The 59177-nt window shown below is 41.4% G+C and overlaps 4 protein-coding genes across 5 annotated transcripts; 3 read left to right on the forward strand and 1 right to left on the reverse strand.

Annotated features, from left to right (window-relative positions):
- The first annotated feature begins 891 nt into the window (after positions 1–891).
- LOC140357657 (uncharacterized) lies at positions 892–3802 on the forward strand. The gene is made up of 3 exons (XM_072442164.1): positions 892–948; positions 1150–1258; positions 3041–3802. The coding sequence occupies exons 2-3, from the start codon at positions 1155–1157 to the stop codon at positions 3471–3473; spliced, it is 537 nt and encodes a 178-aa protein (XP_072298265.1). The 5' UTR covers positions 892–948; positions 1150–1154; the 3' UTR covers positions 3474–3802.
- A 1301-nt stretch (positions 3803–5103) lies between these two features.
- On the forward strand, positions 5104–7516 carry apnl (actinoporin-like protein). The gene is made up of 3 exons (XM_072442978.1): positions 5104–5257; positions 6251–6367; positions 7029–7516. The coding sequence occupies exons 2-3, from the start codon at positions 6264–6266 to the stop codon at positions 7453–7455; spliced, it is 531 nt and encodes a 176-aa protein (XP_072299079.1). The 5' UTR covers positions 5104–5257; positions 6251–6263; the 3' UTR covers positions 7456–7516.
- A 12650-nt stretch (positions 7517–20166) lies between these two features.
- On the reverse strand, positions 20167–26121 carry ramp2 (receptor (G protein-coupled) activity modifying protein 2). The gene is made up of 6 exons (XM_072442979.1): positions 25922–26121; positions 25494–25550; positions 25380–25415; positions 21782–21814; positions 21511–21685; positions 20167–21368 (listed from the first exon to the last, which is right to left on the reverse strand). Exons 1-6 carry the CDS (start codon positions 26025–26027, stop codon positions 21119–21121), a joined length of 657 nt encoding a protein of 218 aa, XP_072299080.1. The 5' UTR covers positions 26028–26121; the 3' UTR covers positions 20167–21118.
- Positions 26122–33057: 6936 nt separating this feature from the next.
- On the forward strand, positions 33058–56980 carry ezh1 (enhancer of zeste 1 polycomb repressive complex 2 subunit). Of its 2 annotated transcripts, XM_072442992.1 has the most exons (20): positions 33060–33290; positions 34264–34447; positions 34741–34866; positions 35050–35172; positions 35313–35430; positions 36110–36331; positions 38544–38646; positions 38970–39133; positions 39211–39302; positions 39382–39565; positions 40135–40319; positions 41331–41422; positions 41497–41525; positions 41596–41721; positions 44544–44722; positions 54000–54095; positions 54227–54308; positions 54383–54463; positions 54538–54622; positions 55364–56980. In XM_072442992.1, exons 2-20 carry the CDS (start codon positions 34268–34270, stop codon positions 55422–55424), a joined length of 2328 nt encoding a protein of 775 aa, XP_072299093.1. In that variant the 5' UTR covers positions 33060–33290; positions 34264–34267; the 3' UTR covers positions 55425–56980. The 2 variants fall into 2 exon arrangements, with proteins under 2 accessions (XP_072299094.1, XP_072299093.1); XM_072442993.1 differs by lacking the exon at positions 35050–35172 and having other exon boundaries at positions 33058–33290.
- Positions 56981–59177: the final 2197 nt, after the last annotated feature.

Consider the following 59177-nt stretch of genomic DNA (forward strand, 5'->3'; position numbering starts at 1 on the left):
TGCTTCGCACGGCCTTACGAGATTAATAGGCCTCTCGCCAGCTTGTGGCGCTCGGGCCTAACAAGTTATCAGATTACGTATATACTCTTAATCCTGTGTATTTGAACAAGAGAAATGAAAGATGGTCAACCCCAGATTAAGTATACATTTAGAAGAGTTTATAGTAGTGGTAATATTATAAATAGTTAAAGATTTCAGTAGCACTTTAAAATACCTAATGTTAAAGAAACTCGCTTTATAACCGCTAGTATTTTGTCCTTGGTACTCTTTAGTTTCAGGTGTTCCAGTAGTAGTAGTAGTAGTAGTACTAATAGTAGTAGTAGTAGTAGTAGTATTTGCAGTTGTCTTGTAGTAGTAGTTGCAGTAGTCTTTGTAGTAGTAGTCGTTGCAGTAGTCTTTGTAGTAGTTGTAGTAGTCGTTGCAGTAGTCTTTGTAGTAGTTGTAGTAGTAGTTGCAGTAGTCTTTGTAGTAGTTGTACAGTAGTAGTAGTAGTAGTAGTAGTAGTAGTAGTAGTTGTTGTTGTTGTTGTTGTTGTAGAAGTAGGAGTGGAAGGAGTAGGAGTAGGAGTAGTAGTAGCAGTAGTTGTTGTAGAAGTAGAAGTAGAAGTAGAAGTAGAGTAGGAGTAGGTATAGTAATAACTGTTTTAGAAGTACAGTATTTGTAGTTGTAGTTTTATAATGTTATGTGTAATAAATTACCTAATGTGTACAAAAAGAAAAAGACCTGATCTCAAATATATCTGAGCCGAACAGCCCGAGCAGTGATCCCAGGTGGTCATACTGTACGTGTGCAGAACAACGGTGAGGTGTTTGGTTTCTCCTGCTCTGGAACAGGAGACACGCCCGAGCTCGCTCTGACACTGCCTCTGCAAAGGTGTGTTCACAGAGAAACACTGCGTCAACCTGCAAGATCACCTCTGCTGTCGGGAACAACTTCAGACCCAAAAAAGTAACTATGAATAACACACGTTTGATATAATACCATAGAAAGGTTTAGCGTTAACTACTTTACAAGTGTAGTCGTTTCAATCGCTAATGCAATGCAAAAATCTGCTGTTATTATCAACAAGTTTACGTGTAAAGTGCTGATTTGGACGATGCTAGTTGGATTTCTCTCATCAGTCTAACTTATGTCGTGTGTCACTTTCAGCAAAAATGCCAGAAAACGCAGAGTCTGTGTCAGCGACTATCACCACCAACAGGAACTGCACCATTGAAATCACCAATGTCAGCAGCCACTACTGTCTCATCAACCCAAAGTAAGTGTATACCGGGCGTGTTTTGAATAAACAAATGCACTTTTAATTTTGGCCATGTTATTCATTCATTATTCCAGTTGCAATGGATGTGTCAAAAATGCAAATCTGTTATTCGATTTGAGAAAAAGGTTTGAAATTATGGGAAGAGCTTTCAGCAAGGTTAACTAAAACATTTTTGAATTTGTAACAGTTAAACCACTGCTTTTGGAAAAAAAAAATCATGACTTTCTGTGTCCAGTAGTCGCCCCGTAAATGGCATTACAACGCTCTTTAAACCACAAAACGACAACATTTTAAACATGCACATTTTTAACAGTGGATCTTTAAAGGGGACATATAAAATCAACTACAATGAGCTTATAACCTTGTTAAACAGTTTTTGAGTCATAATCCTGTCTTGTCCTGCAACTGAGGCTCGAGTGTTCAGAAAATTCCTGTTTTCGCCTAGCCCCTATCCCCGCCCGCATCCCTCTTCTTAGTTGTGGCCATTTGAGTGTTACATGGGGTTCTCAATGTCACATACCCACTTTTCAAAAATTAAAACATGTAAATGACAATCTTCTGGTTGTAAAATGTCACTATGAAGGGGCGGGGCTTATTAGTTGAGTCGTTTTGAACAGGAAGTCAATGGACCTGTTTCTATTACTAAGCTTATTTAGATCAATGCGATTCACAATGAACAAAATGTAAACTGGTGATCTAGTTATGTCAAAGTTATATTCTAAGTACCTGGAAAAAGGCACAATATGTCACCTTTAAACGACAAAGCTTATTATGCAAAAAGAGACAAATAGCTACTTTTTATTTTACCATTTTAGAGAGAGTATTTTTATCATCGAAGCCTGTCAGATAACTTCAGCAGTGATAAATCTGAAAAGCGCAGCGCTCCACACTTCCCTCAGCTCTGTTGGCAGTGGTCTCGCGGTGGCGGGACAGTGCGCGTCTCAGAAGGCTGCGTTTCGTGTATGACATCGGTTTGCAGAGCACATCCTGCCTATCCATCAGGCATTGACACGCGCCGCCTCATTGCGCCGCGCCCAGGTACACTCAGTGAAGCTCACGAGTCCGCGCTCTCGCACTCTATCCATCAACATAAAGCGGTCGCCGCGGAAACCCAGCGTGCCAAGAGTACGCTAAAGTGGACAGTAAAGTTTTATCAGGAGTTAACTACGACAAATGGTACAACTTTATAATGACTATGTGACTATTTTAGAATCCTGTGTAACTCGCAGTCCTAATTAGTCAAGTAATTGCAACTAAGTACAGGGGTGTGGCCAGGGATAGGGGGTAGGTGGAAACAGGCATTTTTTGAGCACTCGAGCCTCTGTTGCAAGACAATACAGGATTACTCAAACGTGTATGAATTGATTGAGATATGACTTTGAGGAAACTAACGATGAGGAAACACGATTTTTCAAGCTTTAAATGTAACCCATAATGTGTCGCCTTTAAAGGTTCACTATGTAACTTCTCTGGCAGTGGCTTACACGGCGCATCTTTAACAACCACTGCTTAAAATGTATAAAAGTTTAACTATTAGCTAACAGCTCTTGATAAATTCTGATCTAAGGTCAGTTTGTCATTTTGATCCAGTTTTCACCTTCAATCTTCAATTAACCTTTATTTATAGAGGCATTTCCAACACTCAAAGTGACCAAAGTGCTTCACAATAAAAATCAAGGCAATACAAAACATAAAAACTAAGTAAAAAAAACTAACTGTACAAAATAAAGTGTCAATAAATACGTTTTAAGTCTGCGATGTCTTGTCTCTCTTGCCCAGGGTTTACATGGCCAGTGGCTTCTCCCATCACCCTCCCCAGCCCACAATCCGCACCACCAAAACCGAAGTGTGCTCCTTCACCAAAGACGACAACACCGCCACCGGGGCAGTGGGCCTGCTCACCTACGACCTCTTCCACATGCAGGGGCGCAAACTCTCCGAGCGAATGGCCATCATGTTCTCCGTGCCCTACGACCGCAACCTGTACAAAAACAAGCTGGCGATCGGCCTCTTCGAGCACTCCCGCGAATGCGACAAGCAGCTCTACAACCAGATGTATGATGGGAAGGATATGAGTAACTTTACCCGCGCCGACACCAACGGCAGCGGGCTGGTGTATCAGGGCCCGCATGTGGACGTGAGGGCCGCCATGTCGACTGTGGGGAAAGCCATCATTAAAGTCGAGCTGTACGACATGATGGGCCCAAGGTGAATGTTTTAATTAAGGGCAAGATGAGCGGATAAATGTTTATTCGAGTACACGAAGTGAGAACGAGTACACATTTGAAAAGTAGAAGTAACTGCATAGGGTAGGTTGAAATTGCATCTGTATTTTGTAATAATAGCAATGACTAAAAATGGCAAAGTATGACATATTTTTAAACACAAGGTCAAAATTGTGATTCACACCCAAAAAAAATGAAGAGTTTGTTTGCAAAAAATTGTCGCAAAGAAATAACGTTGTCAAGGAAAATAAATGGGGGTGAATTAAATGAGAAGGAAAGACATTATTATTGTATTCTACTATAATACAAAGTGTACGCTGTTTAAATTGTTCTGACACGTGCCTGTTTTTTCTTTGTCTGGTATTTGAAAAATAAAAACATTCTAAATTAACATACAGTTCAGTACGTCATTTGTTTTATTTATAATATCAGAATAAAACTGTGTGATTGTATCAGAGGTGGTTTTGTTTTGTGGAGGAAAAGCATGAAAAAGAAAAATGTCACTGTCATTTACATATAGTGTCAGACTAAAGCTATCAATAAGTGACAAACTGGCCATTGATTCTCCATTAGCCTCTTTCAGCGTGTTACACCCCTTTTTTATTTAAAATTGGGCAGCACAAGTTACTGTTTTGTAAGTGTTTCATTCGGACAATGCAAAAACAGTATCAGCTCTTCATCGGAGCTTCCCAATTGTACGATCTTAAAACAGAAAAGTCTTTTTATTAAGCTGGGATTTGATCAGTTCATTTTGATTGTGTATCAAATTTCAGATTCAACATTAAATCTTGTGCTTTGACATGTATTTTTAGTTCAAAAGTGAATTCATTTAAATTTCCCGGCTCTATGGTGATGCATGTACAACCTCAAAATCCTCCAGTTGGTGGGAAAACACTTATTACACGAGTTGTAACTTGTATGTCTGAGTTTGGACGTGTTTGTGTGAAGAGTGTAACGCCTGAACCTGAGCCACGCGTATTGCTGTAGCGTAACGTTATTTATTCAGTATTTCATCCCATATGTTTGTCAAATATGGAAAGCACTTTGTGACTTGCTTTGAAAAGTGTTTATTTTCATTATAAGATATTATTTGGTACTATAGTGCAGGGCCATATCATATCGCTGGTGGATGATATGAATGTTAGAATTTTGTGACGTAAATAATTGTGATTTTCAGTTGAGTTCAGGCAAACATATTGTGGCTTTCTACCACTAAAGCTTAGAGCGACTGCAGAGGCCAAAACAATAATGAAAGCGATAAGACGTGAGGAATGGAAGCAGAACTTTTACATAAATAGCCTTAAAGTACAAATATTTCAACCATTTTTAACATCACAAAACACTGAAAATATTATGGCCAAATCTTACTGACAAACAAAACATAAGCTTCCAAAAGGTACTGCATAACGGTAAAAATATGCAAAGAAAGTTTGTCTCAACATGTCATCTTTACACAAGAACAGTTACAATAACATTCCAGACTCCTCATACAATCCCGTGGAGGGCAATGTATGCTGGGATTTTTTTTCCTTATAGGCATCCCATGTTATTTTAATGTGGGCGAACTGGTTTGGGAGTGCCCTTTATCCCTCAGGAACAAACATGCATCCAGTGTTTGCACAATCCTTTTGCACAGAGACTTCCTGGTACATGAATACGTATGTGAAACTGGGATTGAGTTGCAGGTGGGAGGGATTTTACCCGAGGATAGCGGCGCCTCCCTTGGTTTTCTACATCGCCATTTGGAGTTTCTTTGGGAGCTTTAACCCAGGTAAGTTATTTTAACACCCAAATGAAAATGATATAACATTTTTTCAGCAGGAGCAGACCGGTCATAGCCCATTAGATTATGTTTATGAGTAGAACAAGCTATTTGTCAAGCCATGTAAAACCCCGATGGAGCATTTACTTGATTCATATTTCTATCTGTTGATAAAAGGGGTAATAATTTTCGGCGCGTTGAGCCTAACTTCATTACGGCGTGGTGCTTAGCGTCGTAATTGAAGAGGTGGACCCGGCAATGAGGCGGGCACAGATCTGCAGCAATTCTCTTATTGTTCCTAAATGTTTCAAAATCTCATTAGCCTTTAGAGACGCATCTTTAATACGTCGCTACGTCTCACCGCAAGGTCAGTGCAGCGCGTAGCAGAAGAACAGAAGAGGTCAGGACGAGTTGTGACGCAGCTACGTGATGAATTATGAGTATTGTGGTTGTATTTCTGGATTGTGCTGTGTCTGCACATCTGACATATCCTGAAGTGGAGTTGGATGAAGTTGAACTGCGTCACTTTTCTTCTATCTGTGTCTTTGTTTTTTGTTTTCCATAAAAATACAAAAATAAATGACATTACTTCACATCCACAGAATTGCATTAAAACAAAAAAAGTAGTTTATTTATTTGAAGATGACACATTTTATTCTTCAAAAATACCTTGAAAAACATGCATTCTTATTGTGGGCGTGGTCGCGTCTCCCCAGATCTGAGGGTGCCACCTCGCTGTTTCCATGGAGATAGATGAGTTTAGTGACATACTGAGGATCATTCGATGGAGTCAAGCAGGTGGCGGACCGTTCATCCAAAAAGTTGTAGTAGAAAATATCAACTTTTTGATGTTTTTTACAGCTCAGCATTGATTTATTACATTAATTTACAGTTTGTAGTGGGCCAGTCATTAAAATCTAACATTCAGACAAAAATAATACAAACAAAGTAGATTGCAGCACCCAGTTAAAGGTTGACACGTGTACGTTTGATGTGTTCTAGATCTCTGTGAACCATGTCAGAATCAGCTGAAGCAGTGGCCGCTGATGTGGACAGCAAGAGGAGTGTGACCATTGAAATCTCCAATGTCACCAACAACTACTGCCTCATCAACCCCAAGTGAGCTCGCTTTCTCTGGCGCCCCGTAGTAAAGAAACAATTATACGCAGTTCCATTTTACAGCCTGATATATGAGTGCCAAATCTATCATTCAGGTCTCACAGTAACTAGAAAGGATGTGGAATTCAACACTAGAAAGGATGTGGAATTCAACACTAGAAAGGATGTGGAATTCAATAGTAAAGTGTTTAAAATCAGCTGATGTTGGTCCGTCTCCACAGCAGTGACGTCAGATTTAGAGGCAGCAGTTTTGACTTTTGACTTTTCATACTTTAGTCATGTGCATTTTTCCACCCTGAGTTCATAAGGACCACATACAAGCAGCATTACAGAGCCTAAAGAATAGAGTAAAAGTGGTTTCTTTACTGACCCCTTGTGGCTGGAGTTTATATGTGTTTACATCGTCCCCTTAAACTAAAAATACATTCCCAGAAAAAGTTTATCACTGGTTACTTTTCAGAAATGTACCATAGTATTGTATAGTTTATGTTTTACCTGATTTTCTAGACACAAATGTTATTGATTCACAAATATCTTGGACACAATAGCTTAAAAATACTTAATAACACTTAATAACCAAGAGAAGACATTCCTCTGGGTAAATAAAACATTTCACATTTAAGTTCGTCACCAATAACAATGCTGTGTTTTGTATCCAAAGGGTGTATCTTGACAACGGTGAGGCCTACAACCCCCCACAGCCCACAGTGCGCCCCCTTATGACCGAAGTCTGCACTTTCACCAAATCCAGCAGCAAAGCCACCGGCGCCGTGGGGGTTATGACCTACGACCTTTTCGAGAGGTCACGCAACGACTACATCGAGACCGTGGCCATGATGTTCTCGGTTCCCTGGGACTACAACCTGTACAAGAACTGGTTTGGGGTGGGCATCTATCAGAAGGGCCGCAACTGTGACAAAGATCTGTTCAAGGAGATGTACTATGACAAGAACCCGCGTGGTTTTGCCCGCGATGAAGCTAAGGGGTCGGGTATCAGCTATGTGGGCTCGTACCTGGATATTAAAGCGACCATGTGTCCGTTAGGCAATGCCATCATGAAAGTGGAAGTCTGGGATAAGCTTTTTTGAAAGTCTAAACAATGTCCAAGCATGAAATGATGTAATATGTAGGCTAATTCAAAAATAAATGCAATGGCGTTTGTTTTTATTTTCAATTAACAGGACATTTTCTCCACATTTAAGTCCTCTTTTGAGTTTGCTGATTAGAGCAAGAGGTGGGTAGAGTAGCCGAAATGTGTACCCAAGAAGAATAAAGTTACTTTAAAATAATGCGAATAAAGTTATTTTAAAATAATGCCACTCAAGTAAGCGTTTGTTTGTTTGTTTGTTTGTTTGTTTGTTTGTTTATCACATTGACATTTGGCACCTAAAGAAACCCAATAACATTATTGATTCATAATACTATAAATAAGTAAATACATGCTTGAAAAGGAGTTGGGAAAACTTACTTAGTCTCACCCCATGGTTCAGTCTCACTCCATATATACACCTTTTTAACTTTGGCAAACTGTCCCATAGTTTTGGTACACATACTGAAGCTCAAAAGCTTTTGACAACAGATACACATTTATGAGTTGATGTAAAAGGTCAGGCAAAATGCTGAATAATGCACAGATTTTAGTATTTCCAAAGACAAACAAAAACATTACAAAAACTGAATGATCTGATCTGAAGGTAAAGTGTAAGAAGCATAAATGTTTACCCTTTTTTGCAAGGCTTTTGTGGTGGTTAGCACTTTATCACAGATTCTGCATACATTTACCCACTTAAAACCCATGCCCACTTACGCTTACATCCCACATGGGGCCCATATTGCACTACCCACATGGGGCCAAAGTTAACAAACCCATGTGGGGCCTAATACATTTTCCTAAATGTCACCCATGCCCGTGTGAAACCCACACTACCCACAGAAATCCCACATGGAGCCACATACAATTTGTTAATCTTTTATTAGCTTTGATTAATTTTATTCCTCCACATTTCCACAGCAGCCGAACATTTTTGAAACTAGGTTGTTCTTTTCAAAGCCTGATCTAAAAGCTGTATTGTTGCTGACAGATCCCGCTTGCCTGGGTATTACCTCTCTCAAATCTTCTTAACATCAGAGTTGGTTGAATATGTTTATAAATCCATGCGGTAACCAAATCCTCTGTCTGTTTCAATGACATCTGTTTTGCACATAAAATAACATTTTTAGAAATGTAAATTATGGGATGAATGAAACACACTGCAGTGTTTACCTTGACACTGGAAATAAAGCTTTCTCTGCAAAAGCTGTTTGTTCAGTGTCTATGGGTGGAAATATCTTGGAGTTGAATATAATAGACGGCTTCTCTTTTTATTCATTGCTTAATCACAGGCTCAAGATCAAAGGATCGCTGCTGACAAAGAGGAAAGGTGGAAGGAGAGGTTACTTTACTGTGGTTACCGTACAATATCACGGAATTTCATCAAAACGTTTTTTTTAATCGACGTGTAAGATAATGTTTGACTGTTACTGTCATATTTTGCAACATCAAATCTATAATGCTATTGTTGTGTCTTTGGGCAAGACACTTCACCCACCTTACCTCCTGCCAAATCATAATATCCTGCAATCTATCAAGTTCTTGATTTTGTACCATGTATACAGTATATTGGTGCAACGTATCATTCTTTTTCTACTTATGTGCGATGCCTCCAACGTCATTTTAAAATCTTGACCAAATATTTTTAATAACTAATCTGTGCCTGGTGTTCAACTTTCCAAATGGCTTGGCTTGCACATGGTCCCCTTTTAAAATAAATACAATACACAATACATAATAATATTTGTATTTTTACTTTTGTTTTAAGCTTAATGCATTTGTTTTGATAAACTATTTGTAAAGCCAGATTGTATTTAGTGCATGAACATACAATGTATGACTGCATTTTTCAGAATTATGGATTATAAAACAAAGAACAAGCACATTATAGAATATTATTCTATAATATTACACTAAAATGTGACTGAAGCTATACAATCTAAATGAACTTAATACACACAGATTGCCTCATTATCTTTGCATGACAACAGAAAGTATGTGATGCAGGTTAAGACCCTGTTATTATGGCTCTTTAGCACTTCATTACTCCAGCCGCAGGATTCTGCAAACATGAGGAAATAACCATCATTAACCTCAGGAAATGTAATATAGCAATATATACATCTAATACAATGTCTTTATTTTTCATTTGCAGATATAGCTCTATGTCCTCTTTACTTTACCACTATGATTAGTATTATTTTGTCCTGTGTTAGCTTATTTTTATATTTTAATTTTAATTTTTGTTTTAATTTTAATTTTAATTTTTTGTCTATTCCCTATTAAGATTATGAGAGGTTCTGTACATCTGAGTTTTGTTTATAAGAGTTTTTTTTTTTTCTATTAAGAGTGTTATCTGTTCCTTTCTTCTGTATCTATTTGTGTTGCAGCACCGACATTTCCCCATTTGTGGACAAATAAAGGCTTATCTTATCTTATCTTATCTTATTTACTGCTTTTCTATAAACCAGACAATACATAATGGGCATTTAAACAATATGAGAACCTTTAAAGCATTTAGTAATAATATTAGTGTAAGATTTTCTGGAACTAATGCAATATATAAAACAATCTATCTACTCACTGTACTTTGCTGTTGTAAAAACATTGTGTTAAAGTAGTTAAGTACGTATACAAACTGCAGTCAATTTACAAGGTGTAAAAATCGTCTATAGCATATTATTTTAAGTTATAAGATAAGATAAGATAAGATAAGATATTCCTTTATTGTCCACACATGGGGAAATTTCATTGATGCAACGCAGGTAGATACAGAGGTAGATACAGAAGAAAAGAACAGATCACTTATAGGAAGTTTGAAAAACACTCTTATAGCAGTTATAAGTTATGTTTTAGTGCGGTGTGTTTGTTGTGTGTCTCTGCAGCTGCACATGTGCTGCCACAGATCAGCTTTATGCAGCTTCTTTGTGTCTTTTACTTATTGATCTTTATCTAACAAGGAAAGTCTTTTTAGGGGTGGTTGCAGATCAGAGTAGTGTGTTTGTCTGATGTGGATCTATGTATATAAAAGAAAGGCCTCTATAGGATTACACACGTCTCCAATTCTTTACAAAAAGTGAGTCTGGTCACCACTCCCTCCGTCACGCCTTGGCCAAACTCAAACAGAACCACGTGAAACGCACGTGAAACAGAGGAGCTCCTTGGTCATCTACCATTTAGAACAAAATCAAACTTCTCTCACATCAGCTGAACAGCCTTAGCTTAGTGACATTTAGCCTTTCAAAAGACAGATTAATTAACATTTACATTGGAGGGGGGCCCGCGTGAGACTACTTGCCCCGGGTCCCAAAACTTCTGTTGACGGGCCTGTTCAAATCCAGTACTAGAACTGTTTTAGATAGCATAGTCCTTGCTACTGGTCCCTCTTTTTGAAATTCTTCTCCACCCAAATGCTTGTATGTTGTATCCACAAAAGCTCCTGTTTGTTTTCAACCACATCATTTACTTTACTATACGTGTAACTAAACACACATAACTACAGACACTTACAGTCACGTGACATTTGGCATGAGCTTTCTTTATGACCTACACCCCTAATGCAAACTCCATCCCTTGTGCCTCTGACTGAAAGATGAACGCCACATCTACTGAAGGCGCACTCAAACACTGCCATCTAGCGGCCGTTGGTGTAACTGTTCTGCTGTTGCAAGACTGACTCGCTTAAAGGCAGAATAATATGTATTTACACAAAATGCAAGATTATATAAATGCTGGCTCCGAGCACAGTGCTACATAAATTATCTCTACATTTTCTTGTATCTGTCCAGCTTCATTTGAATCAGATCAGCAGTTGTTGTTTTTTCCATCGGAACATCTATCTCAGTCAGTCTCCCCCCAGACTGTCCACAGGAAACAAACTTATTTTGAAGCCAGGCCAAGTTGCATCATCTCAAATTAATCTTGCTTGTTCCTTTCTTTAGGTTGTTTTCTATAGGGCGGGTACGTACGGCTTTAGAACATCGCTGTAAAGTTGTGTTAATCCTGGCAGGCTTCAGAAATTGTCTCATCCTGTTAGTTTGTTATTATGAGCCCTCTCAGCAGGCAGTGACACCAGCGAGGATCACGTAACAAAAGGATTTAGGGACAGTCTGTTCAGAGCAAAAGAAAAGTGCTGATTTAATGCTTTTAAAGTAGGGGAAAGTTCAAGGTGCTGTATAGACTGAGCAGCCAAAATGTGCACACAAGGATTTATGTTTAGTGCGTGTGTGGGGTCTGGGAAATAAAGGTTTGAATTTAATCTTCAGGTGCATTTGGGCTTTTTCTATGCAAAGATGAACAAAGAAAAAAGAGATTTATAATGAAAGAATAGACCGACACGACAAAATTAGGTAATTAAGTAAAATTTAAACATGGATCTCAATCTACATTAGAGTAAAGCAAAAACTTATGTCACGTGTACTATTTGTTGATCTTTAATTTGTATCATGGCATTGGGAATATCAAGATGATTATGATTATGATTCACAATATATTAATGACAATTTTTAAAATATATCTCAAGACCATTTTTGGAAGCCCAAAAAGTCTATCTATGTCACATTAACTTATTTTATCATTCAGATCGTTTATTTTCATAAAACTGGTCCCACACCTGAGGAATGATGATCTATTAGACAATATAAATGAGTAAAACACTGTTGTTTGGCCCTGGTGTCAATAATTGTGACTTATTGTTAAATTTAGGTAATGCTTTATATTGAGGCTCCTTAGTAAACTATTTATAATGCATTAATACACACTGATTATTTGTTTATTAGCACATATAAGGCATTTACTAGCATCCGTCACTTAATAAGCAGCAACAAATGAAGCTCTTATAAACATTTTGCACATGGTTTATTAACACACATGTTTTTGGCTTATTAATATTTATGAGGTATTAAAAGCCCTAGCTATAAATACTATAGACATTGTCTAAGTGCTGACAAACAAATAACTACGATGCTAATTCATGCTTTATAGATAGTTTACTAAGGAACCTTGATCTAAAGCGTTACAGATGTTTCTTCTCAGTTCCCACAATAATCATAACACACAAATTATGATATCGTGACATCCCTGGCAATGGCATTTGAACGTCGTGCTGCAGGGCTGGCAGGGCTGGTAGTGCCAAGTGCCAGGTTTGTGGCAGAAATGGCAAAAGATGGAGACTGAAATGAAGACAAGTTTGTAGTTATCTTGGGTTACAGAGCAGGACAACGCCTCTTCCTCCTTAAACCCACTTCCTTCCTTTTCATCTTCTCGTTTACGTGCCCCTGTCGCCCTCCCGTCTCTTCAATACCTCATTCTTTCTATCGTTCAGGTTTGTGGCTGAAACAAGCTTGAGTGTTGATCGCCTCCTCAGAAGCTCCAAACCGGCCGTCGACTATCACTTTATCCACAATGACCATCGACTTTGTGCAAAATAAAACCACATTTAAACTGTATTTCTAGGGCGTATTCCTTGCTCGTGAAAATTATTTTTGATTATTCTTTTTTTTTTATGATTTTTCCTGGCCCAAAGGCTTAGACTTATTCATGTGCATATAACTGATGAAAATAGAGTGTTTATTTTACCATTATTGGCTCGAGCCTTCCAGAATGGAATGGCCGAGACATTGTTCTTGCCATGGTTTCTGATTATTATTGTTTTGCATGGTCAAATTTTGCCACAACTCGGGCATTTTTGACCCCCTAACATTGATGAATGTCACACATGGGGTCATAAGTCACATGGGGGCATAGACGCGATCGGCTCGACCCGAACTCCAATAAAATGGAGGTTGTGAGAACGCCCGTTGCAACAGTGCCGACTAGTTCAAAAAAGAAAAAACATGAAACGATTAATTTTTGGCCTAGGCACATGAGACTTGGGACAGTGATAGAGCTACCTTTGACCTCTGACCTTTGAGGAGTAAAACGCACCTGGCAGCATTGCTCTATGATAAACAGGAAGTCAGCCATGTCGAATCAAAATGGCACCGCCACGTTTGACTTTTTTGGTTTATATTCTCCTCGAGACGCCATGAAAAAAGTGCATTGCAGATATTGAGTATTTTCACAATTGGCCAGCAGAGGTGCAATGAATGCCTTCACTTCCTCTTCCGCTTTTATTTTGATGGGACATTTCCTCTCGTGCCGCATTAGAATTATTATTCTTTAGACTTTATTCTTTAGGCTTTATTCTTTAAACTTAATTCTTTTGACTTTATTCTTTAGACTTTCTTCTTTCTGCCACAACTCGAGAGGGACAGGGAGAGAGGGAGATAGAGAGAAAGAGAGGGGGAGGGAGGGAGATTGTAGGATTTTTGACGCGTTTCTACTCTGTAGCCCGGGTCATTTTGTAGTCTCACTCCATTTTTGTAGTTCCTCCTCTTTATTTTCCTGCCTCTGGACAGGCGGGAAGGCGGTCGCGCGGGAGGCGAGAGCCATCATCGCCGCTACCGCGGCTTTAATTATTATTAGTATTATCTTGTCTTACGCTAGCTGTTTTTATTTTATTATTTTATTTTATCTTTATTTTTTAAACCCCTATAAGTTATCGGTCCTTTTCCTCTGTATCTACCTGCGTTGCAACAATGAAATTTCCCCATGTGTGGACTTATCTTATCTTAGACAGGACAGTTGTTGCATGAAATGGTGAGAGAGAGACGATAGAGACATTCAGAAAAGTATTGTGGTCTGGAATTGAACCCACAACTGCACCACCGGCGAGTACGAATTTGTTTATTCAAGTACATAAACAGACATCTGCTTTTTGACCGGGAACAGAATCATAAAAGCAAGATTATAGTTGTCTGATATTAAAAATGTGTTCGATATTTGGACAGACAACGACTAATATTGAACACAAATGAACGAATACATCCTCTATCTCTAACGCCGCACTGTCAAACTCTCCACCTCGTACACTGTAGCCCAAACCGGGACTTTAATTTTGCGAAATGTCAGGCTGTGCTGCTCCCTGTTCCTTTTTATTGTTTTTGAGCTCCCCAGCCCCTGTATCAGGTGTTCTCTCCGCTTCTCCTCCAACTTGTGTTTTTTCAAGCTCAAGTCTCCCAGGGTGCTTTGCAAACTCACTGTGTGTTGACCTTCACAGATTGGTACGGGCCCAGAAACTTCCCCCTCCCGCTGTCTCCGCGAGCGAGAACGGCGAGGTGAAGAGAATTTCATCTTGGCCAGTGTGTTTGTGCGGTGTGTGTTGTCTTTCATTTTCTTCTGACCAGCACGGGCGGCCATCTTGGAGGTGTTGAAGCGGTGCCAGCGCCGTGCCACCCTCCGCAGGGTCAGCGTCGTGCCAGCTGTTTGGACTTCGCACAGTAAAGTAATTACTCACGTCACGTTCGATCACTCGCATCGCCGCGCGCAATGTTTTCATTTGTATGCGTGCGAGACACCGGCGACGACGTGCTGCTAATGTTTGTGCGGAGGGACTGTGTAAATAGATTTGGGGGATTTTGATAAATAAAGACTTCGCAAATATGATAGTTTTATGAGATGAATGATGGATCAATCTAATTTAGTTTTGTTTAATTGTCAGACATAAGATTGAGACTCATAAAAGGCCATCGCTCTTGTTAGTTTTGGGGAAATTTCAGTTCAGATTATTTTTTGTTTCAGTCAAGAAAATGTTTATTTGAAAAGTTGTAATATTAACACATATTTGGCATATTGGTTCTAGTTCTAATGTAAACCAACAAAAACTAAATAAAAATCTGTATAAGCTGACGGTGTCGAGAGTTACATAACAACAAACTACTTCATACAAAATGCACAGCTGCATTTTTAAACGGGAATGTGGCGTTATTGTAGCAAGTTTGGCATAAAACGCCAGTCAATTTGCTATTAGCATTGAACAAGATTGAACAAGTACCCCATTACAAATACCTGGGCATCTGGATTGATTATCAACTCTCCTTCAACAAACACGTACAAGAGCTGACAAGTCATCTTAAAGCCAGATTGTCATTCTCCTTTAGAAATAAAACGTGCTGAAAACAGTTAATCCAGGCTACATTTCTTTCAGTTCTAGATGATGGGTATGTTATATAGGCATTCTACAGCAACAGTGTTAAATCTTCTAAACTCATATGTTCATTCAGCTCTAAGGTTCAGCTCTAAGGTTCAGCTCTAAGGTTCAGCTCTGAGGTTCAGCTCTAAGGTTCAGCTCTGAGGTTCAGCTCTAAGGTTCAGCTCTGAGGTTCAGCTCTAAGGTTCAGCTCTAAGGTTCAGCTCTGAGGTTCAGCTCTAAGGTTCAGCTCTGAGGTTCAGCTCTAAGGTTCAGCTCTAAGGTTCAGCTCTAAGGTTCAGCTCTAAGGTTCAGCTCTAAGGTTCAGCTCTGAGGTTCAGCTCTAAGGTTCAGCTCTAAGGTTCAGCTCTAAGGTTCAGCTCTGAGGTTCGGCTCCAAGGTTTTTTAAAAGAGAATCCTACAGAACTCGCCGCTGTGAATTATATTCTAAAGTAGAATGGCAATCATTGGATGCAAGAAGAGAACAGCACTGCCTTTAGTTTGTGTATAAGGCTACCCATGAAAAAGAGAACTTTTCGAATTGGATTTTCCCTGTATAAATAAATAAAGTGAATGAATTAGCATGTCAAACATAATGGACTACAAGAAATCTTCAAACAATTGACACATGTCCTGTAAGGTTCTGAAACGTTCCGATTGTATAAAAGAGCTTTAACTATTAAATCAAGTTTTATGTGATTTTGAGCTTGTAGTGCTTAGATGAACGTTTCTGTCAGTTAAACTCTGTGTAAAGTCTGTTCAAAAGCCCTGATATCCACACTTACTTGGCAGAGACACAATTTTCACATGCCGATCAGCTGAGATACTATCACTTGGCGCTGGTGTATCCAGTTTTATGTGGATTACAGATATGGCAATTCCAAAGGAAACTTCCAATGGTAAATAATGCACTTTACAATGGTAAGTAATACACATTTACAGTGATATTACAAGGTACTAACTATGGTTGTTCTTTACTCAACCATTCAAAAAAGGAGCAAGTGGTATTCGTTTACGTCACAATAACATTATGTTTGAGTGCAGAAAATATCACAATAAACGATCATATTGAAACTATATCTCTTGTCACACATTAGCCCAAACACAACAATGTTAAGAAAATAGTGGAAGTCGTTTATTTGACCCTCTACAGCTCAAATCTTATCAAATTACAAAAAAATAATGACAATCCCAAAAGAAAAAGGTATTCACAATAAATACTGATCCCTGGAAATGACTGTTCCTTCTCATTTTATCAATAGTCGATAATTTAACACCGTCTCAAGCCTACAGTGTCTGCCTCATCCATTTCCCCCTGTACTTTCAAAATGACAACAAGCAGAGGAGAATGAATAAATATGTCTCCCTCCTCTATATCATTTACATCTCCAGCTCCATAAAAGTTAACTTCTTGGCTCTGGGCTGTCAGTGATTCAGCAGCTTCACGATGCCTCAGCCTCCTCCACTGTTTCCTCAGCCAAAGTTACGACTTGTATCTCTGCATTGTGCCAGAGAACAGCAGCCTTCTGTCCCTCCTGCAGCGCTGCCAACCCCCGAACTCACACCGCATGCATACAAACAGGACGTTTGCGCACACAACACTTGTTTTTTGGTGATTAAGCATGTAAAGATGGAGCGTTCTCTGATAGACCATGTCCGAATGTTCAAATAGCCCCTCAAGACATTTCTAAATATAGCCTGAACTTGTCTGATGCAGCACATTTACGGGGACAACGATGTTTGACATTAGCAAATGATTGATATTAACTGCATGTACACCTCGCTGGGCCAGAGGTGTTTCTCATGATAAATTAGATCAAAGTAGTCGGATAATAACCACAATTAAGACCTTTTGAAAGATTGTAAACACAAACAGTATAAATGACAGAATGGAGGAAACTGGAAGTAGGACATTATGTTATTCCAATAGAGAAACTGGAATCAACCCAGAATATCACATGGAAAATGGAGGAGGGTTTGGATTCATCTAAATGATATCAAGGCCTGGATTGAAGACGAATTGTGTTTTATGTTATTTTATCATTTTTATTAGGAGATTGTGACACACATCTAGCATTATCAATAAAGGCTAAATCTTTATTTGTGGGTTTTACTGGACAATAGCTCTCAGAACAGTTGATTCTGCAATATTGCATTGTATCTAAAGATTTATTACATCCGTCTGTTATGTAAGTGTAGGTCTGGAGACTGTGGCCCAATGACCTGCTGACCTGAGAACGGCTGTGCAACTGGCTCCATGTGTTACGTGCAAATGTGAAGACATGTGGAAATACGAGCTGTTACTAGTGTGGTACCGGTGACCGTCGCTAGAGGGCAGAGTTTTACCATTACATAGCACAATTGCCTTTTCTGCAGAATGATGAACTTTACTGAGCTCATTTATTTAGAAGCCTATGTATTTTTGGAACAAGAAATATTCCAGATTGTTCTTTTGTTTTTGTTGATATTCAATACATTCATTAATAGGTTAGGGTTAAGGTTATTAAATATAAAGTTTCTACACAATTGGTTCATTATCACTTCTCTTTAGTTTCCTCATGCTTTATTTAGGCAAATTAAAGCATAGGTACTATAAAGTAGTCGTCGTTAGCAACAGAAGTGCTACTCATGCTTAAAGCAGCACCACGTAAGATTCCTGGTAGCGGGCTGAGTTACTCCATGGAGACGGAAAGTTAAAAACCAAACTTTAGAACATTCTCCATGGAGATAGATCTGTTTTTTTGAAATATTGTGAAATGTTGGAGGCAAAGTAAGAGCATCTCCATGGAGACAAGCAGGTGGCAGGTCCTCCACCAGAAAAGTTTGAGTAAAGATTGTGGAGTGTGTGTTTTCAAGGTGGTTTTCTGGTTCTATAAAAACACCTGTAATTAAAGAATTGCGTTTATTGAAGTGTATTTTTTGGCTGAAATCTTTAAAGCTTTAAAGGAGACGTATGGTTTTTCTGATAGTATTGACCTATAATAGTGTGACCAGATTTTCCAAATTAAAAACTGGGACACACCCGGGTCGCAATGGGGGTAATGATATAATTGTAAAAACCGAGAGGTAAAAAGGTGCATTCATGGTTTATTCACACCTCTTTCACGGCTCACTTGCGAGTCAGTGTATAATCTGAGAGACTTCAATCAGTTTCTCTATTTTAGCTAAAGAAACAACAATATAGTCGTTTCTTTACAGTTAAGGGGTCTCAAAGTGGGCAAAAACGGGGACAACTGGGACAAATAAGTGGTTTTGGATACCTCTGCTGGGACGTGGGACATAGGGCTCCAAACTGGGACTGTCCCGGGTGAATAGGGACGTCTGGTCACTAATATAATACGTGTACGTCATTTTACATTTTGTTCATTATAAAAGATAATATAAACGGCTCAGTGATAGAAACAGCCCCACTGACTTCCCATTAAAAACTGCTCGTCATCATTGGGACATTTCACCGTAACAAGCGGGAGATTGTCATTTACATGTTTTATTTGTGAAAAGTGGCTACATGACATTGTAGAACTCCACATGTATCACTCAGAGTCTTAATTTTTCAGATAATCAGAACTAAGCACAGCGATGTGGGCGGCGGTGGGTGAAAACAGGAATGATCTGAACACTCGAGCCTCAGTTGCAGAACAATACAGGATTTCTCAAACATGTGGGAATCAATTAAAATGCTACTTTGAGTGAAATAACGATGAGGAAACATCATTGTAACAAGGCGTGAATCTCATTTAAGTTGTCGAAATAGTAATAGTAGTTGTAGTATCGTATTTTCCGGACTATAAGTCGCACTAGTGCATAAGTCGCACCAGCCAAAAAGTGCATAATAGAGAAGAAAAAAACATACATAAGTTGCACTAGAGAATTAAATAACGTTGAAAATAACAAATAATATCAATATAAGTTGCTCCGGAGTGTAAGTATAAGTATAAGTACAGTATATAAGTATAAGTCACACCCCAGCCAAAACCATGAAAAAAGGTGCGACATATAGTCGGAAAATACGGTTGTTGGTTTTGGGAAAGAAGCAAACATTTAAGTAATTACATATTTAAGCAATGTTCCCTTTGGCTTTGAACATGTGACTAATTAACCTCTGCACCAGACATGTTTTGGCGTATCAGCTCGAACAAAAGGGGGCGTGGAGGCGAATGACCCTGACTCTGGAGAGGAAGAGGGTCAGGCAACACTCTCTCCCACCCATCCCGTCACGCACATGCACACGTCCTGCCACACATACACTGCATTTAGGGGGAGGAAGAGGAAGGGAGAGGATGAGAGAGAGAGCGAGAGAGAGAGGTGAAGAGAGAGAGAGTGAGATGTCCACGTGGGAGTGCTACATCACTTCTGTCAGAGGGACATAGCAGCTCATTGCAGCACAGTGACGATATACTGCCCTGAGAGGAGACAGTGAAACTCTACCTGAGGGCCCGAAAGCACTGCCATCTGGTCCCCCACTCAAGGGACGCCGCGATTTAATCAAAAACGACTCAGGGCAAATGTCATGGAGCTGCAGTGACTTTGCAAATCTGTTAATGGGCTGAACTCTCTCGCTCGCTCTCTCTGTGTTACACGATGACTTCAAAGGAAACTGTGAATAAATGTGGACAAAAAGGCCTTATAATGAGATGTACTTGAGTAGATCACTTGGTAAACTTGAAATATAATATGATTTATGACTGAATAAGCAACACATTGGGAAAAGTAGCAAATATATTTATAAGTTTAACAGAATAAATATTTAACATTACATTCTGCGCGTTGCACTTGCAGATCTTACAGTAAAATCCAGAGCGTTTTACAAGATTACAATACATCACGTAACCACATGAAAAACATGTACATATGCTTTTGTCGTCTTAAATATTAACTTCAAATCATAAGTCGATCTGTGTGTCATTATACGTATTTCACGAACACCATTACTAATGTATCAGGTTATAACACAATCACATAACATCGCTTCTTTCAACTGGTTTGTGATCCTTTTCAGCATTTGGACAGAAGAAAGTGATCTTTTGAAGCAGCCCCACAGAAAAAAGAACATTTCCTGGCACTAGTGTCCCATCTGTGACCTCTGACCCAGACCCTCACATAACTAGATCCATACTTCAGGCTGGACCAATAAGATTCAAGTCCTCCATCCTTATGTGGAGGACTATTGTCATTCATCACATCGAGGGACAGTTATTTTAACCACAAGTGTAAAAACACTGCATGTCAATAATAATACAGTGGATAAGGCACATTCAGGGGCCTTAATAATACTTGTTAACATACAAGTTAAATTAAGCAACAGTAAAAGTATCAAGCCCCAAAGCCTTTGTCCTTCAAACCCTGATTTAAAACATTCACAATATGCTACTGCAGCATCATATCATTTAAATAGATTGAGATGATTGGGAAACACTTATCCCTCGTCTTGAGTCAGATCAATAAAAATCAATTGGGATTTCCAGTTTTACAAAATAATTAATATGTGCAAATGAATACAATTTATAAATAATTAGTTTAACAGTCTAAGGACACAGGACCATAAAAGCCTTTAGCTCTATGTCAGTCCCTGGTCCTGTCTGCCATGTCTGTTTATAGTATAAAGCAATGCCTATCACTCCTTGAGTGGCCCCAAAAGTCAGAAATAGTGTATCTATTGGCTGCAATCTCCGTTCTTGGTTTTGAGCACCACTAAACTGACCATGACCGGTATGAGACATATAGGTGTGATGACCAGAGCAAAGACAATCACAGGCGGAGGGTCAATCAGCTCCTCTGATGGACAGTCCTGGAAATACTCAGAGTGAATTTCCAAAATCTTTTGCTCCACCAGAGGATTGGGCCACGGGATGCACAGGCAGTCCGATATCTCCTCAGTGCAAAGGCTGAGGTTACTGTACAAACTGGGGACGGAGAAGGAAGGATCATTTGTAAGAAGAACTACAATTTTGTTGCTACTGTCCAGGTGCACTCATCTCTGAATGTCCCAACAGATTGTTTTAGTTCATTTCTAAAGATCATCTGGCATCAAAATGTACCACTTACCCGCTCACGTTGCTCCAAACGCACCAGTCGGAGTTACTTTCCGTCATGGCTGAGTGGAATGTTGATAGGCACAGACCATTAAGAAGTTCAGAGAGACAAATCATCCTGTTGCTAGGAAAGATGTCATCGCAGATGCTACACATTGTCATGCAGTTTGGACTGTTGGTCCCACAATCTAGAAAAGCAGTAAATGGAGAGTGTTTCAAAGAAAGCGAGAATACGGATGCTTTCATTCATAATAAATTGTGCAGAAGTGAGAGAAGTAACCTACTTGATGATGAGGTACAGTTTAAAACACTGGCATCTAAAAGAAAACAAAACATGTTAAATCCTCCACCATAAGGCCTCTTTGATCTACCAAATGGGCCTGTAAAATGCATGCAATGTGTCACTTTAAATCAGAAACCGTTGCTCCTCATTAGATGCCTTCAAGGTATTGCCGGTCGGTGCGGCATTCGCAGCTGCACAGGACCACACACTCACTCACCGTAGACAGCAGACAGAGCTACGCAAATGAAGGCCAGGACTAGCTTCATGTCAGAGGAAAAGAGAAAGGGTGTCCTGTCTCCAGATGATCAGCATGTATAGACCGCTTCCCACACGCTATACGCCGCAACATAACAGGAAACCGGCCCGGGTGGATGTATGGAAGCGTTACCCTCCGTTACCAGATGTCCAAACAGTGTTACCCGCGGTCACCAGATGTGCACGGAGAGCTGGCCCTTTCCCCTTGGCAGCAGCTCCCGCTTTACCCCGACGCACGTTTCTTTTTGGAGTTTTCTTCTTCCTTTTCAAAGGGGTGGAGGCTACAAAAGATTGTCCTCTCCATCCTCCCAAATAAAAGGGAGCACACCCAAAGAGCGAACGCATGGGCAGGACGCACATCTGAAAACCCTTTAGTCTTTAACTCTTCTTCTTCTTACTCGCACAGTTTTCTCACAGTCCTGGGCCTGGCCAGCACACAGCGTGTGATTTATTTGCCTTTCGGGCCGCTCTGCCAAAGAGGAAACATAAGTAAACATTTAAGATTGTGAAGTTACCGAAAGGAGGGAAATTATCATGTGTCTAGTGCACATGATTTGCTCACTAATTTGGCATTGTTTCCCCGTCATTCCTGATGCAACTCTATTCATTTATTCTGATTTACTTTTATTTGGCTTTGAAACAAGATAAGGTGGAAAGTCAGGTAGAAAGGTTTTGTGTGTTATGTTTGAATTTGTTTGTTTTTTTACATTTAAGTTTAGGTTAAAGCCCATGTGACAGGTTCTCATGGTTTTCTAATAGTGGCAATGTTTGGTGAGATAGTCCCTGTGGTAAATAATTATCATAGTTTTTCATCACTCCAGTTGCGGTTTGGGAAGAAAATTTGACGAATATATATTGAAAATTACAGGAAGTAGTGCTGACTTGTGTCATCAAAAAGTGCAGTTCCATCAAAAATGCAGAGAAAATTTGCATGCACCTTTTTATGACTTGAAACTATCATCAAACAATATAAAGTTGTTGTCAGGTGTATTGTTTTGTATTATTTTTCAAATCATAGCTATTGCGTGATGTATATGGATATTGGCCCTTGTTTACTGGTTTATTTGGTTGCGTAATAACAGTTGTGGAACTACCTCCCCCTATGTCATATTTATTGGTCATGTCAAAAAAGGAAGTGCCATTATAAACATCACGTCACCAAGATTGCCAAATTGGAGAAAAAACGGCAAAATGTTTGGCAATCTTATAATAATCATATCCCCTTTGTTTTACTGAAAAGTGTTGACTTTAAGGTTCACTTTTGTCCTCAGGAAATTTGTCAGCTACATTTTATTTCTTCAATGCCCCTTAATAAATATCTATAGCTGCATCTATGTATCATTGGACGATCCCATGGCGTCGATTGACGTCGGCGTTTCTGGTTTAACCCTATTGGTCTGCGCGAGGCTGCTGGGCTTGTTTCTACGCCCTCACTGGACACTTCAACTTTTGTCCATCATCCAGACGAGGCGCAGCTAAACACGAATGCGCCTGGTGGCTCCATCCTCGGCCAATCAGAAAGATTTTTACAGCCAAAAATCCGTTCCCGTCTGTGCGTCCTCGCAAAAGGTTTTTTCTGTTCACCCAAAAACCTTGAAAAATACTATTTGTTGGTTAGAACGTCTTTGTTTTAAAGATGTTCTAATATTGGAGGACAGTTCCTTCTTGGGGTCACAAAAGAGGAAAAGTGCATTGTCGCGATCCAAGACAAATGTGTGTTTATTTAATTGTGAGAACATTTTATAGCATTTTCTGGATCGTGACAATACTTGACCCACTTTTATTGTGGATGTAGAGCAGAAGACATGCTTATTTCAGATGTGACCCTGCAGCAGTGCGAGCAGCTGTTTAAAGCCAGCTATCACAACACGTGCTGCACAAGCAACAAACTGATACTTCCACCATATGTGCGTGTGGGAAAGTCTCTGTCAGGAGAGGGTCTGTGGGGTGCAGCTGCTCAAGTTCAACTCCGAGGCGTCTGAGCGAGCCATTGGCCCGATCGAAATGAAACGCGTGGTGCATGTTTTCTCACGAGCGACTTATTCACTTGTATCACTGTTACCACAATGGGCCCCTCTCAACATCTGTTTGCAGAGTTTTGATTTAGTAATGACATGAGGAAATGTGTCTTTGGGCAGAGGCGGAGCTTCAGGGGGGAAAGTCGGGGGGGAAATCATGGCCGTGGTTAAAGAGACAGTGTGCGCCATGTTACCGCGGTTTCACAACCCCAAAAGTTCATGCGTTGATCACAAATGTTGCATGGGGCGAGTGGTGAGCAAATACAGGAAGTGGAGCCAGGTGGGGGACTGTGCATTATGAGGTTCAACTTAACCTCTGACCTCAAAGCGTCATGGGAGCTAGAGCCCACTGCCCCCCGTCAGTACAGACCTCCCCACGAGCTGATGTTGGACCATAATAACAATACAAACAGGGAGGACTTGGCAGTGACGTGCTCATATATTTGTCATCTACAGCAGCGATGAATGAGCTTTAGCAGGTCAGCCAGCGTTTTTTAGAAGAAGCAATAAAGAAACAAAAATACTCTAAAAAGAAGAGTATTAAACACGTCTGGGTACAGTGGCACTGGAGACTGAGCCAGCCTCCCTCAAACATAAAGTAAGTTACATTTCAAAGCCATTGCAAGATGTTTTTGTGTCCTTGAGTGTCTATTTCTGGCGAGACAAGTGGAAGGCAAATGTGACCATTATGGAGAAGTATATTTTGTGACACGATGTGTGACTTTATGTATGGCCACAAACCAATAAAACCAGTCAAATCAAAACAAAACCATAAAAGCATTAAACTGTAAAATAGCAATAAATAAGTCAAATCAATACAAATCAATAAATAACACAGAGGATCACACAACTTACAGTACGTGGTGTTAAAAGCAACATTTGGTCTAGGACTAGCACAGGGTCTGTTTATTAGAACTAAAATGGGCTCAAACCAGACGCACCCTCAGCGGTGCAGATCTGCAGTGCAGTGATTCACTTGTTCATTTGGCGTGTTTTATAGCAGCAGTCTTATTACAGTAGTGTGTGGGAGTGGCACAAACATAAACTGGCCTGTGGACCATTGGGCCTGGATTAAATCAACCACACAATCATAACACTTTTGACAGATTTTTAGTCCTGACAAAACAATCTGACACACACGTTGTTTCTTTCTCTACAGGGAACGTGTCCACTTGTGTAACAGCAGTGAAAGTGGACACACATGACGCAGCGTCCTGCAGCGATTACAAAAGTGCAACTTAATCTCAAATCAGATTTTAGCCAAGTCTTTGTACAATACAGAACAGCATGGTTTGTAGAAACAAGTAGAACATAATCATAACTTACTCGAGGCGTTTTCTATCGTGTTGAAAGAGACGTGCTCTGTAGGAAAATACACTTTTAGTATTTATTAAACGTAGATCATGTTTATTCATTTGAATTAACAATATATACACAAACCTGACGTCGTGGGTTCAACTACATTTTTTTCATTTATAAGACAAAGAGTTTGTCTTGCTGTAAACAAAGGAAACAATTCAAATGCGATTTCAGCTATTCCAACATTGTACGAAGAAGAGGAAAATATTTATAGGTGAAAGGAAATCGCTCGGGGAATGAGCAGGTCAATGCATCCTCCCATTGTTTAACTCAGCCACAAGGAAATCCTGTGATATATTTACAATGCAACTAAAATATAACATCACATTATGTACATTTTGTTCATTTTTTGAAAAGCATTTTATTGCGTATCTTGTTAACAAAAAAAAAAGAAGCTCAAAACAATTTCATCATCATCATACCACTAGATAAACATTTCCAAAGGCCCTTACAAGCTTAGATGACTGACCGTAAACAGCAGAGTAAAGTAATCGTATAGTTACACTTACCACAGAGGATAATTAAACTGCAACATAATAAAACAGCCAGCTCTCGTCGTTTGTGGTTTTGGCCTGTCATCGCGTGCTCTTCTTCTATGCCGCTCTGGAGCCCCATCTCTTTACGAAAGCCCTTTAAATCAACAGGAAGCACACGTTTCCTTAGATGGGCGGGTGCCGACAGTGATAAGAGACAGGAGTTCGGGGATAAGCTCAGAGCATCAGTCCAGTGTCTCAGCTGGTCGCCCTCTGGCCCCACATTTACAGACGTTTTAGCACCAATTTCAAAATCTGGATGAACACATTGAAAATCGCAGCAATATAGCTACAGAAAATGAGTTTCCTTCCAGCTAAATGCACACTTATTCGTCTGATATTTGTACAGATAAACATCATTGCTTCCCTTTTGCACATGGTTTGGTGACTCTCGTGGTTTGGTGACTGTCATGGTTTGGTGACTGTCGTGGTTTGGTGACTGTCGTGGTTTGGTGACTGTCGTGGTTTGGTGACTGTCGTGATTTGGTGACTGTCGTGGTTTGGTGACTGTCGTGGTTTGGTGACTGTCGTGGTTTGGTGACTGTCGTGGTTTGGTGACTCTCGTGGTTTGGTGACTGTCGTGGTTTGGTGACTGTCGTGGTTTGGTGACTCTCGTGGTTTGGTGACTCTCGTGGTTTGGTGACTCTCGTGGTTTGGTGACTCTCGTGGTTTGGTGACTCTCGTGGTTTGGTGACTCTCGTGGTTTGGTGACTCTCGTGGTATGGTGACTGTCGTGGTTTGGTGACTCTCGTGGTTTGGTGACTCTCGTGGTTTGGTGACTGTCGTGGTTTGGTGACTGTCGTGGTTTGGTGACTGTCGTGGTTTGGTGACTCTCGTGGTTTGGTGACTCTCGTGGTTTGGTGACTGTCGTGGTTTGGTGACTCTCGTGGTTTGGTGACTGTCGTGGTTTGGTGACTGTCATGGTTTGGTGACTGTCGTGGTTTGGTGACTCTCGTGGTTTGGTGACTCTCGTGGTTTGGTGACTCTCGTGGTTTGGTGACTCTCGTGGTTTGGTGACTGTCGTGGTTTGGTGACTCTCGTGGTTTGGTGACTGTCGTGGTTTGGTGACTGTCGTGGTTTGGTGACTCTCGTGGTTTGGTGACTGTCGTGGTTTGGTGACTGTCATGGTTTGGTGACTCTCGTGGTTTGGTGACTCTCGTGGTTTGGTGACTGTCGTGGTTTGGTGACTCTCGTGGTTTGGTGACTGTCGTGGTTTGGTGACTGTCGTGGTTTGGTGACTCTCGTGGTTTGGTGACTCTCGTGGTTTGGTGACTGTCATGGTTTGGTGACTGTCGTGGTTTGGTGACTCTCGTGGTTTGGTGACTGTCGTGGTTTGGTGACTGTCGTGGTTTGGTGACTCTCGTGGTTTGGTGACTCTCTTGGTTTGGTGACTGTCGTGGTTTGGTGACTGTCATGGTTTGGTGACTGTCGTGGTTTGGTGACTGTCGTGGTTTGGTGACTGTCGTGGTTTGGTGACTGTCGTGGTTTGGTGACTGTCATGGTTTGGTGACTCTCGTGGTTTGGTGACTCTCGTGGTTTGGTGACTGTCGTGGTTTGGTGACTGTCGTGATTTGGTGACTCTCGTGGTTTGGTGACTGTCGTGGTTTGGTGACTGTCGTGGTTTGGTGACTGTCGTGGTTTGGTGACTGTCGTGGTTTGGTGACTGTCGTGGTTTGGTGACTGTCGTGGTTTGGTGACTGTCGTGGTTTGGTGACTCTCGTGGTTTGGTGACTGTCGTGGTTTGGTGACTGTCGTGGTTTGGTGACTGTCATGGTTTGGTGACTCTCGTGGTTTGGTGACTGTCGTGGTTTGGTGACTGTCGTGGTTTGGTGACTGTCGTGATTTGATGACTCTCGTGGTTTGGTGACTGTCGTGGTTTGGTGACTCTCGTGGTTTGGTGACTGTCGTGGTTTGGTGACTGTCGTGGTTTGGTGACTGTCGTGGTTTGGTGACTGTCATGGTTTGGTGACTCTCGTGGTTTGGTGACTCTCGTGGTTTGGTGACTGTCGTGGTTTGGTGACTGTCGTGGTTTGGTTTGGTGACTGTCGTGGTTTGGTGACTCTCGTGGTTTGGTGACTGTCGTGGTTTGGTGACTGTCATGGTTTGGTGACTGTCGTGGTTTGGTGACTCTCGTGGTTTGGTGACTCTCGTGGTTTGGTGACTCTCGTGGTTTGGTGACTGTCGTGGTTTGGTGACTGTCGTGGTTTGGTGACTCTCGTGGTTTGGTGACTGTCGTGGTTTGGTGACTGTCGTGGTTTGGTGACTCTCGTGGTTTGGTGACTCTCGTGGTTTGGTGACTGTCGTGGTTTGGTGACTGTCGTGGTTTGGTGACTCTCGTGGTTTGGTGACTGTCGTGGTTTGGTGACTGTCGTGATTTGGTGACTCTCGTGGTTTGGTGACTGTCGTGGTTTGGTGACTGTCGTGGTTTGGTGACTGTCGTGGTTTGGTGACTGTCGTGGTTTGGTGACTGTCGTGGTTTGGTGACTGTCGTGGTTTGGTGACTGTCGTGATTTGGTGACTGTCGTGATTTGGTGACTGTCGTGGTTTGGTGACTGTCGTGGTTTGGTGACTGTCGTGGTTTGGTGACTCTCGTGGTTTGGTGACTGTCGTGGTTTGGTGACTCTCGTGGTTTGGTGACTCTCGTGGTTTGGTGACTGTCGTGGTTTGGTGACTCTCGTGGTTTGGTGACTCTCGTGGTTTGGTGACTCTCGTGGTATGGTGACTGTCGTGGTTTGGTGACTCTCGTGGTTTGGTGACTCTCGTGGTTTGGTGACTGTCGTGGTTTGGTGACTGTCGTGGTTTGGTGACTGTCGTGGTTTGGTGACTCTCGTGGTTTGGTGACTGTCGTGGTTTGGTGACTGTCGTGGTTTGGTGACTCTCGTGGTTTGGTGACTGTCGTGGTTTGGTGACTGTCGTGGTTTGGTGACTGTCGTGGTTTGGTGACTCTCGTGGTTTGGTGACTCTCGTGGTTTGGTGACTCTCGTGGTTTGGTGACTCTCGTGGTTTGGTGACTGTCGTGGTTTGGTGACTCTCGTGGTTTGGTGACTCTCGTGGTTTGGTGACTGTCGTGGTTTGGTGACTGTCGTGGTTTGGTGACTCTCGTGGTTTGGTGACTGTCGTGGTTTGGTGACTGTCATGGTTTGGTGACTCTCGTGGTTTGGTGACTCTCGTGGTTTGGTGACTGTCGTAGTTTGGTGACTCTCGTGGTTTGGTGACTCTCGTGGTTTGGTGACTCTCGTGGTTTGGTGACTCTCGTGGTTTGGTGACTGTTGTGGTTTGGTGACTGTCGTGGTTTGGTGACTCTCGTGGTTTGGTGACTGTCGTGGTTTGGTGACTGTCATGGTTTGGTGACTCTCGTGGTTTGGTGACTCTCGTGGTTTGGTGACTGTCGTGGTTTGGTGACTCTCGTGGTTTGGTGACTGTCGTGGTTTGGTGACTGTCATGGTTTGGTGACTGTCGTGGTTTGGTGACTCTCGTGGTTTGGTGACTGTCATGGTTTGGTGACTCTCGTGGTTTGGTGACTCTCGTGGTTTGGTGACTGTCGTGGTTTGGTGACTCTCGTGGTTTGGTGACTGTCGTGGTTTGGTGACTGTCATGGTTTGGTGACTGTCGTGGTTTGGTGACTCTCGTGGTTTGGTGACTCTCGTGGTTTGGTTACTCTCGTGGTTTGGTGACTCTCGTGGTTTGGTGACTGTCGTGGTTTGGTGACTGTCGTGGTTTGGTGACTCTCGTGGTTTGGTGACTGTCGTGGTTTGGTGACTGTCGTGGTTTGGTGACTCTCGTGGTTTGGTGACTGTCGTGGTTTGGTGACTGTCATGGTTTGGTGACTGTCGTGGTTTGGTGACTCTCGTGGTTTGGTGACTGTCGTGGTTTGGTGACTGTCATGGTTTGGTGACTGTCGTGGTTTGGTGACTCTCGTGGTTTGGTGACTCTCGTGGTTTGGTGACTCTCGTGGTTTGGTGACTGTCATGGTTTGGTGACTCTCGTGGTTTGGTGACTGTCGTGGTTTGGTGACTGTCATGGTTTGGTGACTGTCGTGGTTTGGTGACTCTCGTGGTTTGGTGACTCTCGTGGTTTGGTGACTCTCGTGGTTTGGTGACTCTCGTGGTTTGGTGACTGTCGTGGTTTGGTGACTGTCGTGGTTTGGTGACTCTCGTGGTTTGGTGACTCTCGTGGTTTGGTGACTGTCGTGGTTTGGTGACTGTCGTGGTTTGGTGACTCTCGTGGTTTGGTGACTGTCGTGGTTTGGTGACTGTCGTGGTTTGGTGACTGTCGTGGTTTGGTGACTGTCGTGGTTTGGTGACTGTCGTGGTTTGGTGACTGTCGTGGTTTGGTGACTGTCGTGGTTTGGTGACTGTCGTGGTTTGGTGACTGTCATGGTTTGGTGACTCTCGTGGTTTGGTGACTGTCGTGGTTTGGTGACTCTCGTGGTTTGGTGACTGTCGTGGTTTGGTGACTGTCGTGGTTTGGTGACTGTCGTGGTTTGGTGACTGTCATGGTTTGGTGACTGTCGTGGTTTGGTGACTGTCGTGGTTTGGTGACTCTCGTGGTTTGGTGACTGTCGTGGTTTGGTGACTGTCGTGGTTTGGTGACTGTCGTGGTTTGGTGACTGTCGTGGTTTGGTGACTGTCGTGGTTTGGTGACTCTCGTGGTTTGGTGACTCTCGTGGTTTGGTGACTCTCGTGGTTTGGTGACTGTCGTGGTTTGGTGACTGTCGTGGTTTGGTGACTCTCGTGGTTTGGTGACTGTCGTGGTTTGGTGACTGTCGTGGTTTGGTGACTCTCGTGGTTTGGTGACTGTCATGGTTTGGTGACTCTCGTGGTTTGGTGACTGTCGTGGTTTGGTGACTGTCATGGTTTGGTGACTCTCGTGGTTTGGTGACTCTCGTGGTTTGGTGACTGTCGTGGTTTGGTGACTGTCGTGGTTTGGTGACTCTCGTGGTTTGGTGACTCTCGTGGTTTGGTGACTCTCGTGGTTTGGTGACTGTCGTGGTTTGGTGACTGTCGTGGTTTGGTGACTCTCGTGGTTTGGTGACTGTCGTGGTTTGGTGACTGTCGTGGTTTGGTGACTCTCGTGGTTTGGTGACTGTCATGGTTTGGTGACTCTCGTGGTTTGGTGACTGTCGTGGTTTGGTGACTGTCATGGTTTGGTGACTCTCGTGGTTTGGTGACTCTCGTGGTTTGGTGACTGTCGTAGTTTGGTGACTCTCGTGGTTTGGTGACTCTCGTGGTTTGGTGACTCTCGTGGTTTGGTGACTCTCGTGGTTTGGTGACTGTCGTAGTTTGGTGACTCTCGTGGTTTGGTGACTCTCGTGGTTTGGTGACTCTCGTGGTTTGGTGACTGTCGTGGTTTGGTGACTGTCATATCTCATGCACTGGAGCTGAAAAACCGGAACCAAAACCAGATGATTGTGATGCTTGCAATGGCAAAAGGAGCAAATTCATGAATCATTATCTTCCAGCTGTAAAGGGTCACTAAAGGTCATCTCACTGGGTCCAATCCCGCCACAGCGGCCCGTTCACTGCTGCGCACACCTTCAACACATCCACTGTTTTTTTGGGAAATGTAAGTAGAGCCACATGTTTTTTTTCTCTTACGCCACCGCTGAAGATGACAAACGCCTCCACCTCTTGCTCTGACGTCACGCGCAGCTTCGGTGGTGTAAAGAGGAACTGGGATCTCCGCCTCCCACGTCAGAGAGAGATGGAAAAAAAGGGAACGCTGCAACTCTTTCCGTCATTGTGAAGGCAGAATGTGTAGATGTTGTTCCTTTCCCTTCAGACCAAGCTGCTGTAGATGAACTTTGGGCTGCATTTCAAATGAATAGTAACTTAGACATATCTGGCATTGATATTCACTAAATGCAAACTTTGAAGCTGTTTTCAGGACAAAGAGTTTTTGTTTATAATACTTGAGGGTTATTATTCTCTATAACATGTGTTCAGTTCACTATGAACAGCTGTACACAAAAGAGAAGCAGCATGATGCAGCATGACTAGCAAACATATAAATGTGTTAAAAATGTAAATTCATTATAATCATACTCACATTAGTTTGAAGTGCCTTTGCCAAATTAGTCCAGTGAAGCTTTTGATCACTTTAAATGGACATCATCAAACCAAAGTCAACATTTATTTTAATTTCCCCAATTAGTTACAAATGAGTGAGCCTTTGGTGTCCTCCCTGAAGTAGCATGTTCGGTAACATGTTATAGCACACGCTTTACAGCAGTGCCCTCCTTGATACGAGACAAAAACATAAAGACTATTTGATGTAATACAATATTCTTCATCATTGACAGGCCAGACAAGAGGAAACATGTTCATGCAGTTCCTGATTCTGATTCATTTTTCTTATGAGACCTATAATAAATCAGTGTACAATACCTGTATTATCTGTGATACCTTTTCGGGTCATCTGCAATGGCACTGCAATGCTTTTTACAACAAAGGCTAATATCAGCTACAATGTAGGCCTGTATCTGTGCAATGTGTTCATGTAACTGTAATCTACCCCAATTGCCCATTTAAATAAAGATCGGTTTGACTGCTCTCAGTTCAAGTTCATTGGGCAGAGGCACTTTTATATAAAGACCAAGTGAGTGACGCCCTCTGGTGGAAGGAGCTGCAGCTACAACTGATCACTGGTGAGGTCCATAGGAATGTTTAGGATCCCACAGCACATCTGTTACGTAACATTGTTTTGTTCCACATCTTTAGACCTGCCTTATTTTCCAAGACAGCGCTGGTGAAGCAAAGTCGACCATCAAATGTAGGTACAACATTTTGAATCCATAGTAATACATGTGCAATGCGCAGTGTCTTTACACGTGGGTCGCATGATATAGATGTGTCTGGCTTTACATTAGGATGGTGTGTTTGTTGGTATCGCACGCAGCACAATGACCCCTCGCTCGCTCTCCTCCTTGGTTCCTTCTGCTCTGGCACTATAGGGACAGTTACATCAGTTCCTGTGTGTGCACCGCGAATAAACGACGTGCGCCGCTCGTGCTTCACGCGTCCCTCTGCTCGCCCCGGACGCTGCAGAACAGTCGTTAATTGCGTTGGACGTGTCGCTGGGAATCCAAATACAGACGTCGCCCTCGCGTTAGCTCTGCCGCGGCTAAAGTGCGTAGCTTTTTCCTCCTAAATCTCCCACAACAGCCCCGCGCGTCCAGCGGCGGCACCATGACCGCGGAGAGGGCTGGGATCGTGGAGAGCTTCCCTCGCCTCGTGGACGTGAGATCTGCGTCAGAGCCGTAGTAAACCAGCGCTTCTGCTGCTTTGCCGACGAGAGCGGATCCGATCGTGGTGCGCAGAGAAGGAATAAAGACGTGCATTTGAAGGTATTTCATAACTGCGACACTGTTGTGCAGATGGGCAGAGCGTAGTTTCAACGCACTTCGGGGCTTTAAACGTGCACAACTTGCAGCGCGGACAGCGCGTACAAACGTGCTGCTTTTGGATTAAATGTACATTTTTACACATCGGCCGTTGCCATTGGCCTGCTGTATTTGAACTCCATTAGAGTGATTATGAAATAGGGGCACGGTGGGTTACTACGCACTTTTCATGTAGCTTCATATTGGTTTTGTGAGCGGCACGCCCACTCCAGAGCCGCGGAGCCGCGAGGCGTCAAATGAACACATGTACCTTCAATTATGTAACAGCTTGTTTACTACAAGCTTGTGCCTGAGCAGCGCGAAGCGATGGCCACAAACTGGGTCCCATTGGTGCGTTTAAAGGCGTGTGGGCTGCGTTTACACATCAGCTGTCAGTTTTGTTTTGCCACCACCAGGGGGCGCTTTGCAAAGGACATTAAAGGGAAGATGAATGGGGAAGTTTCATCTGAGTTGGCTACGTCAGTTTGGCTGCGTTTGGCTGATTTAAATACTACAGTTTATGTATTATTAATACTGGGGAAAATAGAAAATGAAATTCCTTTGGAATTCACCTGTAACCAATTTTGAATTTGATTGAACTTTAGATTGTTATGTACATGGCAGAGCGTGCCAATGCAAATGTCTTATCATGCATTGTAATAATGCCAAAGCTTAACATTGTGTTATTCATTTACTCCATATTTAGTGGTGGTAAGCTACTTTTGTAGCCACAGCTGCCCTGAGGTAGACAGACAGATGTGAGGGTGCCAATGTGGGCCATCGGCCCCTCTGATCACGACCGCTCTATTACTTGGCAGCTCCAGAATGTTTGTTCTTTTGGCTAAAAGAATCCAGCTTCTCCTCATTTCCTGAATACATACTTGTATTTCTTCACATCACACTATTGTAACTTTATCTCCTCTTGTTTTTACTGCAGAGCCATGGAGGAAATGCCCACAGCTGCTCCACCTACTGGCACTGGCACTGTCCCCTCCACACCACGGGCCCCGGCCCCTCCCTGTGCCCTGTCCCGCAGCCTGCTGGAGTGGAGACGCAGAGTCAAGTCTGAATACATGCGCCTACGCCAACTTAAACGCCTTAGGAAAACCGAGCAGGTCAAGGTGAGGACATAATTATTCTTTACAGCCAAAACAGGTCAGTGAATTCTGTCATTATGTCCTTGGGCAAGACACTTCACGTAACAGAAAATGCTTACCACCGCAGTAAAGTATTGAGTAAATAAAAGTATCATATAGTATATATAAAAGTATTTTTTTCTTTCTTCTGCTGGTCGGCTGCATGTTTTGTGATACAGTATAACACTTTGGCTTGTCATGCGTCACAGTGAAACACACAGTGTCACAGTATTGTTATTTTTATTTGCCGACTGTATTAATTTCTTGTTTTTGTCCAGAACCTGTTCATGGCAAACAGACAAAAGATTGAGGAGCGGACCAACGTTTTAAATACAGACTGGACTAAGCTCCAAATTCAACCCATTCCCGTGTCAACGTCCATTGGAGCTCTGCCCAGCAAGAAGGTACAGTAAACTGCTTTTAAACCATGCATGTCATCGTATGTATTGATAATGTGAAAATGAAGCAAGAGAGTGCTACATACACTCTAATTATCAAACACATATTCTAGTCACGGTCTTGGAAGTCTCGCTAAAAGACAACACGAATATTCACAAATGAGGCCTAGCGTTATAACTGCATTCCAGATGTGCACTGTGGAGTTTGGCTTCCCGTCCTTCAAGTCTCAGTCGGTTCATTTGAGATCACTCTCCACTGTGGCCGCCATCCCCTTCATGTACTCCTGGTCACCTCTGCAGCACAACTTCATGGTACTGTCCAGTCTTTTGGCTCAGCTCTTAGTTTTAGTGTGGTTCCAGCGTAGTCGAGAACAGAGCAGTCACTATATTGTACTTGCCTAAAGATGCGCGCTGTCTAACTTCACGTCTGGATTCATGTTTTTTGGATAAAGGTGGAGGATGAAACGTTCCTTCATAACATCCCGTACATGGGCGATGAAGTCCTGGAGCAAGACGAGGCCTTTTTGGAGGAGCTCATTGACAATTATGACGGTGTCCATGGCGATAGAGGTGAACCTGTCGTGTCGTTGTTATTTATCAGATGTGGCAGCAAACATCACCCGGCCTGTCACAATAACACATTTTGAAGCACGATGTATTGCTACAGGAAAATGTGGCAATAAACGATAATATTTAAAGAAATGTCATCCCAGTAAAACCTTTAATAAACAACAGAATAGACAAATATTTATCTGTAGAGGCTACTTTACAGCACAAATCTTATCGTATTAAACAACAAATATATAAAATCTTACTGTACTTTAATTGCAGAGAAAGAATACACACAATACATATTTTAAGGTCTTTTATATAACTGCAATTTCTCCTTCTACATCTGGCTTTTTCAGATTTTGTTCTGCACTAAGATTATTTGCTATGTCTTTCAATTGCAAAAACTGATACGATTTAAACATTTTCAAATTAGAACTATAAAAACTATATTCTAAAGACTAGATTAGCAGTAAATCAGCAGTTGATTGGATAAAAAAGAAATTACTTCACATTTGTATCGCACTAAACCACATTTGTGAATTGAAAACACTTTTTATGCAAAGTTTAACGTACAGGCCTTACCTACGATGAAAATTATTTATCTGTATCTCCAGTTGAACCATTCACACCTTCTTATTCCATCTGCCGGGGTTTGCGCTGTATGAAAGTTATTGTGAATTGTTTTCTGTTGTTTTAGAGGGTGGATTTATCAGCGATCAGGTCTTTAAGGAGCTGGTAGAGGCCTTGAGCCAATATCCTGACCAAGAGGAAGATGAAGAAGAGGCGGCTGCACCTGAGACGGCTGTGAAGAAGGACGACGAGAGGATTCTGAGGAGCAGCTCCGCAGTGGAGACGCCGGACGACAGCAAACCTGCCGTTGTGCCATTCAGCAGGAGGAAGAGGAAAAGCACCACAGAGGGTGAGGCTCACATGGAGCGCAAATGATCAGACAAAATAGTGTTGGAAGAGGCTGTCATATCAGTTACTTCAGTTAAAGTACAGATACAGGAGCAAAAACGACTCAAGGAAATAAAAAAGTATCAGACAAAAATTCTACATTTCACGTAGACTTTGAGAACTATTTCAGTGTCAAACTTAGTGATCGTGATAAAGAACTGTTTTTTTTTTTTTTTACTATTTTATTTTTCATCAGAACATAAGACATACACAAACTCAAAATGGGCTTTGTAACACCAAAGCAATGGAAGGAGTACTTTTACGGACTACGACAGAGTCTGAGGACTACGACAAAGTCTGAGGAATAAAGTCTGGCGGTAATGCAACACTTGGATGCCAACCGCCATAAAACAACAACAACAACAACAACAACAACAACAAAAACACTTATTACACCAGAAGAGGGGGGGGGAATTTAAATTAAAGCCGCGGCAGTGGCGATGATGGCTCTCGCCTCCCCGCGCGACCGCCTTTCCGCGCGACCGCCTCCCCGCGTGAGTGGAAACGTGTCAAAAATCCTACAATCTCCCTCCCTCCCCCTCTCTTTCTCTCTCTCTCCCTCTCTCCCTCTCCCTCTCGAGTTGTGGCAGAAAGAATAAAGTCTAAAGAATGAAGTCAAAAAAATTAAGTCTAAAGAATAAAGCCTAAAGAATAAAGTCTAAAGAATAATAATTCTAATGCGGCGCGAGAGGAAATGTCCCATCAAAATAAAAGAGGAAGAGGAAGTGAAGGCATTCATTGCGCCTCTGCTGGCCAATGTGAAAATACACAATATCTGCAATGCACTTTTTTCATGGCGTCTCGAGGAGAATATAAACCATGAGTTTCAAACAAATCAGACAATGTTGAGTTTTTCACACAATGGGTAGGGGGCGCTATAGAGTAAATTTGTTACATGGGTATTTATTTCCAATCCGATCATAAAAACGCATTAGTGAGTGAAATATGAGCTCCGCAGATCATTTCCAATAGGTGTGACTTGTCCTTGAAAACACTGAAAATTAAGCCTTTTTTGAGGGCGTGTTACGCGGAGACCGTAAAGAATATCAACATTCTTTTGGATATTTATTAAATTTCAATGTTTTAAGATGCAAAAGGTGTTGTTTTGAGCTCGATCGGACAAAAAACCTAGGACAAGTACGATTTAAAAAAAAAAAAGTCAAACGTGGCGGTGCCATTTTGATTCGACATGGCTGACTTCCTGTTTATCATAGAGCGATGCTGCCAGGTGCGTTTTACTCCTCAAAGGTCAGAGGTCAAAGGTAGCTCTATCACTGTCCCAAGTCTCATGAGCCTAGGCCAAAGATTAAGCGTTTCATGTTTTTTCTTTTTTGAACTAGTCGGCACTGTTGCAACGGGCGTTCTCACAACCTCCATTTTATTGGAGTTCGGGTCGAGCCGATCGCGTCTATGCCCCCATGTGACTTATGACCTCATGTGTGACATTCATCAATGTTAGGGGGTCAAAAATGCCCGAGTTGTGGCAAAATTTGACTATGAAAAACTATAATAAGAAACCATGGCAAGAACAATGTCTCGTCGCATTCCATGTTCCATGGGAGGCTCGAGCCAATAAAATAAAATAAAAAAAAGCAGGATAAATGATATAACTTATTAATATAATGACTTATTTCACTGATTTCATTTTATTTTTTTAATTCTTAATAGTTGTTTTTGTTTATATATTTTTGTCTGCTTTATGCCTAAACGTAAGTCCTTTAGTTAGAAAGTAAAAAAGGAACATGCTAAAAATAACCTTTCAAACTTATACTCAAAGTACTTTTTACTGTCCAAAAATGTAGTGGAAATATACTTTCTCTCAAATAAAGAAAAGTAAATGTAAAAAAGTATTTTTTTTAAACTGTAAAACTTACTTGAGTAAAGTACAAATACCTAAAAACTGTACAGTTATTTTACTTTGTTACTTACTGCTACTGCCAATAAATTGTCCGGTGAAAGATGTCCCACTTCATTATAAAATTACAAAAAATAATCAGAAAACGTTGCAAAATAAGTTGCATATTCTAGTATTATTTTATCCTATGATTCTATTTTAATTGAAATGTCACTCAAATAGAAGCTGAAAAATGTAGTGCCTTGCCAAAGTAATATATCAGCGATAGAAATATTTGATATTTTGATTGATATGTATTTTATCATCCTTTCTTTTACAGCAAGAGACCTGTCCACCTGCAAGACCATTCCCAACGATAAGATATTTACAGCCATTGCGTCGATGTTTCCGTACAAGGGAAGCACCGAAGAGCTCAAGGAAAAGTAAGAACAAAGTCGCCCGTTGCTTGGAGTCTCACCATGGAGACGCTCACCCATGAGAGCTATATGAAGGCTCTTTACTTTCTCTTTTCACGTTGGTAACAGTGACTAAAAGAGGCATTTTATTTTTAGACCTACGTTGTACAAACAAAAGTATAAAACTATGACCCAAGACAATCGATTAATGCCATCGTTTTGGACATACTGTATATATTTGGCTGAAAATGAGCATTTAGTCTTCAAATCTTGTGTGCCAAGTAGAGACATTTTGTAAAGGATGTGAATACTTTTCCCTCTGATATTGTATTCACCCTTTCTTGAACCAGGTATAGGGACTTATTGGATCCAACTAAACCAGTGACGCTGCCCCCGCTCTGCACTCCAAACCTGGACGGACCCTTCGCCAAGTCAGTGCAGAGAGAGCAGTCCTTGCACTCCTTTCACACCCTCTTCTGCAGACGCTGCTTCAAATACGACTGTTTCCTCCATCGTAAGGGAATGTTCGTTCAAGTCTAATGAATTCAGTGTTGGTTTGTAAAAGTAAAGTAATTGACAAATATCTTAAAGCTTTTCATGCCTCACCAAACGTTTACAAGAGAAAGAGCAAAGAAATCCGCATGGAGACTGAGCCGTGTGGTGACAACTGCTTCTTGCTACAGGTAATTTGCTGTGTCAGTATTTGTGTTATATATGCTACATGTTTCCTATTAAAAGTTGACTTTCTGTTTTCATTTGAAGAAAGAGGCAAAAGAGATTGTGGAGCAGAACATGTTGAGGTCCCAAAGGACCCGGAAGAGGAAGAAGGCAGCACGTTCCACTGGCCCCAGCTGCCCCGGGCCGTCCAGCGAGGAGAGCAAAGAGGGCAAAGAGGGCAAAGAGGGCAAAGAGGGCGACAGTGACCATGAAACCACCTCGTCCTCTGGTAGAGCTTCTCTTTTAAACATGCACTGCTCACATCATCCTTTTGAAGGATACATTCAAATCATGTCATTTGCCATATTCACCTCTTATACATCGGCCCTGTATCTGCCCTTTCTTTCCACTCTTACCCTGCTTCTCTGTCCTTTAGTGCATCTTGTCCCACAATCAGTGAATGTTTGCCAGTAAAAACAACAGCAGGAGGGGACCTTCTTCCCTGAAGCTGTTTTTGTGCCGTGTCATTAGTGCTTTGCAGGTCTGTCGGCTTCATAAAGCCCACACTCTGCCAGTGACTCAGCGGACTCCAGGCACGTGTCGAGATAATGTGAGAAAACAGATTGTTGAATAGATTAATAAAACACTTAGAGGAGGAGCATGTGCTCCATGCTTTAGGCTTGTTGCCAAGCAACATTAGGCCGTCTGCTGCTGCTGTGTTCAAGCATCAATCCTGAAATACAAAAACAGATTTGCTCTTGTGTCTGCTGAGCCTACAACTAAAGTGTAGCCATCTTTTAAAAGTGTTTCTGCATGATTCTAAAGACATGAAAGGATTTTGCTGTATGTCTTAAACAGAGGCGAATTCTCGGTGCCAGACGCCCACTAAACTGCGAGCGGGAGAGGAGGACGCTGAGCCTCAGGGCTGCTGTGTGGTGGAGTGGAGCGGAGCAGAGGAGTCTCTCTTCAGAGTCCTTCATGGCACATACTTCAACAACTTCTGCTCCATTGCACGTCTCATCGGCACCAAGAACTGCAAAGAGGTGTTCACACTTGACTCTCAGCTCAGCTGTCAGCTCTCACAAACACGTTAGCATATTGTCACACATTTCAGTCTTGCTCTTATAACATTCGAGGCAACAAATACTGAAGACACAAATGAGTTAGGAGATGTCAGCCAAACACTGCAATTAGGTTAGTAAGCTCGGGTATCTATACATTTTTTTATTTTTATTTTTTTTGTAAAAGCAGCACTTGACTAAAACAGACAACTTTGCAATGTCTACATTTGTTCAAAACACATTTTATTGTTTAACTTAAAAGAATGAGTCTGCTACGTTGCTATGTTATGTTATGTTATGTTATGGGAGCTGTTCTGCCCTGTCTGTCAAACTTGTGCTTGTGGTTCAAAAATGTCGGCCTGGAAATATCTGTGACGTGCCAAAGTGGTTCAGAAAGCATGTTAGACTTGAGAATATCATGAAAAGCGGGACTCCAGCTTTAAGTTATGGTTTAACTGATGTCATGTGAGTAAACCACAAATGTGTTGTTAGCTCAGAAACAGAGACATACTTTCATCATTTGGTGGAGTATTACACATTTCCTGTGGTTTGCTGATGTGGGTAATTGGATGAAATTCACACAGAATGGTATGTAGCACAATAAACATAGATGTTTACCAGATGGAGACTGGCCCTCCTGTTTTCTAATCATTGTTTCATTTTCAACAACCAGGTCTTCTGGGCTGAGAGGCCTTCACACAGAGGCTGTTTACACATAGCTCATTTTCTGAGAATGTCCAGTTTGTGTTTTAGCAGTGAAATGTGGTGAGACGCTCTATCATTATGCATGCCTGTGTCTCAGGGAGCAGACCAACACTGTGTTTTGGAAGCCCAATGTGCTTGTGTGTTTAGGCATTCAGGATTTTTCAGAAGACAGAAAGAAAGTGGAAGTTTTGTGGTGTGAACGTTTATCACAACATACATAATTTTATGCTTGCAAAAAAAATAAGTGAACCAGATTGAGGTCATTCGAACTTAAATTATGCTTTTTAGGTGTATGATTTTGCTGCAAAGGAAGTCCTGATCCTTAGAGTCCCATTGGAAGAAGGCGACATCTTGCCACAAAAAAAGAAACGAAAGCACAGGTAAAATAAAACATTTGTCTGCTCTGAACATGTCTCTCCTCAAACTGACTCTAACCCTTTTGCTCTTGCTGCAGGTTATGGGCAAAGATTCAGCTAAAGAAAGGTACTCCCCTCGCCGGCTCCGTTAGCTCCCTCACTGGGCTGTTCTGATACTTTGTCCTCTGCTGGTCCAGATAGCTCGTCCAATCAGGTGTACAACTACCAGCCATGTGACCACCCGGACCACCCGTGTGACAGCTCCTGCCCCTGCGTCATGACACAGAATTTCTGCGAGAAGTTCTGCCAGTGTGAGACCACGTGTGAGTGTTTCTTCACTGGTGCTTTAACACAAACCATTTTGTAAGTTAGATATGTGGTTAGAGTAGCTAAATTGTACTTAAATTCGAGTTATATTACTTCAGAAAAATATTTATTCATTTTAAGTAGATGTATTCATAATCAAGTAAGAGTAAAAAAGTAATTGGTGAATTGCCCTGGTAATCAGAGAAGCTGGACATTTTTATACCTAAAAAATCTGAAAAATTGCATTTATTTTTAACATGGTATAAAGTTAAGAGTAAATACAGATATTTTAATCATTTAAAATATAGTCTCTGGTGCTTATAGATGTTTTTACTCAAATAAGACTACTGTTACTTCAGAATAGTATTACTCAAGTACAAAAGTACAAGCAAAAAGTACAGTGTGTACAAACAAGTACTATTTCTTGAAAAAAGTTTGCAGTAATGTAAGGATTGCGAGCCACCACAGCCTGTCTGTTTCTCAGCGCAGAGCAGAGCAGAGGCAGAATGTAAAATGGTTCTGCTGTATTTCTAGAGACATGGGAGAGAGTGTCCTCCAGCTCAGTGCGGAGGGTGTGTTGCTGCAGCACAAACGACCCGGAGCTGTCATTCCCTCAGAAGCCACAAGGCGGAGGGAGGTTTTTGGATTATTTTCGACCTCTGGCACAAATAAATCTGAAGGTGTCCAACATACGGCAGCACATTTTGACACCCTGTTCTGAAAGCCAAGGTCACATTTGTCTTGCTTTGCAGTAGCTTTAGGTAAATGGAATAATTGGCTTTTTCTGAGCGTACACACTTTACTGTCATTGGTCACATTCAGAAGCTGCCCTGGGGCAAACTGGCGTCCTCAGCCCCACCGACCATCACAAATCACTCCCACATCACGTTCAAGCATAGGCCAGGTGAAGTGTATTGCCCAAGGACAAAATGTCAGTACACTTAAGCACGAGTGTGGAATAATCCCCCATTTTAGTGTTGGATGTAGTTCTGCACGATGTTGGAAATGATTGCGATATGCGATATGGAGGTTAAGTACTGCGATATTGATATTATTGTGCGATATTTGAATATAGGTTTTGTGACACAATCATTTTTGTTGTTGTAATGTAGTGTTTTGTTACTGTATGTCCTTTGTTTATGGAGGTGTCTTTTTGCATTTTTTTCCAATGTGGTTCTCAAACTACAATTGCAAACTTTATTCATTGATGCATAAAATCAAGACTAAATCAGAGCTGATTTAGATTGAATATTGAATTATTTTTAACAGCACATTTCGGACAGATTGAAGACTTTGGTTTTATTGTTTGTTTGTGGCAATATCGATAATTGCGTCAACTAATACTGTGATATCAATACTTGAACGATACATTGTGCACAGTGTTGAATAGTCCCTAAAATAATTTACAAAAAAAAACATACTCAGAATGCAGATTTTTGGCTAACTGTATTCCGGCACAGTTACCGGTACTCTTTCATTTGGTGGTATTCAGACTTTGTGAAAACTTCAAACTGTGTGGAATTAGAACAGAAAAAAGTAAATGCATAACAAACAAAAAGCTGTTTTTTATCTTATATTACAATTTCACACAATACTATAATGAAACTACAATGTGAAAGTATTCTAAGTACTCAGAATGCATTACTCTGATTGGACCGCGGAGCTGAACGTGCCTTCCTACTTGCTCGTCGTGACTCACACGCATTACAGAGGGATAACTCAACATTTACTTACGCTTTATAAAGACGGTTGTGGATGATTAGTTTCGGACCTGCCCTCCTCCACAAACCTGCCTGTTCCCGTACACGCCGCGAGCCGCGCCAGCCAGGAAGCATCGCCGGCTGCACATCTGCTCTCCGCTGCGATCTGGAGAGAAATCAAAGGGAAGTGACAGACTGCGGGGCTGATATACAACATCGTCCTCTGAGCTGTGATGAGTCAGACAGCTGTAGCCAAACACGCTCAGAAAGAACCGCACACGCACACACACGGGCTCTGAATGAGACGTTTAACTGATGTGCCGCTTCAGCTGCTGGGAAGACTTACACTTATTCTTTTTGATCCTCCCATTCATCTACATGGTGTAACGTTACAGCGAGCAGAGGAGATTTTTACCACCAGAGGGCCTCGGCGGAGCGCTCTGTTGCATTATTCAAGAGTCTGGGTTGCATCTGTGTTAGGAATGATGTATTTATTAAGCTCATCTGTTGAGTAGGACATATTATAGCCTAAAAAGCAAACAAAAAGCTATTAAATCAACATGACTTAGAATGGCTGAATGCAGAAAAGTAAAGAAGGTTTTTACTTAGATTTGTTTAGTTTGATATTCTATCTTTACATATTTGTATTTAAATGAAGAAGTATAAATATTACTCCTTGGTAGGACTGTGTACTTAATCACATTTTAATTGAAGAGATATCCAATAATTTTAAATAATTTGTGATCAGCTTTGGTTTGGTCCAGTCTGTCCTTTTTTTTAAATTAAGTGCATTATATTTGTGTTAAGGCATGGGTTAAAATTGGTCTTCTTTATATTCCAGAAAATAGTTGAAAGCCATTTGTTGTTTGTTATTTAATTTTTTTTATTCTTATGCTTATTTTCATTTTTTCTTTTTTTCTTTTTTTGCCATATCGCCCAGTCCAACACTTCTGGACAGATAATACAGAACATATTGTGCATTCAATCAGAAATACCAAAACTGAGTATTCCAAACTAAATCAAGATTAGTTGAATCAAGATTTATATTCTGGATCTGAGTGACTTCTGTCTATATCTCGTTCTTGCAGTGCCTCTCTCGCTTTTGTGTCCTAATTTGAAAAGCACACTCTTGTTTGCAGGTCAGAACCGTTTCCCGGGCTGCAGGTGTAAGACGCAGTGCAACACAAAGCAGTGTCCGTGTTACTTGGCCGTGAGGGAGTGTGACCCAGATCTGTGCATGACGTGTGGAGCGGCCGACCACTGGAACAGCCAAGTGGTGTCCTGCAAGAACTGCTCCATCCAGAGAGGCCTCAAGAAGGTGCAGAGGAGGACTGACATAACAGTTTAAATCCACTTATTATTCATTGACCTTTATATCTTTTTCCCATTCATCAAAATCAATCTTTTTTTTCATATAGCACATTTTATTACAGTTTCCAAAGTTCTGCACATAGACAGAGAAACTATTAAATAAAAAAAAAACTCCTAGTAAAATAAAAACAAAACCATACAATTGCAAAATAAAATGAAAATATAGCCGCAAGCGGCAATGATCGGCCCTCGCTACGCCGCCGCCACGCCGCAAGAGGAGGGGGCGCTAACGCGCCCCAATTGTCCTTTTATTACGCCTACTGCTGAATCTGTAGGCGTTCTCCCCTTTGTTTTACCATCAAAAAGCAATTTTATTTTGAATTCTTGGCAAAATGTGCGGCTTTGCCGCACAGACACCGTGACTCTTTGAATAAAAATGTGGATAACTTTTGATGGTCCACCCCTGAAGATGAGTCTCACCAAATTTCAGGTTAATAGGGCTGACGCCCTAAGAGGAGTTTGTGAAAGTCTAAAGTGTAAACATGTTCTGGCGATTTCCCCATTGGAATAACATGTAAGGTTTCGGTCATCGTTACGGCAACGCCATAACAATTATGACATGGATCTCATTGACTTTTTTGATGATGATGCCAAAATTGAGTTGTGTGTCAAATTTCATATAATTTCGCAAAACTAAATATTTAACCTCCATATAAAATCTGTAGGGGGCGCTGTGGCTCCAAATAAATTTATTTCACTTCAAGTAGGTTTAGGGCAAAGAGTTTAACAACTGATTCTAATTTGACGCAATTCGGACTTCATCTGCGCAAACGGCAGAAATGTTAAATTTGGGAGATTTCTGAAATTCTTGCTACAGTTTGCGGCTTCGCCGCACAGAGACCGTGACAGGTATCAATGTAATTTGGATAACTTTTGATGTCCCACTCCTCAGTAGCATTTTCACCAAATTTCAGCTTTTTAGGGCCAACGCCCTGGGAGGAGTTCGTAAAAGTACGACGTTTGGAAAAACTCCGAAGTCATGTTTAGCCATTTTTGAAGCAATATGGCCGACATTTGGTTGGGCGGACGGCGTTGCCGTAATAATATTTTTTACTTCTCTTGTCACCATCGACCTATGCGCCAAATTTCATGATTCTACGATCACATTTTTTTTGGGTCAGTTCCCATCTCTCAATGCATTTTTGGTACATTTGGGGGCGCTGACGCGCCAATTTTTTTTATTTTAGAAAAGGGAAATAGCCAGAATGTAGAGAGGCACGATTTTTAGAGGTGTGCAAATTTTTGTGACTTTTCGTCAATGTTCACTGGGTGAAAAATAGGGGGGTTGGTCCCGAAAAGAAGAAGAAAGAATATTAAAGCCGCAAGCGGCATCCAACGGCCCTCGCGGGCCGCCGGCCTTCCGACTCTGCTCTCTGCATTTTACAGAGATGGCGCTAACGCAATTGTCTAAGAACTAAGACAGCGACACATTGGACATGTACAATGCTGTGCTTAACCAGTGCAAATGAACACAAATGTCGGTCAAATGTGCAGCTCCAGCGCACAGAGACCGTGACACTTGGAATAAAAATATGGATAACTTTTGATGCTCCGCTTGTGTAGATTATTTTTCCCAAATATGAGCTTGATCGAGCTATTGCCCACAGAGGAGTTCATTAAAGTGTGAAGCATAAATGTGAACATTTCAAGGATTTGGCGTTTTTCCCATTTGTGACAGTATATTTGCAGCTCCACGGCACAGAGACCGTAGCACTTAAAATCAAAATATGGATAACTTTTGATGCCCCATTTGTGTAGATGATTTCCCCAAATATGAGCTTGATCGGGCAATCGGCCTAGGAGGAGTTGGTGAAAGTGTGAAGCGTGAAAATGTGGTCATTTTGGAGATTTCGCTGTTTTCCCATTTCTGACATATATTTGCGGGTCCGCCACACAGAGACCGTAGCACTTAGAATCAAAATATGGATAAGTTTTGATGCCCCGCTTGTGTAGATGATTTTCCCCAAATATGAGCTTGATCGGACAATCGCCCTAGGAGGAGTTTGTTAAAGTGTGAAGTGTAAAAATGTGGTGATTTGAGCGATTCTACGATTTTCCCATAAGGATAACATGGGATGTTTCTGTCAACGCTACGGTTACGCCGTACAAAATATGACTTTGGCTCTCATACTTGTATGATCAGGATGGCAAATTAGAATTTAGTGCAAAATGTCATGTCATTTGGAAAAACTCTATTGTTTATAGGCCACTCTGAAGGCCAAATAGTCAGAATTCTGGGAAACGTTTGCGGCTCCGTCGCACAGAGACCGTAAAAGTTATCCTTAAAATTTGGATAACTTTAGATGCACCACTTGTCTAGAGGACGTACACCGATTTTGAGGTTGGTGGGCAAAACGCACTAGGAGGAGTTCGTTGAAGTGTAAAACATAAAAATGTGGTAATTTGAGAGATTTTGCGGTTTTCCCATAGGGATAACATGGGAGGTTTCTGTCATCGCTACGACTACGCCGTAAAAATTTAGGCATTTTTGTGATTGGCTTTTGTGATCGGGACGGCAAAATAGAATTTTGGGTAAAGTTTAGACAATTTTGGTAAAACTAATTTTTGACCTTCAATGTTAATTTAAAGGTCACTCTGTAGGGGGCGCTATCGCGGCCATTTCAATTTTGTCAGCCTAAACTGGTCCAAACTAGAAAGTTTAACAACTGATTCAAATTTGGTCCTAATCGGACTGGTTTTGATCAAATGGGAGCAATTTTTAGATCTGCAATATTCCAAAATAAGTTGTCCAACTTTGCGGCTGCGCCGCACACAGACCGTAAAAGGTATCTCAAAAAATTGAATAACTTTAGATGCCCCACTTGTCCAGAGGACGTACGCCGATTTTGAAGTCGGTGGGCAAAACGCCCTAGGAGGAGTTCGTCAAAGTTTGACGTGAACAAAATGACTAACACAGCGTATTTTCATTTTCAAAGGAAGATGGCGGCCATAGGGTAAGTCTGGGGGCGTGGCCACAATGATTTTTTTTGTTCGTCCTCACGAGAGGAATGCGTGTCCCGAATTTCGTAGCTTTACGCCAAAGTTGACCTCGGGGCGTCTCCCATAGGCGCAATGTATTTTGACTTTTGTCGGTGGCGCTGTCGCGCCATTTTTTTACGAAAAAAAAAATGGCCCAGAAAAAATCAAATTTTTCGCCGATTCTGAATTTTGGGCAAAGTTTGGTGAGTTTTTGAGCATGTTCAGGGGGTCAAATTAGAGATCAAAAAGCAGAAGAACAAGAAAAATAAAAATAATTAAAGCCGCAAGCGGCATCCAACGGCCCTCGCGGGCCGCCGGCCTTCCGACTCTGCGCTTTTGACTTGATAAAGATGGCGCCGTTATTGTGTCTTGAATAAAAAAAGAACTTGACAGACGGCGACACATTGGACATGGCCAATCCAGTGCAAATGAACACAAGTGTCAGTCAAATTTGCTGCGCCGCCGCACAGAGACCGTAGCACTTGGAATAAAAATATGGATACCTTTTGATGCCCCGCTTGTGTAGATGATTTTTCCCAAAGTAAAGCTTGATCGAGCTATTGCCCACGGAGGAGTTTGTTAAAGTGTGAAGCGTAAATGTGAACATTTCAAGGATTTGGCGTTTTTCCCATTTGTGACAGTATATTTGCAGCTCCACGGCACAGAGACCGTACCACTTAAAATCAAAATATGGATAACTTTTGATGCCCCGTTTGTGTAGATGATTTTCCCCAAATATGAGCTTGATCGGGCAATCGCCCTAGGAGGAGTTCATTAAAGTGTGAAGCGTAAAAATGTGGTGATTTTAGAGATTTCGCTGTTTTCCCATTTCTGACATATATTTGCGGGTCCGCCACACAGAGACCGTAGCACTTAGAATCAAAATATGGGTAAGTTTTGATGCCCCGCTTGTGTAGATGATATTCTCCAAATATGAACTTGATCGGACAATCGCCCTAGGAGGAGTTCATTAAAGTGTGAAGCGTAAAAATGTGGTGATTTGAGCGATTCTACGATTTTCCCATAAGGATAACATGGGATGTTTCTGTCAACGCTACGGTTACGCCGTACAAAATATGACTTTGGCTCTCATACTTTTATGATCAGGATGGCAAATTAGAATTTTGTTCAAAATATCATGTCATTTGGAAAAACTCTATTGTTTATAGGCCACTCTGAAGGCCAAATAGTCAGAATTCTGGGAAACGTTTGCGGCTCCGTCGCACAAAGACCGTAAAAGTTATCCTTAAAATTTGGATAACTTTAGATACACCACTTGTCTAGAGGACGTACACCGATTTTGAGGTTGGTGGGCAAAACGCACTAGGAGGACTTCGTTAAAGTGTAAAACATAAAAATGTGGTAATTTGAGAGATTTTGTGGTTTTCCCATAGGGATAACATGGGAGGTTTCTGTCATCGCTACGACTACGGCGTAAAAATTTAGGCATTTTTGTGATTGGCTTTTGTGATCGGGACGGCAAAATAGAATTTTGGGTAAAGTTTAGACAATTTTGGTAAAACTAATTTTTGACCTTCAATGTTAATTTAAAGGTCACTCTGTAGGGGGCGCTATCACTGCCGTTTCAATTTTGTCAGCCTAAACTGGTCCAAACTAGAAAGTTTAACAACTGATTCAAATTTGGTCCTAATCGGACTGGTTTTGATCAAATGGGAGCAATTTTTAGACCTGCAATATTCCAAAATAAGTTGTCCAACTTTGCGGCTGCGCCGCACACAGACCGTAAAAGGTATCTCAAAAAATTGAATAACTTTAGATGCCCCACTTGTCCAGAGGACGTACGCCGATTTTGAAGTCGGTGGGCAAAACGCCCTAGGAGGAGTTTGTCAAAGTTTGACGTAAACAAAATGGCTAACTCAGCTTGTTTTCATTTTCAAAGGAAGATGGCGGCCATAGGGTAAGTTTGGGGGCGTGGCCACAATGTTTTTTTTTGTTTATCCTCACGAGAGGAATGCGTGTCCCGAATTTCGTAGCTTTACGCCAAAGTTGACCTCGGGGCGTCTCCCATAGGCGCAATGTATTTTGACTTTTGTCGGTGGCGCTGTCGCGCCATTTTTTAACGAAAAAAAAAATGGCCCAGAAAAAATAAAATTTTTCACCGATTCTGAATTTTGGGCAAAGTTTGGTGAGTTTTTGAGCATGTTCAGGGGGTCAAATTAGAGATCAAAGCGCTGAAGAAGAACAAGAAAAATTAAAGCCGCAAGCGGCATCCAACGGCCCTCGCGGGCCGCCGGCCTTCCGACTCTGCGCTTTTGACTTGATAAAGATGGCGCCCTTATTGTGTCTTGAATAAAAAAAGAACTTGACAGACGGCGACACATTGGACATGGCCAATCCAGTGCAAATGAACACAAGTGTCAGTCAAATTTGCTGCGCCGCCGCACAGAGACCGTAGCACTTGGAATAAAAATATGGATACCTTTTGATGCCCCGCTTGTGTAGATGATTTTTCCCAAAGTAAAGCTTGATCGAGCTATTGCCCACGGAGGAGTTTGTTAAAGTGTGAAGCGTAAATGTGAACATTTCAAGGATTTGGCGTTTTTCCCATTTGTGACAGTATATTTGCAGCTCCACGGCACAGAGACCGTACCACTTAAAATCAAAATATGGATAACTTTTGATGCCCCGTTTGTGTAGATGATTTTCCCCAAATATGAGCTTGATCGGGCAATCGCCCTAGGAGGAGTTCGTTAAAGTGTGAAGCGTAAAAATGTGGTGATTTTAGAGATTTCGCTGTTTTCCGATTTCTGACATATATTTGCGGGTCCGCCACACAGAGACCGTAGCACTTAGAATCAAAATATGGGTAAGTTTTGATGCCCCGCTTGTGTAGATGATATTCTCCAAATATGAACTTGATCGGTCAATCGCCCTAGGAGGAGTTCATTAAAGTGTGAAGCGTAAAAATGTGGTGATTTGAGCGATTCTACGATTTTCCCATAAGGATAACATGGGATGTTTCTGTCAACGCTACGGTTACGCCGTACAAAATATGACTTTGGCTCTCATACTTTTATGATCAGGATGGCAAATTAGAATTTTGTTCAAAATATCATGTCATTTGGAAAAACTCTATTGTTTATAGGCCACTCTGAAGGCCAAATAGTCAGAATTCTGGGAAACGTTTGCGGCTCCGTCGCACAAAGACCGTAAAAGTTATCCTTAAAATTTGGATAACTTTAGATACACCACTTGTCTAGAGGACGTACACCGATTTTGAGGTTGGTGGGCAAAACGCACTAGGAGGACTTCGTTAAAGTGTAAAACATAAAAATGTGGTAATTTGAGAGATTTTGTGGTTTTCCCATAGGGATAACATGGGAGGTTTCTGTCATCGCTACGACTACGGCGTAAAAATTTAGGCATTTTTGTGATTGGCTTTTGTGATCGGGACGGCAAAATAGAATTTTGGGTAAAGTTTAGACAATTTTGGTAAAACTAATTTTTGACCTTCAATGTTAATTTAAAGGTCACTCTGTAGGGGGCGCTATCACTGCCATTTCAATTTTGTCAGCCTAAACTGGTCCAAACTAGAAAGTTTAACAACTGATTCAAATTTGGTCCTAATCGGACTGGTTTTGATCAAATGGGAGCAATTTTTAGACCTGCAATATTCCAAAATAAGTTGTCCAACTTTGCGGCTGCGCCGCACACAGACCGTAAAAGGTATCTCAAAAAATTGAATAACTTTAGATGCCCCACTTGTCCAGAGGACGTACGCCGATTTTGAAGTCGGTGGGCAAAACGCCCTAGGAGGAGTTCGTCAAAGTTTGACGTAAACAAAATGGCTAACTCAGCTTGTTTTCATTTTCAAAGGAAGATGGCGGCCATAGGGTAAGTTTGGGGGCGTGGCCACAATGTTTTTTTTTGTTTATCCTCACGAGAGGAATGCGTGTCCCGAATTTCGTAGCTTTACGCCAAAGTTGACCTCGGGGCGTCTCCCATAGGCGCAATGTATTTTGACTTTTGTCGGTGGCGCTGTCGCGCCATTTTTTAACGAAAAAAAAAATGGCCCAGAAAAAATAAAATTTTTCACCGATTCTGAATTTTGGGCAAAGTTTGGTGAGTTTTTGAGCATGTTCAGGGGGTCAAATTAGAGATCAAAGCGCTGAAGAAGAACAAGAAAAATAATAATAATATTTTTAGCAAAAACAATATAGCCGTTTTTACTATAACAACAAATGATACATCGTTTGAAAGCTCTAAGCCTTCCCGATGCCGCCATGGGGTGGAATTATCATTACGAGCGCTTACGCGCTCGTCACTCCCTATTCCGTCGGGATGCCCCGCCCACTCCCCATAGACTTCCATTGATTTGAGCAGATACAAGCATGGCCCATGCCTGCGGCATGGATTCTCGCATACGGGACGATGCCAGGAGGGTTTTTGGAGGAATGCAGCGCTTCGCGCTGCTGTTGTCAACAATTAGTGAATGGGCTACGCCCATTCACTAATTGTTGACTATTTCTGTCATAGCAGGAGTAAGTATGCATGATCCATGCCTTCGGCATGGGCTAGTTCACTGTACTTGCCAGGGGCGACGGGGTACCAAACATGCGGGCTGCGCCCGCATGTTTGATCAGACAGTTGCAACGCTGCCTTCGGCAGCGTTGCGGGAGCAATAGGCCCTCCCCCTGCTGGGGCTCGGGCCTAATAATATTTTTAGCAAAAACAATATAGCCGTTTCCACTATAACAACAAATTATACATCGTTTGAAAGCTCTAAGCCTTCCCGATGCCGCCATGGGGTGGAATCATCATTACGAGCGCTTACGCGCTTGTCACTCCCTATTCCGTCGGGATGCCCCGCCCACTCCCCATAGACTTCCATTAATTTGAGCAGATACAAGCATGGCCCATGCCTGCGGCATGGATTCTCGCGTACGGGACGATGCCAGGAGGGTTTTTGGAGGAATGCAGCGCTTCGCGCTGCTGTTGTCAACAATTAGTGAATGGGCTACGCCCATTCACTAATTGTTGACTATTTCTGTCATAGCAGGAGTAAGTATGCATGATCCATGCCTTCGGCATGGGCTAGTTCACTGTACTTGCCAGGGGCGACGGGGTACCAAACATGCGGGCTGCGCCCGCATGTTTGGTCAGACAGTTGCAACGCTGCCAAAGGCAGCGTTGCGGGAGCAATAGGCCCTCCGCCCTGCTGGGGCTCGGGCCTAAATATTCCGATGCGAAAACAATGTTTCCCATTTTCCAAATATCATAAACTATACATTTTCGGAAAGCGCTCGCGCTTTCCTACCTCATGGTGTGGGTCCCTGGTCACTGACGGGTACTTTCGTTAATTTTGAGTGGGCTCCGCCCACTTTGTGTTTTTGGCCCTCTATACAGTAATAATGTTCAATTTTTGCATTACATGCTTATATGCACGGAACATGCAAGAGATGGGGAACGTATTCGTGAGCTACTTAGGGCAAATGAGTGCTTTATATGGGGATCTCAATGTAAAGTGCTCGTTTAGTGCGCACTTTTGCACGGGCTTCGCCCGTTTACAACGGTAATGTTCCATTTTCCTACTACTAATTAGTATGCACGGGGCGTGCGTGAGTGAAGGAGTGCGCACTTTTGCAGCCGTGCTTCGCACGGCCTTACGAGATTAATAGGCCTCTCGCCAGCTTGTGGCGCTCGGGCCTAATTAATAATTTGATAAAATGCAAGACCACAAAAAAAGCAAGAATAGCATTGCCTTTTTGACGCTTTGCTACATATATATGTAGGGCTGTAACAATTAATCAAATTAATTAATTGTGACTTGTCGACTCTAAAAAAAAAAAAAAAATCGTATTTTGATAACCGTAATTGTTGTCTGGGTAACACAGACTCGAAAACACATATGAAAAGACCTTTTTATAACAAGGACTGTGACATTATTAAATCCAGATGTCAAAAAATAATAAACGAGTCCTTACTTTCATCAATAACACACTGGATTTGTAAATATTCTCTCTCTCTAAACGCCTTCAGGCACCATATGTCAACCCTTATTTGGTTAAAAGTCTCAATGCACAATGGAAATAATAATTTGATATGTCAACTAAAACAATTTGTGAGAACCCTTGAGATATTACGCATTTTCCATCCACAGAGATTGTCCCAACCCACAGCTAAACTAGCATTACATGGCAAGAATTGTAAATGTTTTTGAAAATAATGTCAGTATTTTATTTATTTTTTTAATCAAATGTCCCTTAAAATGACTTTCCTTTCAGCACCTGCTCTTGGCTCCTTCTGATGTGGCCGGTTGGGGCACTTTCATCAAGGAATCTGTTCAGAAAAATGAGTTTATCTCTGAATACTGTGGAGAGGTACGTCTGCACCTATTGCTTATTTAGTATTAGTACATTGTATCTTTATTATATTGTAGAGAGCTCATAAACATGTACTTATCCCTACTGTATCATTCGTTCTTTTTGACTGAGCTGTTTGTTGTCTGCAGCTCATCTCCCAGGACGAGGCGGACCGGCGTGGGCGGCTCTATGACAAATACATGTCCAGTTTCCTTTTTAACCTGAACAACGGCAAGTGCTCTGTTCCTCTCCGGAGCAGCCGCTGCCGTTTACACCTCCCCTAATCTCTCTGTGTCTCTCAGCAGACTTTGTTGTTGATGCCACTCGCAAAGGCAACAAAATACGCTTCGCAAACCATTCGGTCAATCCCAACTGCTACGCAAAAGGTAACGACGGTGTCACTGTTGGTTGGACTATTGTCGGTGATGTATTTTCTGAATGTGTTTTTGTTACATGTCAGTGGTGATGGTGAACGGCGACCACCGGATAGGAATCTTTGCCAAGCGAGCGATACTGCAAGGAGAGGAGCTCTTCTTTGACTACAGGTAAACCCAAGAGATGTGAAGTCTTTGTTTCCCTCTCGGTTTTCCCACATTTTTGTCATGGACCACAGTTTAAATCAGAAATCAGAAGTCAAAAAAGGGTTTATTATATACAGAATTCACAAACTGGGAACTTGCTTTGTCATTAAGGTACAACATAAAACAATTAATAATGATAATAATGATAATAGCAAACAAAATATATCCAATCGGGCATGCAGAAAATGTAAAATTACTAATAAAATAAAAATAGACTTTAAAAAATATACACAATTGAGATGGTGATGATGCACTATGTCGCATTTCTTCTCGAAGCGTAGAGCCATTGTCAGAGAACCAAATTCACAAACTAGTTATTTGCTTTGAAAATATAGTGCAACGTAAAGCAATGATTAATAACAATAAGTAGCTCAATAAAATAATTGACATGAAAAAGATGGGACTGGTTGTTTAATCCGCATTTGTAACACAATAAACAATACGGTTAAAACTGTTCAAAAACAAAGAAACTAAAATTAAATATCTGTATCACAGTTTTTCTCAGCGATTTACATTTTAACTGTGTTTTTTTTGCATGACACAAATGTAATTTTGCTGACAGTGCCTTCAGATTAGCAGACAAATAACATCACTGTACCTCTGCTCCAATGTGAATAGCAGAATAACATGGTGATTTCATTTGCTCGACCACCTTTAAAACATAATAAAACCCATTCTGTCTCCCCTGCGTCTTCTCTCCCACAGATATAGTCAAGCGGACGCCCTCAAATACGTCGGGATCGAGCGTGAGTTGGAGATGATTTAGCCTGCTGTCCCTGTCCATAACTCTTCATCCGCCCGCTGCAGTGCCACACATGGCCATCAGGGGTCCACACACCCCCTTTTCTCTCTCTGCTGCATTTCCAAAAATAGCCCGCATCCCTCCCTGGTGTATTGCAGGTGCCTGTTCATTGGAGCTCTCCATTTTGTGACAACCCCACGCTACAGTACTGTAACCCAGCTTATCCAACAATGTAAGCTAGAAAATAATATCTATCTGTATGGTTTTATCGCACTATAGAATATACAATGTTATTTTTATCTGTCGAAAAAGAAAATACGACGCGTACATCATTTTAGACTGGCTTCTGTTTTATGTCAGTGCAAGTAATAATACAGCAATGCATGTGCTCTCTCCTCCCAATATTTACTAAGGCTTTTTTCTCCGGCGCTCTGTGGTCGTTGATGTGATGTTAACTTAAAGTGGAACGCAACAAAGTCAAAGTTTCTTTTGCAGCAGCGCCAACACTGTCTACAGTATATGCTAAAATAAGCGAACGTGCATCTATATATCGACAAAAAAATAAGAAAAGGCAAACAGACAAGAACCGACTGACTGAATGTAACCGTAGTGGAGAAAACAAGAGGTGAGAATCTAAAGACTTGAAGTGACATTGTGCTGAAAACAAAACTCATTTTGCGCCAAAAGTGTGCAGAGGGTTAGAGTGTGAGCCTACGTATTGATCGCTTTTTCATCCAGATGCCCTTTTTTTTTGGATTCCAGCTTAACTTTTAACATTTCCTGTGAGGATTGTGTGATAACGACATAACTTTACTTCCTGGTCCGATGATTTTTTAGTCCCAGAATCCTCATTTGCTCTTTTGAATACATTGATTATATGAAACGATGAATGTGGAATCGCTCCAGCCATGCTTTTTAGACATTAAATTAAAGTTGTTTTATTTTTTGATCGGAGTCATTCAGGCACATAAGTGAAAATGCAAATATAATCAGTTTATTAAAAATAGTCACACTTTATTCCCTGTTTCTGTCCGTGAAGATGAGTTTGTAATGTTTTGTCGAAATGAACTCTTAAATTCACTCGTTTTGTACTTCCTGAATCCTCTGTAATATTGTGTAGTATGTCACTTAAAGCCTTTAGATTGAACCTGGTCAATGATCTCATTCCTGTTTTGATTTCAAAAGTTATAACCTATTGTATTGGTACATTGTATCTAGCACTTAAAATGTTTACATTGTTTTAGGCCTCAGAGGCAAGTAACAAAAGAATTAACCTGTTGTCTTCCTATCAAATTAAAGTGCCAAAATAAATCCACGTGAAAAAGGCTGTTACATTGTGGATATCACCAACATTGACCGATTTAAGAGGTTTTTACAGTATATCAAATCAAGTCTATCTGTTTTTGACCAAAAATAAATTCCCCTGATGTGAATGTAACATACCATACATATACTCTGTTACTGAAGTCATGTTTTTTATTTAAAAACAACTGAGATCTTTAAATGGAAATGAGCTAATGGAGTTTACTGTTCTATACAGTGTATGCCTACAAAATAAAAGTCTAACTTTATACATTAAACTGTGTCGTGGTAATATTTGATTTATCCTTCAGCGGTCACAAAAGTAAATCCTCCTTTAGCTATTATATATACAGTATTAAGTATGAAGTATCGAATGTTTCAAAGGTCACAATGTTTTTATGCTCTGAGATGGTTTTTAGTATTTCAGATGTTATTAACCGGGGTGTGTAAGTGGCATAAACAGAAAATGTGTCTGACAAATGCCCTGCAGTAATTAACAACACCAACACTATTCTTCAAGCTTCTTTTATTCGGGTGACATGTTGGATTCTTGAGTTCCACAGTAATGGTCATTTACAGTGCGGCATTTGACAACAAACAGAATCAGTAAAAACACACAAACAACTTAAGTCTAATGCCAGTTGAGCGAGGTTTGACTTTACCAGTGCACAGTTGTCACAAATGTTCCTCCTTTAGGTGTTGCCTGGTGACGTATGGCTGTCTTTAGACTCATATGGACTTTAACAGTATTAAGTGCACAGAGCAGCAATGGTGTTTGTGAATGAACCCGACCGGTAAATGATGAGGCAGCATACTTTTACACAAGTGCCAAGTGAAAACTACCAACTGATTACTCCCTCTACTGGTGACTTCATTGTATTCACATCAAGATATAACATTTTCAAGAGTTTACGTTTTAACAGGTTTGACTGACATGCTTTGTTGCTTATTGACATTAAGATGGAATCAGTGCAAATTACATGTTTAAAAAGCTGCATATGTAACACTCAAAAATAACTGACGTGATGAAGGATTGATGAAAATGTAAACCATGATCTGAATAAGTTGAGATACTGAAGTCCAGATGATCTCATTGTTCAATAATGCACGGATCTTAAAATTATGACAAACAATTCATCTTTTGAACGGACAAAAGACCTGAAAATGGCGTCATAACATAAAACAAACCCATGAATTACTTTAATAACCTATAAAAAGAATCGAAATGGGCAGTGAAGTTAAAACTCACAGTATTACTCAGGACCTTAGCACTAAATGAGAATGAATGAGTTTTTCTTGTGTCTCTGATGCGTATGATTATAGGGGCAATAGGTGCAACTCTCTCGATGAAACAGCATTAAATGACTTTGTTTTGGCGAATGTAAACATTTAAATATGTGGCTTTTATGTTTAGCGAGTGATGACGAGATTCAAGCAACCAAACACGGCCTAAATCTTCAGCAATTATGTATTATTAGGCTCAATTTCATTCATTTGGACAAAGCACATTCTCAAAAATATAGCTTGTTTTTGCCATATATCTACATTTTCTTACATTACATTGTTTACATTCGGACACTGAATCCTGAGCTCTCTGATACTTTCAACATTAAAATTAACGCTCCATCTGAAAACATTGTAGAAAAACATACACAGTTTTTTACATTACATCCTAATTGCTATTTTGCAAAACATTGGTGATAGCAAGAAGCTCTTATTCTTATTGCATGACATTGCAAAGTGCGTCCATGCTCTACAATGCATAGCAGGTATATGGCAGATGTTATTATTTTCACAACAGTGCTTCAAAAAGAGCCGAGTGAAAGGTGGAAGCCCTACGCTTTGGTCTGCACCAAATGTTAAATGAAAAATGTGCATATTTTCATTTAACTGGAAGCAGCTAATCAAGCAGCAGTGATGACGTTAGCACAGGAGGCTACTGTCTTAATATTGAACATACTGTAAGTGAATGATAAGCATTTACAAGTGTTGTCCTCTGCACACCGTCACCGTCTATTTTAAAGTGTTCAAGTCTCCCATATAGTCCAGACATCTTTCACCGAATGTTATTGATCCAGTATTAGTCACCATAAATGTCAAAATCGCGGTAGCACCATGTTTCTGGAAGCTTGAGATAAGTACAAGTCAAACAATACAAACGTAAGTTACATCCTGACCTCAGTTAACTGGCACATTGTTGATTCAGATGCGGACGGTCTGAGCAAACTGTTAGTTAAGGTTTCGACTCTCGACCAAGAGTCATTCTCAATCTGTCTGGGAACTTTGTATTTCACACCGTGTTAGCCCTGCCCACCGGGCGGGACCTCCTGATGAAGGGAGAGTTTGGTCTTACTTGAGACTGCTCTTCTTTGTTTTCAGCCCTGTAATGGGCTAGAAACATCCTATTGTAACCTGACTTCCGCTCGCTCCTCACTGAGTACCTAATTATATATATTATATACAACCGGAAAGTTG

Source organism: Eucyclogobius newberryi, unplaced genomic scaffold (assembly GCF_026437365.1).
Source record: "Eucyclogobius newberryi isolate DKJ021-1_F unplaced genomic scaffold, fEucNew1.0.hap1 SCAF_13, whole genome shotgun sequence".
In the NCBI taxonomy this organism is placed as follows: Eukaryota; Metazoa; Chordata; class Actinopteri; order Gobiiformes; family Gobiidae; genus Eucyclogobius; species Eucyclogobius newberryi.

Coding starts and splice junctions, on each gene's coding strand:
- ezh1 (XM_072442992.1), top strand. CDS start 34,268: ATGGAGGAAATGCCCACAGCTGCTCCACCTACTGGCACTGGCACTGTC. Junction 39,134..39,210: donor ATACGACTGTTTCCTCCATC/GTAAGGGAATGT, acceptor AATATCTTAAAG/CTTTTCATGCCTCACCAAAC. Junction 41,526..41,595: donor AAAGATTCAGCTAAAGAAAG/GTACTCCCCTCG, acceptor CTGCTGGTCCAG/ATAGCTCGTCCAATCAGGTG.
- LOC140357657 (XM_072442164.1), top strand. CDS start 1,155: ATGCCAGAAAACGCAGAGTCTGTGTCAGCGACTATCACCACCAACAGG. Junction 1,259..3,040: donor TACTGTCTCATCAACCCAAA/GTAAGTGTATAC, acceptor TCTCTTGCCCAG/GGTTTACATGGCCAGTGGCT.
- apnl (XM_072442978.1), top strand. CDS start 6,264: ATGTCAGAATCAGCTGAAGCAGTGGCCGCTGATGTGGACAGCAAGAGG. Junction 6,368..7,028: donor TACTGCCTCATCAACCCCAA/GTGAGCTCGCTT, acceptor TTGTATCCAAAG/GGTGTATCTTGACAACGGTG.
- ramp2 (XM_072442979.1), bottom strand. CDS start 26,027: ATGGGGCTCCAGAGCGGCATAGAAGAAGAGCACGCGATGACAGGCCAA. Junction 25,551..25,921: donor CAGTTTAATTATCCTCTGTG/GTAAGTGTAACT, acceptor CTTTGTTTACAG/CAAGACAAACTCTTTGTCTT. Junction 21,686..21,781: donor AAACTGTACCTCATCATCAA/GTAGGTTACTTC, acceptor CTGCTTTTCTAG/ATTGTGGGACCAACAGTCCA.